Source organism: Osmerus mordax, chromosome 22, assembly GCF_038355195.1.
Source record: "Osmerus mordax isolate fOsmMor3 chromosome 22, fOsmMor3.pri, whole genome shotgun sequence".
NCBI classification, from domain to species: domain Eukaryota; kingdom Metazoa; phylum Chordata; class Actinopteri; order Osmeriformes; family Osmeridae; genus Osmerus; species Osmerus mordax.
The window spans coordinates 5,173,797-5,242,248 of record NC_090071.1 but is presented as its reverse complement, the minus strand read 5'-3'; the positions used below and the strand labels follow the sequence as shown (position 1 = coordinate 5,242,248).

The 68,452-nt window shown below is 43.8% G+C and overlaps 3 protein-coding genes across 5 annotated transcripts; all 3 read left to right on the top strand.

Annotated features, from left to right (window-relative positions):
- Window positions 1–21,028: 21,028 nt before the first annotated feature.
- On the top strand, window positions 21,029–53,923 carry epha6 (eph receptor A6). 2 transcript variants are annotated; one of them, XM_067260768.1, is made up of 19 exons: window positions 21,029–21,107; window positions 25,181–25,245; window positions 29,546–29,674; window positions 29,918–30,067; window positions 30,344–30,734; window positions 40,600–40,755; window positions 41,223–41,555; window positions 45,668–45,792; window positions 46,164–46,326; window positions 46,460–46,568; window positions 47,582–47,652; window positions 48,390–48,515; window positions 49,289–49,474; window positions 50,973–51,034; window positions 51,318–51,527; window positions 51,841–51,990; window positions 52,384–52,577; window positions 53,235–53,384; window positions 53,803–53,923. In XM_067260768.1, exons 1-19 carry the CDS (start codon window positions 21,029–21,031, stop codon window positions 53,915–53,917), a joined length of 2,964 nt encoding a protein of 987 aa, XP_067116869.1. In that variant the 3' UTR covers window positions 53,918–53,923. The 2 variants fall into 2 exon arrangements, with proteins under 2 accessions (XP_067116869.1, XP_067116870.1); XM_067260769.1 differs by having other exon boundaries at window positions 51,318–51,538; window positions 51,837–51,990.
- A 1,669-nt stretch (window positions 53,924–55,592) lies between these two features.
- Window positions 55,593–59,326, top strand: arl6 (ADP-ribosylation factor-like 6). 2 transcript variants are annotated; one of them, XM_067260485.1, is made up of 9 exons: window positions 55,593–55,738; window positions 56,223–56,367; window positions 56,467–56,528; window positions 56,736–56,804; window positions 56,910–57,004; window positions 57,150–57,279; window positions 57,379–57,434; window positions 58,205–58,683; window positions 58,747–59,326. In XM_067260485.1, the coding sequence occupies exons 2-8, from the start codon at window positions 56,245–56,247 to the stop codon at window positions 58,228–58,230; spliced, it is 561 nt and encodes a 186-aa protein (XP_067116586.1). In that variant the 5' UTR covers window positions 55,593–55,738; window positions 56,223–56,244; the 3' UTR covers window positions 58,231–58,683; window positions 58,747–59,326. The 2 variants fall into 2 exon arrangements, with proteins under 2 accessions (XP_067116586.1, XP_067116584.1); XM_067260483.1 differs by lacking the exons at window positions 58,205–58,683; window positions 58,747–59,326 and adding an exon at window positions 57,862–57,955.
- A 2,429-nt stretch (window positions 59,327–61,755) lies between these two features.
- On the top strand, window positions 61,756–65,308 carry LOC136966161 (high-affinity choline transporter 1-like). The gene is made up of 8 exons (XM_067260581.1): window positions 61,756–61,939; window positions 62,196–62,309; window positions 62,396–62,551; window positions 62,758–62,906; window positions 63,173–63,316; window positions 63,634–63,787; window positions 64,306–64,523; window positions 64,640–65,308. Exons 1-8 carry the CDS (start codon window positions 61,756–61,758, stop codon window positions 65,306–65,308), a joined length of 1,788 nt encoding a protein of 595 aa, XP_067116682.1.
- The last annotated feature ends 3,144 nt before the right edge of the window (window positions 65,309–68,452 follow it).

Sequence of the window (68,452 nt, the reverse complement as noted above, 5' to 3'; positions counted from 1 at the left end):
ATATAGAGGAGGAGAAGCAGGGACTTGATTTGAGATTTGGAGAGCATCCATGTCCCACCCACAAACATCAGATTCTTCTGGATGTCACAGAACATCCCTAATGGCCTCATCCGTCAAACAGGCAGGTGAGCAACATTGGCGGAGAAAGGCACTTTGGATAACCCTGATGGCCCATTACAGGGGATGAGGGAGGAGCAGGGGAGAAACGAGAGAAGAGAGGACTGCAGAAAAAAGAGAAAGCAGGAAACAAAGTAGATGAGTGAATAAGGGGAAGGAGTTTGGCTCTGCTTTGCCCTGAGATTACTCTATCCAGCAGACAGTCTGTAGTAAAAATGTTATCTGTGTAAAAGGTATTATGGCTAGCATGACAGTACATTTACCTGTTACACAAGTGAAATTGAAAACATTTGATACCATTTAATTACATAGCAATTCCTATGTACCTGCAATGTCTTTTTCTATAGGCTTGGTATTGCTATGTAGTTACATCATGGTAGCATAATGTAACCTTAATGTAAAGTGTTGCCCCAAATTTGAATAGTCTTGACACCCAGGACTGCTTTGGATAGAAAGTGTCGAGAAAATCCCACTCTCTTCAAATATGTCATATCCACAAGAGCTCTTGTAAGGTTAATGATGTGTGAACATGTGCATTCTATGAGTTAAAGAGGCTGTTGGTTCAGTAGAGAGCCCACGGATATAAATGTAATTTCTGTCTAGAGAATGATGGCTTCAAATGGCCTTGTGCCTGTGTCAAACACCTACACCAGTCAGACACTCGTACTCGCAGATTATTGGCTGTTATTCTGATATTGCTATTTTTATTGGCTGCCCTAGTTTACTTGCAATGCTCCGACTCCCTTCGCAACAAATATGTCAAACGTATCGCCGTGCTCGAACAAACGGACCACCATTTTCGCACAAAGCAACTTTGAGAGGGATGCGAAAGGGGGTTGGAATGGGGGCTATGCTGAGGTCGTCCATGTTGTTGACCCCCGTGTGAACTCTGAGTCTTTCTCATTCCCAGATTACTGAGTGTCCTGGGGGTCTCCCCATCTCTCGCGCTCTGTCACGCAGTAGCCCTCCGCCACTTCAAAGAGGGAGAATGTAGGCCTACTTTGCATAATCAGGTGGAGAACTGCTTTTGCCAGAGAGGCGTGAATTAATTTGCAGCGCCTCCAGATGTAGTCATTAAAACGGCGCTGGCAATGATGCCGGGCATGGAGATGGAGCCAAACAACGAAGACAGTGATTATAGTGCAGAGGGAGAGGAGAGAGGAGGTGAAATAAATATTAGAAGAAGTAAGAAACAGTATTTAAAGGTATTTGAAAATAAGGAGGTGTTATTGATTTTAAAACAACTCTTATTCCTAATCTATTTGACAGCTCCGCTGATACGCTGCCAGGAAAGGTCAAGAGCATCTGTACTTCTATTGTCCTACCACTTAACATGACATGGTGCAATAGGTCTTAGTGCACACTGATTAATGAGTGGTATCCTGACTCGTATCATGGAACAGCTCTCCTGTGAGACTTTACCTGAGTAGTGGAGGTAGAAAATTATTTTCTAAGTGGAAAAGGACAAAGGATACAGTGCAACACTTGGACTGGTGATAATTGGCTGCTGACATTCTTCCAAAGTTGTTGCACTCACAACTCAGACACACTCCATCCATTCAAAGACACCCCCCTTCCCCCCCTCACACTCCTGCGCATAATAGAATTGGGTCGAAATACAGTTTAAAATCATTTTACTGACTGTCTGTCAGGGGTGGTTTGAATTAGGAGCAGTCCATTGATCCCATTGTGCCAGACAAGAACGATCAAGTACATATGAGTAAGATATGATAGATAAATTATTTCAGCTTGTTCTGTATTTCTACCACGATCTGACACACACCAGTAGCGTATCCACGAGGGGCCCCAGGTGGGCTCAGGCCCCCTCATGTCCAGATTTCTGATTGCTTTCAATGACAAGAATTAAGGAATTGTTGGTAAATGTATGTATATTCTTTTTTAGTGGCCCCCTCATTTTAACATGGAACCCCCCCCAAAAAAGAATTCTGGCGTTAACTTTACTTGTACTGAAGTGGCAGCCTAACTAAAACTTTGTAGAACTGTGTTGCTAATACTCTCCGACTATAGAATGACACAAAATCCTGATAAAGAGACAGAGGTTGGTTAGAGGGGGAACATCGATTAGACCTCCTTTCTCTGATCACTGTAAAGGTGACACAGCCCTCAGATTATTTTCTCGGCAGGCTTGCACACCCATCACTGTCAACATGGAGAGAGTGCCCGAGGGAAGGCCAACACTTACACTTTTCCAGTAAAAGGAAAACAGATCTAAAAATCCGACGCCACCAGAAAGGATTAAGAGTGGGGCAAGGAGTGTGTGAGACGGACGTACAAGTGACCTACTGCCAACTTTGCAAGTTTCCATGCCTCTCATACAACATTTCAACTGGAACCTTTATCATTTGTCAGTCTTCTCTCTATGGCATGAAAGTTAATGGATTATCAGACAGACGAGCTGACAGGCAAATGGACAGACGAGTGGACACGTGCCGAACAAGCAAAGACCGCCTCACCCTGCTTTCATAAACACGCCGTCTGCCTGTCTGTCCGTTTGTCTGACAGTGGCAGTAAATATAAGAGTCTGACAGTCAGCGAAATTGACACACCTTCAAAAACCGTTTGCTCAATCGCTCACCAAAGGCGTCAGGGAGACAGAAAATATGATGAGATTCTCTTGCCTCACCTGATAGACTTGAAGGGTTTTTATTGTACCTTTTTCATCAATACCATATGTCTTGTGTAAAAGATATAGTAACATGTTTGAGATAATTTAATGGTATATTACATAACATTTGATTCATTTTACAAATGGAAGATCATACAACAGTGCATATAGGAAGTATAGCACACAATTAAAGATCAAGTACAAAGTTCAAACTGTGTTTTAGAGGTGAGTGAGAGAACAAGACTTTGTCCAGTAGTGAATCCTAGTTATATCTGTGAAATATGGATTGTTCAGTTTTCAATTGTAACAACCAAGACTGGTTTCCTGTGTAGAATTAATTTTACATATTTTTTGGTATTAAACTAGTCTTGAAAGTAGATACATCCCAGTTTGCATTTACATTTAGTCATTTAGCAGACGCTCTTATCCAGAGCGACTTACAGTAAGTACAGGGACATTCCCCCCGAGGCAAGTAGGGTGAAGTGTCTTGCCCAAGGACACAACGTCAGTTGGCATGACCGGGAATCGAACTGGCAACCTTCGGATTACTAGCCCGCTTCCCTCACCGCTCAGCCACCTGACTCCCTGACACCTGACACCTGAGTTTGTTGTCTGTGTAGCTCTGGGTCTGCTGTGGTCAGTGTGTTTCATGTTGCTCAGCCTGTCAGCTGATCCCTCTGTAATGACTCCTGTCTACCCCTTCATCTGACCAGGCCTAGACACTATCAGCTCATTCAGTCATTCAGTGGAAGGGCAGGCAGGTTGTTGTGCTCTATACCACTTTTTAAAACATGGCGTAGTGTCAGACTCTCAGACTTCAAAGCTTGTTAAAAGTGAAAGTGACACATCGAAAGGAGGGATGAGTATAAATATTGAATGATTCGCCTACAGGGAAGAGAGGAAGAAGTAAGGGGAGGGGGGGGGGGAGACAGAGAGACAGACTTCATAGTTACTTTATGTTTTCAAACTTGAGAGGGAAAAAAGTTTGAATTTTTTTCTTCGGAGTCCGTTTCACATCTATATTTCTGTCGTGGGCTTGACGTACTCTATGTTATAAATATCAACTTATGTCATTATACATTTCTATACCTCCATCATTCATCTCACTTATTACCCTTTAATATAAATGGTTGTGGTGAAAATTTCACAGATTAAACCCTTAGTTTTTGAGAACAATTACTGTGTATATTCTGAACAGATGCACTGAACTACAAGATAAGTATCTGTTTAAATACTCATATCATATCTTACTATTATTAAAGACAAGGTTGTATGGTATCAGTTTTAGATCCTTATTGATATTCATACCACTCTCCATACTACTGTGCTGTCCACAATGCTAGCTTAGTGTTCTGGAGTGCTGTTATCTCTATTTTATTGATGCTAATGAGGACAATCTATTAATTAGTGTATTACAAATACTGGGTTGTTGTCAAGTTGCAAGGGTGACACGTGGAAAACAAGAGAGGTCAAACAGAGTTCATTGTCATGGAGGATCAAAGGTTTTGGAGCTCTGAGACAGCATGTAGCCAATGATCTGTCCTCTCTCTCTCTCTCTCTCTCTCTCTCTCTCTCTCTCTCTCTGTCTCTCTCTCTCTCTCTCTCTCTCTCTCCCTCTCTCCGTCTCTCTCTCTCTTTTTCTCTCTCTCCTTTTCTCTCTCTCTTTTTCTCTCTCTCTTTTTCTATCTCTCTCTCATTCTCTCTCTCTCTCTCTCTCTCTCTCTCTCTCTCTCTCTCTCTCTCTCTCTCTCTCTCTCTCTCTCTCTCTCTCTCTCCCTCTCTTCCTCTCCCTCTCCTATTGCTGCATGCCTATGCTCACTTTATCGCTCTCTTCCGCACACTTTCTCTCTCCCCTACGTGACTTTGATCTTGGTCCCAGTGCAGAGGGGAGTGATACAGGCCTCCCGGCTGTTCTCTGTGAGCGTCTCCTCTCCAGCTCCATATCCTGGGCCTAGCGCTGTGTCTGTGTGTCTGCCCACACCTCATATCCTCAAACTGCACCTCTAATGGCATTACTACAGACTAGATTTGTGTTGCAAGCATATGACATACGTGTATGCATGTCAATCTTGTTCCCTGAAAAAGATTTAGGAATGCCTTTTCAATTTTTGGAAACACGTTTTACCGCATTGCTTGCTAAATAACCTCAAAATAAAACTGACATAAAAATGTCAGTTTGATACGGGTATTGGCATCTATGTGAGAGACTGAATAAAGGAAGTAGGGAGACATCTTTGCTGTGTAGGTCTTTAGAGAGTTGATAGTTTGTCTGTAGACCAGGTGAGGTCTAGAATGTTATGTATACAGTATGTAGAACATTTATTCATTTAGCAGACGCTTTTATCCAAAGCAGAAGAAGAGGTTGGTGTGATGAATGTAATATCTAGCTAACCCCTTAATCACAAAGGCAATGTGCAGCAAGCCGCCTTAGATGATCATTAGAAAGTCCTTAGTAATTTGTCATTGTTACCGTAAGACACTATGTAATTTCGGTATAGCGAATTGCACCACACCTGATGTATTTTATTTTGGGGGCTCAAATATCCAGGAATACATGAAATACTTGGTAACACTGAAATATGTGATATATGAGTTGTCTTTGATCTCAGCTTTTGCAGTGTTGAGAATTTAACTGTAAATTTGAAATGAGTGGATGAATTTAAGAATATTTGTGAGATGTATTGAGGTGTATTTGGTTCAAACGTGTGTTACAATATGATTGACAGCAGAAGAATGCAGCCAGCAACGTCATGCAGGTGAAACTTTAAACTCCAGATGAATGACCAAATGGGATATTCAAATATTTCATGCCAAACAAGGGTAACGAAAGAAATGAAAATAAATGAATATCCAGCTCTCCAGGGATCTGGGCTCCTAACCCAGTGTGACACAAACAGTTTGAACATCAAGAGCATTATTCAAATGAAGGCTAGCCTGGAGATGGAGGGAAATCACAATGATAAAAACTGCTGAAGTCGTAAAGAAATACCTTTCTCTCTGTCTCTCTTTCTCTCTCCTTGTCCTCTTTCGCATAGTGTCTTTCTATCACCATCTCTCTTTCTCTCTCCTAATCCCTCCTCTTTACCTGTCTCTGGTTTTTCTCTCCATTTTTCCATCCAGCACACTTCCCTTCCTCTCTCCTCTTTCTCTCCCACATGGCTCAACCCTTAATCCTGAGAGTCAGCCTTGTCAGGTGAGCAAAATGTAACAGAATCTCTTAAACCTCTCTCCCCCCCCCCCCCCCCCCATCTTTCTGTGGCTCCCGGGGAGATCAGTGGAAGCAGTATGAAGCTGGTATTCAGGGTAAATCACGGCGTCAGCATGGCACATGTGATCTGGCCGCTCCGTGGGGAGGCTGTCTGAGCACTGGATCAATACGAGCAGTGACATGCCCCTCCCTCTCTTCTCTCTCTATGTTAAGAGGTGCACCCCACCGCACTGGCAATGCTCCGCTTTAGACTGTCCTGCCTTAAACAGTTTAAAATAGTTTAAATGAATGTTCATTAACAGGCTTCTGCATAACTAGATAACGACCCATTCATTTGAGGTGTGTTGGAGCAGGGAAACATCTAAAACGTGCAGGACAGGGGGTACTTGAGGACCAGGGTTGAGAACCACTGTTCTAAAGCAATGGTACACATGTAAAAATACGATGCAGAGACATAGACGTTGCTGGTTGCAAAGTAATATTAAATATGGGTAACCTTCTTGCTGTGCTCCTTTCTGCACCCCCCCCCCCTACATTCCTCCCCCCTGCTGTCTGTTGCATCACTCAGTTGCCATTTGTTCCAGTTTTGCTCCCTGAGCCTCTGCCACTTGATAGTGTTTTCATGTTCCAGTGAGGCTTACAAGGGCACTTAGCACTCAGTAACCATAACATACACTGGCTAGACTCTTCCCCCTCACCTTCCCGCTCATCTCTCACCATCTATTCCACTACCCTTCTTCTCCTCTCTCCCTCATCGCTCTCTCTTCATTCCCATCTCTTTTTCTCCATTTCTCCCACTGTCTCTCTACTCCTCCTTTTTTATACCTGTTCAATGGTAATATAAATAATGAGGATTTTGCTGAAAATGTTGTACTTATTCAACTTTCTTTACTCCTCTGAGCTCTCTGTGGTGTAGCAAAAGCTTACGGTAACTTTTTAGTTGTGTTCTTAGTTTTAAGTGGAAGCTAGGGGAGGGGTTATGCACATTGAGGGAGACAAAGTTATTCTGTTGTACAGGTGTAATGTTGGTTGTTATTGATGGGGCGCTGCCTGTGATTGTTTGGCTGCCTTATAAAATGTTAATCTTCCTAAATAATGAATGTAAAAAAAAGAGTGTGAGTATTCTCCAGATGGGGACTGTGATTGTGTTGTGGGTGCTGAGGATTATATGCCGGGGTGTTTTTTGGGGAGATTAAGACTTTGTTTCATGCAGTTTGTTGTGTTACTACCGCTTTCAGTGAAAACCACTCATTGTCATGTTTTAGTTTTCAAAAGCATGTTTGACTAGGCCTACATTAGGGGGAAAATGTAGATTCTGGTAAAGTATGATCTATTCTATTATAGCTTAACATTTCATAGGCTATTCTATGCTCACTCTATGCACCACTTAATTCTGTTTTATTGCGCGATCACTTATCATCAATAACTCGAGTCATAAAATACATAATTTGTTCATCTTTCATGCCCGCTTCCCTTGCCAAGCAGCCAGTAGTTTGTAATTGTAAGCGGTTGGCCCACCAATAAGAAACAACCATGCAATGGATTAAGAGTACAGTTGACCACAGACCAAGTAATTAATGATAATCTAATTACAGTGAGTAGGCTAAGTCCCTAATATTATACTCCAAGGCAGTTTTGCGGCACTTACTGTTAACTGTGGATTTAATTTCATGCTACCAACACAGGCCCTGTAAAAGGAACAAGGTTCCTTCATAAGAAAAGTATTTCTTTCAGTTTAGGCGACGACTTTAACATCATGACGTCAAGTGTCTGAAGGACCTAATCAGAGCCACAAAGCGTTGAAGAGAGGCAACCGAAGCACAGAACCGATCTCTAAACAAAAGCTGTTTACAGCTTGTCGTCACATTCATTATGCATTAATTTCGTAGAATGAATAATGCAAAAAACTAACATGTGTACACAAGTCGTTAAATTACGGAGTCAGGTGGCTGAGCGGTGAGGGAATTGGGCTGGTAATCCGAAGGTTGCCAGTTCGATTCCCGGTCATTCCAACTGACGTTGTGTCCTTGGGCAAGGCACTTCACCCTACTTGCCTCGGGGGAATGTCCCTGTACTTACTGTAAGTCGCTCTGGATAAGAGCGTCTGCTAAATGACTAAATGTAAATGTAATGTAAATGTAAATTGTCACATGAATAACTAATTAATGTATAAAAGGTGCTAGGGGATCTAACGTAATGAAACAGCAAACACGCTTCCTCTGACATATCTTGGTATGTCATTTAAACACTGATTGTAAATAAACATAAAATAATAATGATCTATTCATAATCTATTTTAGCCCACTATAGAAAGCGGTTAGTGTTTTATTGACAGTAAATGCTAAACTAATTGGATACAGTTTCACTAATGAAAGGGGTAGCCTTGAATTAAAATATTTTATTGAATTCGTATGTGAACCTGCTGATATCATGACACAACACCCCAGGCTTCTACCATATGGCTAACAAATTATGGACTCACTTTGCTGCAGCAAGCTCAATTTAACACTAACTATCTGAATGAAAAACAAACAGTCCATTCAAAGTGCAATTATGGACAACGTTGGGAAGAGAATGAGAGGCAGGTCAAACAAAAGGAAAAATCCAGCTCATCATTCTAGTTTTGGCGGAATGGAGAGAAAAGGTCATTCGAAATCTCAGAAGTTTCTTTCAATGAGAGACAATATGGATTAAGGTCAGTGAAAGGCTGAAGGCCTTGTGCGACACCTTCAGAGCAGTATTGTGCTTTTCTAGAATACTCTGATAGAATAAGGCCAATCTTCTCTGCCCAATCCTAAATGTGAGATAAACTCATATGGAAAGAGACGTCTGGTAGAAAGGTGAAGCAGAATAGAATGAAGGTGGAATCGTTTTATACCAACCGAAACCAGAGCAAGAATGAGAAACAGAATGAGAGACAGACAGCAAACGAGAGAGAAAGAGGAGAAGAGATTTAAAATTTTCTATTCCACACAAGTCACCTGTACGGGTTTGGAATACTAAATATGCATGGATAGCTGTTGTGGGCCCTACCAAAGGAAAGTGTTTTTTAATGGGAAGGGTCAAAGACAACCACAAAGCATCCAGTACCCAGGGGTACCTGCATTGAAAAGGCACATTTCAACACTGCCACACATCAGCTACTCCCGTTGCCACATTGATCTGTAAACCATCACAGTTTAGGTGAGACAAGGGGAATCTGTATTGATTTTAAGCTTGTACCAAACCTTAAGGGTGCAGATTCATCTCAGTGGGGGCTGTTGAGGAAGGGGTGTGTGTGTGGGGTGGGGGTGGGGGTGCGCGCTCCCCTAGCGCCATGCCTGAACTTTGCTCATAAACACTAGCCCCAATACTTTTCTGAACTTCCATGTTTTTCTCCAGCTCAAGTTTGATTGACAGTGGTTTCACAAAATAAGACAAGGAGGAAGACCCGCCTTGCCAAAGGCGATTGACTGAAACAGGATTTTCTATTGCACCTTTAAGTGACATTTCATGAGACAAAATCTAAATTCAAGCGAAGCTTGTCAATACATCAATACAATACACAATGTTAGATCCACCCACTGTACTCAGATGAGGACTGCTGTTGCCAATGTCATTGTGGGTGTTTCGTGGTATGGTACTGGGGAAAAAAGATACAAGGTGAATGGAAAAGGATGCTAATTATCTTAAATAAAGGTTAATGCGGTGGAAACTACCTTCATGTAACAAATCTCCCCCAAACACCACCACCACCTCTACCTGCCATGGAGTTTTAAAGTGGAAGGGGTTAGTATTGAGGTGGGATGTGTTTTGGGGGTTGAGTGTGGGGACTCAAATAATTTATCCCCCCTCCCACACACACACACTTAGTTTCTTGGTGTGTCTTGGCTGAAAACCGTACCACACTTTTACCTGCCTGACTCTGAATGTGAAATGATAGTCAAGCTGATTTAGGCTCTGCTTAGACTGCCAGATCTCTGTAATGACAGTCTATCCAGAGTGCCTTGGACAGTGCCGAAATGTCTGCCCACTATCCGAGCCCTCTCAGCCTAAATCGCCGATATCTACTCACTGTCTAATGGCATTCTCTGCATGATGTGGAAACTTCTGAGTAACTGATTTACTTTCATAGACAGCGGGCCTAGTCCGGGAAATAAAGGAACATGATATTGTACTATCTGGATCAAAGGGGATTCTTCATTTTTCCATGTGCAGATTGGGCCTCTGCAGTCTTCTTAATGTCTCGCTCTCAACCAGTTTATCTGCCAGTCTTTTTTCCAGTGCGCAGAATGACAAGGCTTTTACTTATCTAATATTTCTGAAGGACGTTAAACCTCAGACCCACTCGACAGACAGCGCTAAAATCCAATACCGAAATCTCAACCTCTCACCCAAACTCTCAAACACTGCTAAAAATCCAATACAGAAATCTCAACATTAGCCCTTCCTCCCCTCTCTCTCCACCACCAACCAGATCGATCGTGTCAACAAGGTGGGGGGTTGCGGTCATACTTTCATCAATGTCCTTTCTCAGCTTAAAGAGCAACAGGAAATCGACTCGGCGGGGAAAGGAAGCAAGGGGTTCCTTCAGGGTCAAAAGGGCATTGGATTTGTCCTTGCCTGTTGGGGTTCTGTGGTTATCTTCCTTCCCGGTTCCTCTCTGCCTCTCTGTGGAGGTCGGTGATTGAATTGTCCCCCAGAACTCCTGGACTCTCGTGTGAAGTTGATTGAACCAATGGGCTTCAAGGTTGCTCCTCTTATCCAGCATGCCTCATCCTCTCAGGCTCTGACAGAGCTACTCTCACACCTCTCACAAGGCAGGAGAGGACAGGCAGAAAATTGGGAATGAAACTCTTCAATATAAATCTGATGCATGAAGTGTTGAAGCCTGTGTGTTTAAAAAAAATTCCTGTCAGCATCAAACCGGTCTGCCTAACAGTAAAAAAAAAAAATCAACCAGTTATTTTATATCGTCTTCGTCTGTCAAATCAAACAACAATTAACATTGTGTAACAATGCATGGCACAAACAAACCTTTTAAACACCTTATGTTTGATATAAACAACTAATTCTTTACTCCGAACTGAAACGGGAAAAAAAGCATTCAGTTTCTCTGCCCCGTCTGCTAGGTATGCCCTTCAATCAGAACTTAAACAAACATTAAGCAAACATTCTTCCTCTGGAAGCATTCCGCTCTATTTTAAAAAAAGACAATGGAAATCTTTTGAACAGTGCCTATGCTCTTAAATTGTTACTGTATCGATAACTTCTGCACTTTATTTTTCTTATTTTTCTCGCTCTTAAGATTGTAAATGTTGTTTTGTTTTTTGTTGTTAGTTTTTTACTGCCTCTGTGTTATTGTTGTTGGTCTGTTTTGACCACTATGACGTGCGCTGCTGCCTTTCTTGGCCAGGTCACCCTTGAGAAAGAGGTCTTGATCTCAATGGGCTTTTTATCTGGTTAAATAAAGGTTATAATAATAAAGGAACGAGTGAGAGAGAGACAGAACAAGAGAAGAATTGTTACATTTCTGGAAAATTCAGTAGGAGGGAAGGTTGGCAGAAGTGAAAAAACAACTCTTTGTCCTGTAGCTTGTCCATTTATGTCCTGTCTTTCCACACACATAGAATCACACCCACTTCATGTTTTATCAAATCTAAGTTGCAAACCATTCTGACACACACCAACACACACGCACAATCAACAGCTGAACTGTGTGGGAGCTACCAACGGCAAGTACTCTGCTTGTTATTCGAATCAAAGTAGAATTCTACTAATGATTATATTCATTTGCAACTGAACTTCAGGTTGCCTTAGAAAAATGTGAAGCAGGTGCCAGATTGTTAAATTGCATATTAAGGTTAGTGGTTTAGGATTGTTTAGCCTAGTGTAAGGGCAAACCTCTAATGATGTAAACATTAACAGAGCAAACAATCTTACAAATGATCATATTGTGCAGTCCTAATCCTTAGAATGATAGTGTTGCAGAGTCCCAATTAGGACGAAGAGATGAAACCCACTTTCCTGCTGCATAAAAGCCTGAAAATGACCCGGCGTAGATAAATGATAAAGTAGTAGAAAAGATAAATAGTTGCTAGTTTACATACCCTAGCAGAAATAAGTTCACCATATGTGTCAGTGTTAGTTAGAAATAATTACCTTAGAGAACAGTTAATATGTTTTATTGATGCAGAATAAGTAAGTGCTTGACTTCCTCGAGCCAAGCATTCAGATTCTATTTCCAGCGAGACTATAAACATTTCACTGTAGCTGGCATTAATGCTGGTGGAGGTGAGGAGTTCTGAGCGCAAAGATTGTGCCTCATTTTCCCCAGATGGGAGCTGTGATGGAGGGGATTTTTTATTGGTCGAGTCCACAGTCCACCCACAAGGTGTTCTCTTCTCACAGACAGAAATAAGCTTTTTGTTGTCCATCAACTCTTACCAAAGTGTGAGGCATTGTTCCTGATTTCTATTTCCCAGACCAAATTACCAACAACAACAGCAAAACTGCTAATGTTCAATCTCTGACCTGGCAACAATTATATCTCTAGAAGCTAGCAATCAGGACTGCAGCACTTAAAATGTGTTGTCTAATATTTTCTATTAACCCCAGAGATTTAAAGTGACTCAGTAATTAGGAGTGAGACCGCTTTAGTTCAATTCTGTTTGTGTCATATGATAGGATAATGTCCAAACGTGTGTGTCTGTGTGAGTCACACTCATCCACCCCTTCATCTCTCACCATATCCCTGAGTCATGTCTGGTTGCTTAGGTAAAAAGTCTCTGTAGTCTTCTACTGGAGGATTTTAGGAATAAATCCACACACTTGAGAGCAGAATCGCCACACATACTCATAAGGGTTTGGATCAAATATCTGACCACTTAGAAGACCCATTGCGATCCCCGGGTTCTCACCAGGCGTGCTGTTCAGTGAAGGCTGACAATGTCTTGAAGACATTTTGTTTGAGTTTGGTCTTCAGAACACCTGTTTTCAGAACACCCTTTTTCTGTCTATCTATAACTCCTCCTTTGCCTGTCCCTGCTCCCCTTTCCTCCGCATCGCCAGTTCAATGTCAGCCCTTAATTGTGTTTTGATGTTCCCCCAGACCTGCTCCATTCTCGCCAGCCCAAACAGAACAGACATTTGTCAGTTCACATGCATCACACGGATCCCCTCTCTCTTTTTATTTTCCCCTCTCCATCTTTCTCGCTCTCTGTCTCTCTCTATCCCTCATCCTCCTCTCCATCTCCTTCCATCCCCTCCACTTTCCCTCCTGTCGTCTTAAGCTTGAGTGGGCGTGTGATGGTGCAGTAACATCAATACAGTATGAGACCAGGGCTCACCTCCCCCCTACTCCCTATCCCAGCCAGGGCCTTCAGAGACAGAGAGGGTGTGTGCCAGTGTGTGTGTGTGTGTGTGTGTGTGTTTATTTGTATGTGTGTAGACTTGTCACATGGAATCACTGTTATTTATAAGATCCACTCGTCCAACGTTCCATCCCCAGACCTGCTCTTCTCCCCTGCCTGCCTTCCACACACTCGACCTGGGGAATAAATATTTGCGTCCAGCAGGCATGTTGCTGAGAGGTTCTCCTCACCTCACCACTGTGTCACCATCCCATAAAATATTCAGAGGGAGGAGAGAGAGGATGGAGGGAGCAGAGAGAGGATAGCGAAGGATAACACAAGGAGGAGATTGAAGGAGGGATGTGGGGACAGAAAGATGGGGTGGGAAAGCGTTATAGGGAAGTAAGGATTATGATAGAAAAAACAGCAGAGGGTGGTATAGAGGAGGAGTCAGAGGGAGGGAGGATAATGGATAATGAAGCAGAGAGGGGGAGAGATGCAGGGAGGAATAGAAGGCAGGAGAGTCAGCGAGGGCAAAACAACACTCACGTTGTTGAGGAGAGAGAGACGGAAGAAGGGAGGTGGGTAAACGAGTGTGAATAGAATAGAGCTGCAACAGAAACAGGTGGATGGACAGACATACATACAAACCGAACAAAAGACAGACCAATAGACAGACCAATAGATTGACAGAAAGATAGACAGATAGACACAGACAGTGATGTAATCATGAAAATAACTACAATAATAGGATGTCCTCGGCTGTCGAGCGGGCAATATTAAACCAATTGGATTACAGACAGTGATTTTCTAAAGCTCTTTACAGTTCCACTCAGTGACAGTTCTCCCAGCCGAATCCACTAAACTCTGCCTAGAACAGGGGATTAGACTATGGAATCAGTGGGTGCCTAGCTGTGCAATGTCTGAGCAGGGCAAAGACAATTTATTAATATGGTTCACATCAAGACTAATACAAATCCAATGAACACTGAGCACACCCTAACCGCTGTCTGACCACAGGAAATTGTTTAGCTTGTGATCATCTCGAATCTGCAATGCCCAAATAAGTCTATGTTCAAACCATCTCTGTAAATTGCATTGAAAGTTTTCTGTTGACCGAAATGAATAATAAGCATCCCCTAACACATTGAGAAGCATAATAAAAGAATACATGGAAAATACAAAAGGAAGTATTGTGAACTGTGATGAAAGGCAGTGTTCCGCAGGCTCTCTCTCTCAATCTCTCTCTACGTATATCTCCCCACCCTCCTTCTCTCAGACGGGTCAAGGGTAGGCTGGCGTGTGGAATATTAACATATTTAGCTACTCTTTTAGAGGCTGTGTCTACTCTAAGAATGGACCCACACACTTACACACTATCTTTTATCAAAACCAAACAGCCAGTTTGCAGTGTTGCATAGTACTAGAAAAATAACAGTGTCCAAACTATGGCCACTATAGGTCTGCAATTGTTTTGGAAATAGCAGTCAGCAGGCTATGTGGTGGCTGTCAACCGCGTGTGTTTCAAATAGTTCCCTTTCTGACATAGCACCCTGTCACACTTTTCATGGAACAAAATAACATATGTCCTCTCCTTACTTTAATTGCATGTCTCTACACGTCCCACCTCCGTCACCACTGCCATGAGGAGGACAGACTGTGAACATTTATAAACTGAAAATATACACAGCCTACTCTTGTATGGCTGATAATGCGCCTTCATAAAGCATTCCTCACTTACACCTGGAGGATTGATCCAAGTGTATATAATCCCAGAATATTTTATTTATCCCCACAATTTGTACATGCACTGTAACTCTTACAGTAGTATTGGTAAGTATACTGTCCTCAAAAACAACATTTGTGTTGGATTTAAAACAAACTCACCTGAGATATCAAATTGCTTCAGCCGAGCCCTGCACACATCCCTACTCAACCCATTTTAATTTTGATATGATAAACATGTTGAAATGGCAGGATATTCCTAACACTGTTCTATCTGAGCTAACCCCCTGCTGTTCTCCAGAGCTCCTGACATGCTTCCTCCCTCAGGTTAGAGCCACTCCCTCAGAGTAAAGAAACTCTTTCCTGTTGAGGGATCTGGAGGCCTGGACTTGGCTGCAAGACACAGTAATGGCCCGGCTCTAAAAAAGATGAATGAGTAACACCAAGTTTGATTTGATTCTAGTTCTGGGTTATTGTCACAAAGTGTGTTTATGTGTGTGTGTGTGCGTGTGTGTGTGTGTGTGTGTGTATTTGAGGAGAAAGGTGTCAAGTGGCTTTAAACAACATGCATCTCTAACAGAAACACTTACCCATTCTGCACTTGCCGGGAATTATATGACATGAATGTTCAATTAGATGGCTGGTTCCTCTCTAGCAACCTCCGCTTTACCCCTCCCATCCACTCAACTGCCCCTCAGCACAAATCAATAGTCATCCCCCCTCTTGATTATACAAAAATCCTCTCCAATCCTCTTTGCAATTCCAATGTTACCGCGCCAACGGGCCACAAAGCAGGGATTTGTCTCTCATCCAGGCCTGCATGACAAGTGATGAATGCTGTAGAAAACAATGGGGGCAATCTTTGCCACTATGGCACTACTAAGTACTGTCCATGCTGGGTAAATTAAATATGTTGGAGGATGCAGATCATTGGTCTGAGAAACAAAAATCCATATTTTACGTATAGCACATATACTATATTTGTACAAATACTGTATATGTATATACAGGAATACAGAGAGATATGTAATATGAATATTAGGGTTAATAATGTTATTTTCTGTCTGCATGAGGTAAATGGTTTTGAATTGATCCTTGTGTGGCTGGATCGATGACTGCACGCCTGGAGTCTCTCAAGCAGCAGGGGAGAGGGGGGGGGAGCAAAGGGGTGAGTGAGGGGAGGGAAACCTGTAGTGAGACAGATAGAGGGAGGCAGAGAGAGAGAGAGATGCAGAGGAAGAGAAGCAGAGAGAGGTAGAGACAGGCGGTGAGCCATGCACTGATAATGTAAGAGAAATGTAGGTTGAGAGAAGAACAGTCAGTGAGACATGCAGAGAACCAGAGCCATATTTAGGGAAAGAGAGACTGGCATAGAGACTGGAAGGGGCAAACAGATGAAGCACAAATATTTTGTGTTTATACTGACTCATCATCAAGTGATTTCACAAATACCCCTTTCTAGATTATATTTACTTGCATTAATACTGCAGGTTCTTCAGGTCTGTCAGTACCCAAACAATATATCTAAAGTAGGTTTGCCTCTGAGACATAAAAAAGAATGTTCCTCAAATTAAACTAAAAACCCGAAAGGACAATGAGCGATTTGTGGATTTCAAAACAATCCAGGTCATGTCAGATCCCTTCCTTGTTATCCACAATCAGACAACTTTTCTGCCATAAACCCTGCATACCTAAAGACTGCTAATCAACATAGGAAATGCACTTTAAAAAGGATTCCTGGCTGCAGTGTTTACCTGCCTAGGAAGCTGTGATGAGTTATTGTTGTGTAATTGCACCATACACCACAGCCTATTATGCAGAATCAGCTTCAGGAAATGGTTGCAGCCATAAAGAATCTTGTCTAGGAAATCATAATTAGGGACCTGAATTGGTCCCATGTGACTAACTGCAGTTTTATTATTAACAACATTAGAATAACTAGGTTGGTTTTCAAGGGAAAAGACTCAAGTTCAAGTTTGGCTTTAAACAACAGCGGTACACAGCTTTGTTGAGTATCTGATGTTAGTCGTCTTTAAAGTTTTTCACTATGTTGTTCTGTTTGCCTTGCTGTTTTGAGCAAATGGTGAGTTGAAATGGTTTGTAATACCGATCGACACAGGCAACTTAGTGTATGTTCAAGGCTGTAAGACAACACTTGAGAAAGTTGAATGAGAGTTACAAGAGAAGGACAGACAGTCCTACAATTGAAGGTTATGCAGGCACAAGAAGAGATATGAAGAGAAGAGAAGAAAGGTATAGTACAAACATGAAAAAAGTTAACAGAACAAAGGAGACTGAAAATGACAAGAGGGTTAAAAAAGATGAACAAGTGAGAGTGAAATGGAAAGTGTGATAAAGTGTGTGTTGTTTCTTGGGTGGGAGGGCCACCTGGATAGTTAGAGCCCCTTTAGAAACCATTTGATCCAGCCTTCTGGCCCCCTGGGTGTGTGTTGCATGGGGGGGGGGGACGGAATGGGGGGGGGTGGATGCGAGGGCAGGATGGGCAAGTTCCAATCTGTCAGGGATCTAAGGCTGCAGATTGGAAGACTAACCCTGGCATAGCTCACTGAGAAACTGAAGGGCTCACAGCATGCCACTGGCACGATGTTTGTTGGCGTTTGGTGGTTGACGGGTGCAGTATCTAGTGATCTCATCTAGTGATGATATTTGTTTAATTTCACCCTTGTGCCACAAAGACCTTTGCTTGATCCTTTGGTTTAATCAACTGTCTGCCTCACAATGTACCAGAAGCAGAATTCCCTGTACAAGGAAGTTTTCAACAAAGATTCCCATGATTATCTTTGCCCTCCATATCCATTCCATCCCATCCCATTCCAAAGACCTACATTTCATCTTGATTGAGCCGGACCGCCTTTCGGATAGGCTGATCCTTAAAAGTAAGCCTGGTTGGTCGATGTCACACATTAAATCAGACCATTGGAAATCACTACTGTTAATTTGCTTAGAGTCTCTGGTGTGGTGCAATCATTACCTACCTTACTCGCCACATGTGTAGACAGGGTCAGGGGGTCAACTAGTTCTCTTTAGATTATCGAATTGGTCATGGCCTCAAAGAGCACAAGCTGCACATCAGAAATAAGTGTTAAAAATGGAAGGCATCGTTCCATATCGTCTATAAGTTACGTCAGGTCTAAAAATATCTAGTATAATGGGCTCCGTACAGCGAAGTGAGTTATAGTGCATTTTACTGCTCATTAGAATTTCAGTCTGACCTGAAACGTCTGTGAAGGGAATTCCCGAGGACTTCCCTGCCCACAAAGAGATCTCTCGATCAATAGGATATCTTTTAAACCTGTGAATGAGCCTTGAGCCAGTACACAGACAGGTCTGTCAGTCTCTCTCTCACTTGCTCAATCTAAATGATGAGCTTAAAACCCAAGTTAGACCTTCGTCAAGCAAGCAGCCTGTTTGTGTTGGGACTATTGAAGGTAGGCTAGCTAGGTTCAGACTTGACCTAGTTTGTATCAAATAATCTAATTGTATCAATAAAAAAATTAAAAGGAACCGGATTAACCACCCTGGGGACAGTGGTAGCCGGCAGGGGGTAATGAAGTCGATTGTGTTCCTGTCGCTGTCCGTGGTGTTGAAAATACGAGTTTGGGCGCTCATGCGTTTAACCACACTTTCATAGACCAAATCAAACTAAGCCTATACCCTACAGACAGCGTGACTTACTGTTATGAGCTCACAATATATCAGAACTACGACTTTTGAATTCGACCAGTTGGCAATATGACCATATTAAAACTTGTAAGCAGTGCCCATCAAGTCTGACAACAACTGATATATTTTCCGATGCCTCGAGCTTCTTGAGGGTCAATTGCCCATCTCGGAACTCCAGCCCAGCTGTGGAACCCTGATATTTGAGCTGGCTCATCCCCGCTATCGCTACGCCGTAGATTAAAGTTCACAGACCATTAGCTATGGCGGGTAGGGGCGCGTGGAACCCTGTTGGGGGGAAAAATTGTCTTTTGTGTCAGGAACGCTTTGTCCCAGTGCGGAAGCTTATCCCTGTGACGAGCGCACAATTACTTTTTAACGATTTCACGCCGGTTCATTACCGGAGCGGGCGCCTGCCGCAGAGACATATAAAAGGTAATCTGACATAATTACACACACGTGCACACTAGCACACACACACAGGCTACACCCTCAACACGTTCGTAGTCATCAAAGTCTCAATTCTCCCTGACTAATGGGTTTGGAAAAGCTTACCTGCATGTAAAAACAATACGTACTGTGTACACTGTGTACCTGGCACCTGTCGTGCTGTCATCAAAACCGAAAATATGTTTAAATTTTCTGACTATTTAGCTCTACTAAGTTTACAAAATGTACAACGGTTTTATTCTTCTGATAAATGTGTATGTTACTTTTCATCATCTATATGAAAGACACAAATCAAAAGCCTACATGGGGGTCTCTACACAAAGGTTAAACCCAACTACTAAAACTTTGCAGTCGCACTGTCTGTGGGCCTAATGGTGTGTCTCATTCTTCAAGGGACATGAAGTTATGTCTCCTCGTTGAATCCTAGGAATGCCACGATTCGTATACGAGCCAATGTAGCGCACAAAACAAGCCTCATTACGGATCCACCGCATCTGTTCTCAGCAAAATACAAAATAAGCACATTTCTAATCATCACACAGACGTTTTGCCATATGTTCTATTTCCACCATTACGCAATCCGCATGCACGGGCACATCAATTTTTGGACAAAACTTGTGGTACAGTATGGACGTAGATTATCATGTAGCCTACTGTAGGCGTCGTAAGTGTATGCAATACCTAGCCCACAATGGCCTAATATATGGAGACTCATCTGCCAAAGTCCAAACATTTTCCTCTATCATTGTACAATTAAAAAATATATAGCATCCATGGGCTATTCTAAATGTAATCCATTCATCCTGCACCTGTATCTGATTACAAGACTTCCCACGTGGTTGTAAAGACTAGGCGCTCTAGACTCATCCCTTTCCGTAGACAGCTTAATCCAATGCATAGAATGAAAGAGACAGCCTACTGTTGTTTTACTTCCCATAGCTGCCCCAACCAATCAATATGGTGCAAACAGCGGATATGGCATGGGTAATGTTAGAAAATGACCTCTGGAGACATCTGTTTTTAAACTACAAGGTCTTTAAATTAATGGATTTCCCGCTGAAGAAGTCCGGGTGATCTATCTAGTAGTAGTACATTACATTTACTTATTGAATGTTTTGTGTTACCTTCAGTTCTGATATGACCTCTTTGATTTAAGATTTAACAGCGTCTTTGAAGAAAAAGATGGCAGTCATGATAAAACATGTGATTAAAGAGAAGAATTGATACATATAGGACGGCCCATCCGTCCTTGGTTATCCTGTCTGCTACTGGTCTACTGTCTAGGTTTCCAGTGGCGCACCGTGCAGTACTAAACAGGATATCCATCTAGCAACGCAAGAGCTTTCACTTGTGCACTGCTCATCCTCGACTCCGCTTACGGCACAATTTCAGCATCGGACCACATGTGTACATTGTGAGATGCGGTCAATCTGTAAATTAGTAACTTTTTTTCGTTATTTCTGAGACAAGTCACTTCAGAAATAACTGTCCATTTCAAAATAAATCTTGAATTCATAAAGGAAACGCTTCGTAGATTGAAAACGGGAATATGCGTCAAGGAGAGCAGTGGGGTATTCTCCAAGATAAATCCCTGTAGGGTCTACGAGCTGTAAAACAGCGTTTGTTGATCAAGTAATGTCAAATCGATGAGTAATACTTTTTACAGTTTGGCTATTGCGTAAAGTCGTAGTTGCGCGCAATGGCTTGGCATCCTCAAAGTCTCTCTTCTTGTGCGCGTGGCGGGAAACAGGGCGGCTGATTGAGCTCGAGCGGTTTGTTTGCGCCTTGGAACTAGGAAAATATTACATCCTTGATCCCGGCGGAATCATTCGGTGGAATTTGATTCACTTGACAGACGATAGTTGTCTGGGTATTTACAGTGATTAAGAGATGTATTCCAGTGGAAAACATTGCCTGTTTTTTCTTTTGCTCAGAAGTATTCTGTCGGACCCCAGTCACACAAACCAGGGTGAGTAATGAAATAACAAAAACAAATAGTTTCCATGTCTTTCTCAGCAAATACAATTACAGTAGCCTATATAGCCAGTGAAGCTTAATGGTAGCCTTTAACATGTTCTCTTGAAGCACAGACAAGTTGAAAAACAAGGCTTTTTGATGCAATTTGCGTTAAAACATGATATTGTCGCGTCCCAAAATACTCGTATTATATAAAGGTTACAATAGTTGAATTGTGAAAGTGACTCATGAAGAGTAGCTCATGGAGGATTACTGTTGTTTTGTCCGATTCAGTAGTATCTATATCTGTTGTATTATTTTATTTTCTTGAACACATTGTGTACCAATGTCCTTTCACATCATGTTCAGTGTTTTAGTTACACAGTGCATCTGGGAGTTTTGTACACGTATTGTGTATTTATAAGTTGTGTGAATATAGTAGCTCAATTTGCCTCTTTACTGAGTCTCTCTCTCTCTCTCTCTCTCTCTCTCTCTCTCTCTCTCTCTCTCTCTCTCTCTCTCTCTCTCTCTCTCTCTCTCTCTCTCTCTCACACACACTCACACACAGACACACACACATTCTTTCACACAACATTATGACTTCCAAGTGTACACTACAGTCTTGTTTTGCCACTATCAGGGACATACTCATGAGCTCTTTTCCCTAGACTTCAGATGAGGTGGCTTCAGATGAAAGTCTTACTCATCTTCTTTGAATTAAAGTGGTGCCAGTAAGCAGTCATGAGCACTGCTGAATGTGACCAGATTGGCTCCTTCACTAAAACTCCCACACTTGCTGGTCTGCCTGAAGATGCCTGGAAGTCTGGGACAGAGCCAGATTCCAACTCTATTAGAGTGTGTCGAACATTTCCATGTACTCTCTCCTTTTTCTTGTCTAGATTGTGCCACATTTGGGCCCCAACCATTACCAAGTAATTTAGCAGAGGATTAAAATCAATTAAGACTTCAAATATTCTCAGGAGACCGGTACCTTGGTGCCGGTTTTACTGCCTCCGATGAGCCCTTCCTCCATAAACTCTCTTATTAACCATCCGGGTCACAGACAAGTTCCTGTGGCCGCTATGGTGGACATTATTTATTTAACACCAACCTGCACTTGAATTCCTTTAATGTCTCTTTGACTCTGTACTTCTTCATTGTGCCCTTGCCCTTCAATACTGTGTGGATATTGTTACGGGACAAATGGCAGAACCCTTGAGTATGAGCAATTAACTGTTGAATCAGCTTTTCTAGTCTGGTCTTGACATTTTTCTCTGGTCCTGTTTTAAGCTGCTCTCATTAAGTCTTGTGTGCATAGCTTCTGTCTCACACCTGAGTCCTCACACAGTCCACTCTGTTCTGAACGCTGCTCTGGAAGCACAAAGTGTATGACTCATTGGACTCATCAGGCATGTGTAGCCTCTGCTCTTTTCTGGGAACCCTTACAGTTTATTCATATTAGTTTAGAAAGAGAGAGAGAAAGAGAGAGATTCTTATTTTTACAAATTCAGACTGTCTTTACAATACAGGATTAAATTATAGTAACCGAAAGATCAGCACCTTATACATTACAGTTATATATATATATACTACTGGTTATTTTCATCTATACACTGTGTCCCCCAGCCAACAGAACAGGTGCTCAAACCCTCTTAGAATCACTGGAAAGGAGCTTCAAACAGAACCTCTGTGATAGGGGAGACGCCAGGGTGGATTTGCAGACATTACAGACAGGCCAGGCATCTGGGAGGCTGTTTCTCTCCTCTATGCCTTCCCAGCCAATCACTTTGGCCTATTTAAGGCAACCGCGCAGAGACTTCACAGGCAGACAGAGACGAGAGCTGCCACCTCTGATGCCTCTGTGCTGATGTCTCTCTTTTCCCACAATCTTATTTGCCTGGTTGGTTTAGAATGTGACGGGCCTTAGGATTTGTCAAGAAACAGTGGCAATGGGGTCTTGGGCTGAAGAAATTCCCCAGTGTTTGTCAGTGATCAACATAATCGATGAGGGCCAGAGCCTCTTTCTCCTACACTTTCTACATACTCATTCAGAGAGGCGTTTGACTCTGTAGCGTACATGTTTTTGCAAGGCAAGGCCTTTTCTTGAAGAATTAACACTCAACGTTCTTTTGACTGTATTTTCTGACACATCGGAATTTCCCTTTCAACATAGGAAAAGTGGCATGGTTAGAAGATAGTCCTCCATTACACACTCCCAGACAAAGTGGGGGTCTAGACAGTGATAATAAGATTTAGCCCATCAAGTGCTTGTCTCCATTTCAGTTTTCTGTCTTGCTCTTTGTGTGTGTGTATTTGCTTGTGTGTGTTTGTGTTTATGTGTGACTGACTGGAAATGTGTGTAAAATGTGTTTATCTGTTACAGTGTGTGGGTTAGGGTAGTCCATTATTTCCTGACTCCCATGGTAGTTGAATTGAATTGTGTCTGGATGAGCACTGAGACCAAGTTATCTACACCCTGTGATTATGTAGCATAGTACTGTTTCTCCTTTACACACATCATGTTCTCTCTCTCTCTCTCTCTCTCTCTCTCTCTCTCTCTCTCTATATATATATATATATATATATATATATATATCTCTCTTTTGCATGCAGTGGAACTCCATTATAATTCCAACCTACATTGCTGGTGAAACTATAGCCAGAGTAAACATTGAAACTGCTCTTCGAGCCTCGGAGAGTATCTTTATACTTGAACCATTAGGCAAGACCGTACAGGCTCACTGGAGCCTATTGTGGTGGAAAGTGGTGTCCTCTGTGAAGTTGCAGGTCTCTCATGTTTTATGTGGACTGCAGGAGAGGGACATGCTTTATTGATAGAGACTGCAATTAACTGGCTCTGTGGAGACAAAGGAAATTGCACATTCATCATACCAAACTGGTTTAGGGGGCTTACCAAGGGTCTGATAATGGTTCTCTTCATGTACAGACTGTGACTGGGGTACAGAGGGCCAGAGCTGGAAAAACATATTTATGCACATGTCCACACACGTTTGCATTGCCATTCTTGTGGGGAGTCACAATTCAATCCCATTCAAAATCTTTTTTACCCTAACCGTAACCCCAAACACTTGATGCATTTTTTACCTTAACACTAATTCCAACCCCTAAACCACCCTGTTTTACTTTACTTGAGGGGACTTCTGTTACACACACACACACACACACACACACACACACACACACACACACACACACACACACACACACTCACACACACACACACTCACACACACACACACACACACACACACACACACACACACACACACACACACACACACACACACAACTTGCAAACGCATGCATCAAATCTACCTTCAAAGGCATAAGCCACTCAGGTGATGGTGGACATTCCCATAAGAATGGTGATACTTTGTAAAAAAGATTAATATTAATAAGAGAGAGACAATTCCAGGAGTACTTTTGTAAAATGTGCATACATCTTAAGTAACATATGAATAATATAGGATTTGTGTTTGGTTGTCTGGTGTTTTAATGTGACATTCCATTCCTGTTAATTACAGTAATATACTTGTCACTCCTGATCAAGGTTTGTTACTGAGATTAAGTCTAGGTCTAGTGCTTGTCTCTCTTTCACGGTTAGATGTTTGGATGTTCTTATAACAGACCTAATTCACTGGTAAATGTACACAAGTGTCCTTGAACTGTCTCGTCTGTGTTGACAAGTTGATAACTATTGTTTGCTGTCTTTCCTTTGCCCTTCTTCTCTCCGTCTGCCTTTCTTAATACCTTACCTTACCTCCCCCTCTCCCTCCCCTTCGCCTCTCTCTTTGGCTCTCGGTTCCCTCCCTCCCACGCTCCCTCCCACGCTCCCCTCCCTCCCTCCCTCCCTCCCTCCCTCCCTCCCTCCCTCCCTCCCTCCCTCCCTCCCTCCCTCCCTCCCTCCCTCCCTCCCTCCCTCCCTCCCTCCCTCCCTCCCTCCCTCCCTCCGTCTCTCTTTCTTTTTCTGCCCTTTGTTCTTTCCCATGTCCTATCTCTTGCCAACCTCTTGCCATACACCCCCTTTCCTTCTATCTATTCATCCCCCCCACTCTCTCTCTGCAGTTGTTCTGTTGGACACCACGGCAGTCCTAGGGGAGCTGGACTGGAGGACCTACCCAGTAAATGGGGTAAGATAAGCCACCAATTTATCGCTGGTTCTCTTCTTGCCTCTAAGAACACACATGGCAAGTCTCTGACATTGTTAAAACCATATTTGAATTAAAACAGTTATTTCAATGATAAATCAGTCTTTAAAACTCCCTCAAAGGTGTGACTTAAAGAGTATTGATAACTTTAATGTCTGATCAACCTTCTTATTAAACATGTTTAAAGAGCAGAGACTGAGAGAATTACATTCGTACACACTGTGGGTCCAGCACACTGGCGATGTATCAGACCTCAGATTGTGCTCTTCCCAGTCTGGGCTGTGTCTAGTCCTGACATCACGAGCAGTCAAATGGCACCACAGCTAGAATGATCAAAGGACATTTCCGTCAAACAAAATTTGGAAGCAACAAGTGTCCTCACGTGTCATAACCAGCTTGGATGTGATTTTATACAAATATCAGGAGTATTTGTTTTTCATCTGGTGCAAAATATCAGAATATACCAAAATTGGGGTTCAATGTGAGTAGTCAGAATGCAAGACTAAGGCCTTGTATTATGTGAATGAAGTTATCACTGTCAGTCAATATGACAAAGATGTGTTGCCAGCCAAAATACCAATATTGAGATACCTGCGTCCGTTCTCTTCTCCTAACCCTAACCCCTGGGGTGGCCTGCGCAGATTGCTGTTAGGAACACTGAACGGCTTTCATTAGCAGAGAAGAAAACATAACGCTACATGCCACCCACCTCCACACCCAATCAATAATTCATTTCAGAACAACGCTTTTTTTTCATGCCTTTGCTCTCTCCCCGTCTTCCTGACAACTCAGTGTCATGTTGATCAGAACCTCCCACCCCAGCTGGCATTTGTGTGTTTGTTTGTTTTTGTGTGAGTTTGGTGTGAATTTGTGCATTTGTGTGTGTGTGTGTAGTACTTACTGAGCCTGCACACAAACCACATGCTGTGTGTGGGGTCCTGCAGATGCTAGTGGACCGCTGACTAGAGTGAAAAAATATAACATTATTATTAGACAAGACAAATTTAAGACATTTTATTAGAGGATCTGTTAGGCCTATATTCAATTTGGGACATGATTAGTATAACAAAGACAGACCAAAAAAACACACATGCTGTTGCCTGCCATTGGACATCAACCAAAAGTAATTCCTCAAATTCAAAACGGGGTCTTCCTCCTTTTCTACACCCCCCACCACCTCCTATCTCTCCTCAGCCTCCTCCTTTCACCCCTCCTCTTCTTCCCCTCTCACTCCTTCTGTTAATATCTCCACTTTAGCCGTCTGTTCCAGTGATGAACATGATGGATGTTCGTGTCTGTGCCTGGATCGATCTTTATGATGTGTTGTATGTGGAGGGAGGGAGTGAATCCATCACTGTGACTGAGAGGGCCTGTTCACAGTCATAATAAGACTCTAATAATACCCTTGAACCTCACTCTGCCATGCTTCTTCGGTTAGCCTGCAGAACTAAAGCCTAGCCCTAGTGTGGAAGAAATTGGGATTTCCTACTTCTTCATCACTAGGCAGAGATTCCCAAATCCTGATGTCCACACAGCTCTCAGACGCCGCTGTCAGCCCCACGTTGAGAAAAACATCATAGTCTTTTAATTCAGCATATCTAAAGAGACAAAAACATGTTACTTCATCAGTGTTTCAATCTTTGGCTTTCATGACAGAAACTGCTGAAAACAACCCTCTCACTAAGAACACTGTCTGTCTCTGATGTGTCTCCTGAAGAAGGACGTTTTACTCAAGTTTGGCCTTGGTAGGCTTTAATCCACCACTTCAATTAGACTGTTTGAGATGCCGTCGTCCTGTATTAAAGCATTCCAATTAGCAACAGGACCAGTATGGCCGTGCATTTCCATTCAGAAAATTTGCTTTTTTGACTTTCTCTAACTTTCTCAAACCCTATACCTAGGGCAAGACTGTCAATTCCTTGGACTAAGTTCTCAATGTGTCATTTCAGTAGACTCTCGATGTTATCTTTTATCCTGAGATGTAAAAACTAAGGGATGATGAAAAGGTAATATAGGACTAAAAGAGGATATGTGACGAAGATGACCTGAGGGCAGAGAGATAGCGCCAGGAAACATTGACCACGCTCAATGAGATCTGCCTGTTGTAATTGGAATTTTGTGATTAAAATTGTTATTCAAACACCTGGAGAAATGTTGGGAGGGACTGGGATCAGATAAGACATGTGGAATGAGAATCGTGAGGCGGGTTTGTTTTCTAAGAGGCGAGATGCAGGAGATTATGCTGTGTTACCGGAGGATCCATCTTGCTGATGCAGATCTAGAATGACTAGTAAACTCTTGATTTGGCTGTCAATCGAACGCCAAACTCAGTGGTTGTGCCCTTAAGCAAATTACTTAAAGCTGGACTGTTACCATTGTGTGTGAGTGAAAATTATTTATTTATATTTTTTGCACGATGGACCAATAAAGTCTTGTTAGTCTGTTACCTTGTATATCTATTACCTTATAAAACTATTTAACACAATAGTCTGCGGTGGACATGACTGCTAATCTATCTGAGCTCTACTTTGATACCCTCTCAAAATGACACAGCACTGGAAGAACCAACAATGTATATTAAATGAGACATTAAATAACAATGATTGATTAATAATTTCACCCCTCTTGTCTCACCCCTCAGGTCTCATGAAGCTAATTTAGATTGCTTAATTAATATTACCGTAACACTATTGGCTTACTCAAGGTTAATGTGTATTTAATTATTTATATATAAAACACTCAACCTTAACGGTGTTTTAATTTCCTTGAAGCTAACTTAGCCTTTCTTCCCAGCAAGTAAGAAGGTCAACATTTTTTTACTCTGGGATCATTACAGGTTGGACAGTTAGCACTGTGTGTGTGTGTCTCTGTCTATCTGTGTGTGTCTGTCTGACTGTCTGTAAGAAGTGTTGAGGCCAGAGGGCTCTTACTCTGGCAGCATTAAACAGACAAGGGGCTGCCTGCCTGCCTGGTTGACAGTAACAGACGGAAGACAAGACGTGTCAGACATTGGGGCATAGTGAGAAGACACACTTGGCTACACACACACGCACACACACACACACACACACACACACACACACACACACACACACACACACACACACACACACACACACACACACACACACACACACACACACATACACACACACACTTGCATGCATAGACTGCTCCCAAATGGCCCAGACCTCTTATCTATTGAGTGACAATGAAATTTATCAAGAACAAGACGTGGCCTGCTGGCGGAGCAGACAGAGAGGCAGTGCTTCCAGGAGATTGATCCCCCCCGTTGTCTCCCTCTCATGCTCCTCTTCCTGTGGGCTCCGCTCCCACGTCTGAGGCCCGTCGCCAGCTCAATACCATGTGTGATGCTATTCGCACTCACTGATTTGGGAGTCATCCATCACCCGTTTTTATCAGGCGCTTTTCTCAGTTGCGCCATCTTATCCCTGGCAGTTCCTCAGCAGGTATATGATACCTTTGTTTCCTCTGAGGTAGGATCTCATAGAAGGCTCCCTATAACCCTTCATTTGCTCTTCTCCCACTCAGTTTTGTGCGGGATGACATGTTGCCTCACCTGCCCCTGTCAGTTTATCCAAACCACTAGAAACACTAATAACAACCTCGTCCAACGTCTCCCTGACGGATATCTGAACATTTCAACATGACCGATTCACCCACCTTACTTCCATTCAGACAGTTACAGTATTTGAAGAGTTTGAACAGGTTGTCAAAGCCAAGGCAAGGAATCCAGGAAACCCCTATATTTGTATTTTTGTCGAATGAGGGGTTGATTATTCAACTCTAAAATTGACCTGGACTCACACTACAAGTCCCGATTGAACTCCACACGTAGAGAGGCTCTGTCAATATGTGTCATGGTCTTTTGAACAGTGGTAACTCCTCTGTTCAGCTCACCTTCAGAGCTGAACAGACAGTCCTGGCTGATGTAAGAGTTGTGTAAACGACAGTAAGAGAAACTCTGCCTATCTCAGGTCTGCCTGGCTAGAGACAGGGTGTGTATATGTGTGAGACGTCACACTCTCAAGCTGTGTGAGGGATCCATTGCAGACATTCTGCTTGACAACACCCACTGATACCTCCCCTCTTACGGTTTATGCAGTGTTGATTAATATTCAATATTTAATCAATATTGTAAAACAGTAAATTACTTTGGTCTGTAAATTGTTTTAAGTTTTTCCGGCCTCTCCTCACACAAACTCATTCTCAATTCTCCTTCTTCCCTCTGTCTGTGGTTCCTACCTTCCTGCATCTGTAGTGGGATGCCATCACAGAGATGGATGAGCAGAACCGCCCCATCCATACCTTCCAAGTTTGTCATGTGATGGAGCCCAACCAGAACAATTGGCTCCGGTCAGGCTGGATCCAGCGCCAAGCAGCCCAGAAGGTGTGTGCCCTCCCTTGTCCAAACACATCCATATTCCTGCCTTTAATTTTCCCTTTTTAATGCATACAGCTAGCTTGTTCGGGGGCACAGCTGTGACATAGCAAGCACCATGCGAGCCACATAGGATGTCTGTTATTATCTATTTGATCACATACACTGACAGCATCCTTGAGCGTTTTTGAAACATACACTTTGCTTTTCACTATCTTTGAGGTGTGCGTGATTGGTTCTGGTTCTGTGCAGGTGTACGTGGAGATGCGCTTCACGCTGCGAGACTGTAACTCCATCCCCTGGGTGCCTGGGACCTGCAAGGAGACTTTTAACCTCTTCTACCTGCAGACCGACGAACCGCACGCCTCTGGAACTCGCTTCCGTCCAGTTGAATACGCCAAGGTTTGTTTGGTTGATGTGCTCTATAGATTATGTTTCATTGATTAATTGATCTCTGCTAGAGCCAGATCTCAGAGAGTGAAAAAAGACAAACATGATTCTTGTCCTAGGGGTTTTCAATGAGGCAGGGTTTTTAGCAGAAAGTCTGCTTAAAATGAAGTGATTAAGCCCACTAATAATGTAATCATCATGTCTTCAAATAATGTAATTACAGCATAATGACTGGTTCTGATTGACACAGAATGAAAACAGTATTGTTGATGCGGTTTCTCATCAAAGGTGGACACCATAGCAGCGGATGAGAGTTTCACACAGACGGACCTGGGAGACCGGGTGCTGCGCCTCAACACTGAGGTCCGCGAGGTCGGCCCCGTGACCCGGAAGGGCTTCTACCTGGCCTTCCAAGATGTGGGCGCCTGCATCGCCCTGGTGTCCGTCCGAGTCTTCTACAAGCGTTGCCCTTCCACGCTACGCAACCTGGCCGCGTTCCCTGACACCGTGCCCCAGCTGGACTCCTCCTCGCTGGTGGAGGTCCGCGGGGCGTGCGTGGAAAATGCAGAGGAGCGAGACACGCCTAAGCTGTACTGCGGCGCCGACGGTGATTGGCTGGTGCCCCTCGGGAGGTGTGTCTGCAGCATAGGGCACGAGGAGATGGATGGATACTGTAAAGGTGAGGAGAGGTGAATGTGGTCGATTGTGGTGACTGTATGTAGCCTGTGTATGTTAGATGAATGGATGAATGGATGTTGTGTTCAGTTGTGGTATGTTTTGGTCTTGTTTACCGACTGGTTTTTCTGTTCACTGTCGCCAGGTCTGGCCTCCTTTGCTTGCCTTGCGCCAGCCGGTTCTTCATTTCTGAGTTTCAAATATGTTGTGAAGCCTTAAATGTAAGGATTCTAAGCATTACATAACGTTTTGGCATGTTTTTACTTCGGAGATGCAGTGTTTCTCGTAAAGAAATACATTTTGTTAGTCACAGAACACATAATTGGAATTCCTAAACTACGGTACTGTAATCATAGATGTTGAATAGTTAACCTTAACATTCATCCAAATGCCCATATTGGGATTTTTCTGATAACTCCTAATGTACCACAAAGTGTATACTGTACTACCATGTGCCTATCAATAACCAACCATACTTCTTTATATAACCTTTGTATAAACAAAGGAAACAGCCTTCAAAAATGGCAAATCTCAAAGTCCTAACACTTGGCACTGGTTCTATACAGTGTTGCTTACACAGCAACTGCGGGCATCTCAGCCTGTTCTACAGTAACTACGCTGTTAGTGTAGGAGAAGGTGTTCTCTCAGCAGGAGCCTCTGCTCTGCTGCAGCCATAGTGAATCTGTAAGTAGCTGCTAGAGCATTCTGACTGAGGGAGGGAGCAGAGGAGGAGGCATTGCATCAGATACTGTAGACAGACAGGTCTCAAGGGCCCCGCCGTCAACTGCAGAGTTTGAGATCTCAATCCCCATCCTCTTTCTTTCTCTCTACTCCTCCCTGCCTCTCTCCCTTCCTCAATATCAACTCCCTGCCTCTCTCCCTTCCTCAATATCAACTCCCTGCCTCTCTCCCTTCCTCAATATCCGTTCCCTGCCTCCTGTCTCCTCGGTCATTCAGCTCAACCTCTCTCCCTCTCCTCCTTCTTCCTTCCATCATTTCTCCCTTTCTCCTCACCCTTGCCTTTTCCACGGGCTCTTTGGTTGCCCCGTCCTCCTCCTTTCTCTCCTCTCTCCTTCCTCCCCCTCCTCCATACCCCTCTATTCAGATATCTTGGACTTCAGTGCACTTAAAAGATGCAGTGTCCTTTGACTGGTGACTCATGTTGACTTGGTGAATTGGTGACTCATAACTTCTACTATACGTTGAGAGCGCCTGGAACATCCTCTCAGGGGTCCTTGTCACAAATTTGAAGAAAAGAAATGTCGACCTAAAGACATTTTAAACACCTCTTCAGTAACACAACATTGTAATTTCAGGAATCCTGGCCTTTCTATGTGTTTCTGTGTATCCTTTCTGTGGGCTATATTTTTCTTTTCATTTCTGTAGTACAAATACAATCTCAGTGGTGTCCCCAGCTGTAGGCCCAACCGTAGCTTTCAGAATACATGAACAGGTAGTCACTGGAGTGCATTGCTGAATTCTTCTGGGGGGGATCAATCTTCCTTCACTTGAATCCTTTTCGTTTGATTATATGCACAACTGGTGCTTCCTCTGGGGTATTTGTATGTTTGGTCTGAGCTTTTAAACCAGAGCTCTTTAAGCGACAGTTCTATAGCTCTTAAAGTCTCACAAACATCCTCAGGCAAAACGCACACCCATAATACAATTTGTAAAGAAACTTTGCTTGGCCAATCAGCCAAACTGCTTTCAAACACGAAGCGTAAACCGTGGAGGAGAAAAGTTTTATTGGCGACTTCTTCTTTGTTCTAGATTGTATTTGGCCTAATTTTCTCCATTGCGCCGTACAGAGGCTAGCCGGCTAATTGCCTCCATTTGTTAGCTTCACAGCTAATTTAGCAGGCTGTGTCTCTTCCCTAAACCTTCTAACCTCCACTCTCATCCTCACTGCTGAGCAGGTCCTCAGTAATTAAGGCAGGTGCTAAATTGAGCCGCTCTGCATGTTAACAAGCAAAGTTTACCGCTGCGATACTTTGTTTACTGTCAGCTAAATATCTTTACAAATGTCTCTGCCGGTCCATTTTGTTGCCTGGATCCCACCAATGGTCGGTAGGAGAGCAGATTTTTTGGGCCATCATGAAAGTAAGATTCATCTTTCACTTGCACATCACGTCTCCCCCCTCCGCCACCCCCCCCCCCCCCACACCCTTCCGCCCCACAAACCCAACTCTCTTTTCCTCACTCTGTCACATAGCCTCTCTCTCTACTCTGCCATTTTCATCCTAGTCCCACAGTGTGCCCAATGTTGCTGTCTTTTATCTAACAGTTCAAATGGTGTATTGCTTTAAACAGCAGCCTGAAATGACTTAATACACTTCCTCCTCCAAGTCATGTCCCAATTGGGATAGATGATCGTCATCACCTTTGGTATTGGTAAGCCGAGCAGTTTAAGCCCTGTAACAGATTTGTCTCTCCAAGGTGTTGTAGCTCGAGTAAGGCTGTTATTTTAGTTACAATTCAATCAGACTCAGCAGGTGATTCAAAGTCACTTTTCTGCAGAGTCATAAGTAGTGTAAGCTGTGATAGCTGTTCTCCAGGGCTAGGCAAAGGATGTCCCCATGGCTGTGTTGAGGTTTTTGTGTGTGTGTGTGTGTGTGTGCGGGCGTGTAGGTGTGTGTGTGCGCGTGTGTGTGTCTGTATTTTGCTTGAAAAGTTGATGTCTAAATTTAAACTCAGTGTTGCCGCAGTAACTCCAGTTTGTTGCAGAGTGCGACACATCTATCCTCTGTCTGAGGAGCGTACACTAGTCTGCTGAACATCGTCTACCAAAACTCAGCTTCAAGTGCATCTTGTGAATATTCATATATGATGATATGATTACAAGTCTCCAAGCTGCAGCTCTTCTTGCTTGTTTGAAATGAGATAGAAACAAGCAAGGCTCCCTGTAGGGCGGTGTAGGTGGGGGGAGAACACAATTACCATCTACTGATGTGTGAACAGTCACTGGTGAACACAAATTCTCCAGTGTGGATGTGAAACCCTGCAAATCAAGGAAGGGATGAACTTTCAATATTGTGTGTGGATATTGGTTTACTTTACCCACTAGGATTGAGCAAGAGCATCTGTGAAATTGCACAAGCAGCCATTGTCTGTTTATCTACTCTTAACATCATCTATAGCCACCACATCTTCCCCCTGGAACAAGGGAGCTTCCCGCCTGGAACTCCACCACAAGGATAAGGATCTAATTTGAGTTCCGGAGAGCAACAAGCAGGATTTAAAGAGGAGCTTGCTCCTCAAAAATAAAGAGGATCTTGCTCTTGTTTATAATGCAGCAGCCCTGAGATGGGCGTTAAGAGACAGGATGCTCTTTACGCCCAAGGAGGAGTTTACGTCCAAGTCTCCGTGGAAAAGGTGAAGGCCATTTTGCTGTTGAGATGTACAGTACAGTTTGCAAGTGGTTGCAGCAAGTTTGCCCCGTGAACTTGCGATGACTTCTGCTTTCTCCTCGTTTTCATTTTCGAGAGCGGCTTCAAAGGCTACCATGATCAAAGCTGTCTGAGGCAGCAGGGAGAGGGGGTGAAAAAAGAAGAAGCGAGCTCCCAAACGTACGCGCAGCGCGCTGCAAACACGTCCAACTCCACCATCCCCCAAACAAAGGAAACATCTTCTCTTATCTAATCCAGTTTTTTTCTCACCACCAATAACATTCCGCCACACTATTTTGACATCTCAATCCACATCCTTCTTTCTTTTTTTTCCTACAAATCTCTTGGCATCAGCCGTGAAGATATAATAGACTGGTTATATCATGACCTAGATAAAGTATCACAAGCGTAACTCAATTTGTTTCATGGCTTTTTGTCATGGTGCTTCTTCAGACAGGGGGAGAGGGGTTGTGGAGGAGGGCTAAGAGAATCACTTTTTTGTATCTCATCTTGTGTGCCTGTTATTCGATGAAGGGATGTCTCAATCAAAGTAGGCAGATGAAAGCGGTGCCAGGATACCACGAACCGTGAACAATGTGCTTGTTTTCAATTACACCAAAGCTTTGATACTCTATTTACACAGTTTTTTCTTGTCAAAATATCCTTAGTTACTAAAAGGATATGTTACAGAGAAAATACCTTGATGTCAGTATTACAGGGTGGATGTTTTGTTGGACATGAACCTCTTAACCTGTGGTAACCTGTGGCAACCAGGTCTGTCTGACCCAATGCAATTGAGATGTTTTACTGTGAAAACTGTAGGTTGGATATAATTAAACAGGTCTGGCCTTCATTTTATTTTGTGTTCATTTTTTATGGGACGGCTTTCATGAGACAGGCTTCTTTGTAATGTTAGACATGAAAGACACTGTCGAATTTAATTGACTCCTAAGGGCCTCACATTTGCCATGTATGATTTAGTTTGCTTCCTTTTGTTATGCTCTTTAACTCCAATCACATTGTTTGTGCAGATTAACTTGCGTTATTAAAACATGTGGGATGATAAAAAGAAAAATGATGAGAGGAGAAGGATGTTGATAGAAGTGTCACAAGTTTAGACAGGCTGAAAACATGACCAAAATGTGAGATGCTGTCACATACTGCCCGCATCGGGAAATATACTAATTCTGCCCTCATTATAATCACACATCACACAATAATTACCAGGCTCTTAACTCACCATTGTACTGTATGACTGTTTGCTTTCGGCCAAAAGAGAATCAATTATGTGTTGTTATCTTGTTTGAAAGAACCCTAACCTGTACGTAAGCAGGCAGACAGGATTGAGCCTCTGTTCTCGTAGATGCCAGCCTGTATCTGACGCTTGGCCGGAGAATCGCTTATTCTCTCTGAACCGACCATCTGCATATCAAAGCAAGGAGACCAGGGTAAACATCATATCTGCGCTTCCATCTGCTCCTGCCTACAGTCTACAGCTAAGCCCTGGTGAACCTGCTTTTCTCAGCTCTGTTTACGAATGATTGGTTGTTTATCAACCTGGCAGCACGTCTTTCTGTCATGTCTTGGTTAAGGAGGGGATGGAGAGTGCAGCACCAGGGCTACGTGTCTAGTTGTGGTGGGAAGTTTAAAGGTTTAAGTAAGGGAAAGACCAACTGTTCGTTGTAAGCTAATTTGATATAGGGTCTATCATAGACTCTCTACAAAGAAGACTTCTGTTGGCTCTATCAGTCAGGTTAGAGGCTGGAAAGAAGAAAGGGTAGCATCTGTTGGGCTTACTAGGCTATTTGTTAAGTCCAGAGAGAGGGATACAAAGAAGGTTTGTAATAAAAATGCTTATCATCTTCAAAGGAGACACAAGGCTTTCGCACTCTGCCAGGAGCACCACGCAGTTGAATTGAGAGATGCTATCAGATGGTTTTGTATGGAGGCCATGAACCAAATGGAAAGGCAGTCACAATTCAGTCTCTTACACTCTTATCTCTCTCTCTCTCTCTCTTTCTCTCTCTCTTTCTCTCTCTCCCTCTCTCTCTCTCTCTCTCTCTCTCTCTCTATCTATCTCTATCTGTCTCTGTCTCTCTGTCTCTCTCTCTCCTTCTTTCTCTATCTCCTTCTGTCTCTCTCTCTCTCCGTATCTCTCTTTTACTCTTGCTCCGTCTCTATTTTATTATTTATTTATTTGACTTCTGTCGGTCTCACATACTGTTACGCATCCTTGGTGGTAGGTGGCTCTCACCTATACATCTGTTTCCTGGATGTGAACCGTAGCAACAATAATACTGAATTGAAACACTGTGTCAAAGTGTCAACTTGCGACCACTGTGGTTCTCCCTGAGTCTACAAAATTCAGTGCTCACCAAACCACCCAATCACTTTCCCCTATGGAGTCTTTTGGTAGTTTTGTCTCTAAGTCTGTTTTCAATGTCTTGCTGCAAAACAATTTTCCTCTGGGGACAAATAAAGTTGACTTTGAAATAAAGTTGACAGACAGCATCATACTGTAGTAGGCCACTTAAATGTACTGTCTCTTGTCCTTCTATCTTACATTTTAAAATGAGACTTGGATCTTTGTGTCGATATAGTCTGCTGGTAGCTATGTAATCACATTTCTATCCCATCCATCCATCACCCATTCCCCATCCCCTTACTGCCTAAAGGGAGACCACACCTGATAAATCTGGAGGATTATGACGCTGTGCAGGAGGAAAGGGCTCTTTTACAGAAACATTCATTTCTCTCTTACATCCGTAAACTAATTAATAGCAGAATATATCCAGTTTTTTTTAGGGAAAGGTTTTTGCTCAAGAGCCTGTAGCTGGTAGAAACAGCTGAGTTCAGAGAAAAGTTAAATGACTTGTGAACTCTTGCATGGCAACAGAGGATTAAGCTACTATGGAAGATCAATTTCAAAGCAGAGCAGGGGGAAATGTTACTGAATGTACAGTATATGAATGTGAGTGTTATGTCATCTTGGTAACCTCCAGATTATCTTGGGCCCATTGAAGGCCATTCGATGTAGAAAGTCTTCCCTGTTCACTGGACAGAGGATGCAAACGGCTAGAAGACTCCTGGAAAGGTTCCGTGAATTTTCCATGGGGTTTTAAAAGTGTCATTTTTTTGGCATGCACTGCATGCACTGTACACACTTCTATCACATAAGCTGTTATTTCCTACACTCATATACAGACGATTTTTTGAATCTTAGCATCTTTATTTGACTCATGATATCCTGTCTTTGTGCTATACCCACTTCTTTTGAAACAAGCATTGAAATACTTGATTTGGGCCATTTGTTTTAATACAAATAAAATACTTATACTTAAAAATAAGCTTTCAACATTTGCCTTCAGACATTCAAAGTGTCTCTCTGGAAATTATTATTACGTAAATACACATACTATACTGCACAATACAGTCTGACCCCTAGGAATGGTAGTTATCTGACTTTTTCGAGTCACTTCTCAGGAGCTTCCTGACAGATTAAGATGTTGTGACCCTGGCCAGTCTGCCAAGTCCCTCACCTGTTTGGATACCTGGGAACTCATTAGTAATAACCCTCACCTCTGTCTTTCAATATCTTTTAGCTCTCTTTCCCCCTCACTCTCTCTTTCTCTCTCTGTTTGCTTGCTGTCCTTCAATCCCTCTCTTCCTCTTTTTTTGTGAGTCAACTGTTCTTGGCTGTGAACTGAGTACTAATTATTCACTGTTTAACCCCAAACACCTGGTCTCTCTAGTGAGTAATTATCGCCAAACTCAGAGCCATAAACTCACCACGATATGTTTACTACTGATGGAAAAGCTGTGTTTGAAACGGTTTATCGGTTTGTTTGAAGTGTGTATGCTTGCATGTAGATGGGCTACCACCCCTGTGCTTGTGGATGCATTTACATTTACATTTTAGTCATTTAGCAGACGCTCTTATCCAGAGCGACTTACAGTAAGTACAGGGACATTCCCCCGAGGCAAGTAGGGTGAAGTGCCTTGCCTAAGGACACAATGTCATTTGGTTTGCATAGCCGGGAATCGAACTGGAAACCTTCTGATTACTAGCCCGATTCCCTCACCACTCAGCCACCTGACTCCCTACATGCGTGTGCGTGCGTGTCTTTACCACATGACTTATACGGGAAAGTTGTTAATGGGAAAAAGAAACCTGGTCCCTAATTGCTTTCTGGCGGCAACCTGTACTGGCCTGGGTGTGCATAAAAGGCAGATGGGAATCCTAATGAGTCCGTGTGACCCTACAGTGGGAGGTGGATGCTGGGATTAAGGAAATACACCTGCAGCCTAAGGAATGTGCGGGGCGGGTGGGGGTTATAATATAACTGCGTTTCTTTCTCATTATCCGATTATTGCTTTTCTACTCTTTCTTTTCCAAATTTAAATTGGAAGTTCTTTTTGGTTTCTTTTCTTTTTACCTTCACCCACAGTTCTGAGTTACTCCTTTCCCACACCCTGTGGAGGCTTCACATTCACCCAGATTGAGGCTATTCACAATCACAGAGAACTCCTGTTGAAAATGGCTAGCTAACAAGACAATCTCTCAGACACACTTACATAGATGTGCTCTCAGTAGGATGATTTTAGGATGAGGTGGGGACATGGGGGAAAGGAGGAGGTGGGCTTGTTCTTGTCCTCTTGTCACCAGGGCACAGATTATAACTTCAATATTTCATAAAAATTAAAAAAATCATTGTGTGGTAGGTGTTCATTTATCAACCATGATTCCCCAATGGTGTGACTTATTGAGTCGTGTAGTAGTGCTAAAGATGAGGAAGAGTATGGTGATGAGGTGGAGATGGAGGGGAAGACTGCTTAGGTCTTCTGATGAACCAGATCTTCCAATTTAGAGGACTTGATAAGATATGTTGAATTTCCATGTACAAAGTGAATTCCAACTTGGAAATTTGAAAAAGTGAACACCCCTCTTACTGCACATACTGTACAGATGGAGGAGAATGGGTTCCTCATCCTTCGTCTTGATCCTAATTCTCTCTCTCTCCCTCTCTCTCCCTCTCTCACTCTTCCTCTCTCTGCTTGACAAGACCTGCCAGTGGATTCCCAATTAGCATTCCGTAGCGGTCTCTGTAGGATTTGCATATCCAAATGCCCTGGGAATGAGAAAATACTGGAATTAGTGGAATCAGTAGGACCCCCAGAGCTGCCCGATATGAACCCTGATTGAATTTCCCTCTGTGTGTCATTTTCTTCTGTCAATGCAATTCCTTGTTTGAGTTTATTTAATTATTTAGTTGCAATTTCCCTTCTCCCTCCACCCATTGCGGTAAAGCTATTATTTCCAGCTTCTTAGAGTATTAAGTAAATTGTGCTATCATCTTTCTATTTCCCTGCTGGGACGTTGGGGAGGCAATCTGCAATGGTTATTACCATCTTCTGGTAAAGCTTCGGGGAGGGGAAAAAGGTGGAGCGAGGGGTTGCAGAGAGAGAAATAGGGAGAGAGGATAAACGGAGGGAGTGAAGGGAGATGGAGAGAAGAGTGAGGAAAATAAAGGGAGACGGAGAGGGAAGGAGGAGGAAATTAGCGAGAGGAGGGAGAAGGGTGAGGAAAATGAGGACAGGGGAGAGTGGGAGTTTGGTAGGGTCAGTAATGCTGACTTTGCACATTATGAGTGAATGGAAATTTCAAACTGCATGCATGCAGAGCTGTAATTGCATTTCATACAGCACTATCTCTATGTTAATGATAAAATTGTTTACTTGCGAAAGAAGAGAGTATGAATTCATTTTCCGGCACACTGGCTCTTTCTTTTGCTCGTTCATGGAGGCACACACACTCCCACAATTGCATGATAAACACACATACAAAATCTGAAACCATATTTAGGCCATGGGGGTAACCTTGCCTGGTATTTGTCCCATTTAATCTGTCCATACACAGTAGTGGCTAATTACCCTCCATCATATCAGTGATCACATAATGGATGCTCCGGTGAGGAAAATAATGTGTGATTTGTGGCTTTGTTGACTCTCTGTCTCTGTCTCTCTCTCTCTCTCTCTCTCTCTCTCTCTCTCTCTCTCTCTCTCTCTCTCTCTCTCTCTCTTTCTCTGTCTTACTCTCTTTCTTACCCTCACATAATTACATTTCCTAATGTGGATGCAGAGAGCTCTATCAGCCTGACAAGATTGCATCTAATGTTGGTGTTCCTAACATTTTTGTTTCAATGTTTTGTTTTCACTGTGGTTCTCTAATTCCTGGATAATGCACCAGACACACTTTTTCCCACTGCAGTGTGGAGACACTGCAGCTGTTATCTCACATTCTTAATGTGTTTGTCTCTACAGCTCCCTGTCAGACATCAATCTTGCTATTGATCAGTTATCTGCTCGGTTGATGCGCGCGATATGATATTGTACATTGAACTCGATAAGACATTCAGCACCAGTTCTCTTTCCTCCAATAACTCTCTCTCTCTCTTTCTCTTCTCGCTTTTTCTGTTTGTCCAGCATGTAAACCAGGCTTCTACAAGGCCTATGCTGGTAACATCAAGTGTTCCAAGTGTCCTCCTCACAGCTCCAGCCACGACCAGGCTGCCACCGTCTGCCATTGTGAAAAAGGCTTCTACCGGGCTGCCAAAGACCCCTCTACAATGGCCTGCACTAGTCAGTTCACCTTCAAATTACACTGTGTTTCTTCTTCTTCTCTGACTCTTTACGTCTCTTGTTACCAAAGTTAGGCAACACAGAGGCCACCACGAACACTAAAAGCTATAGAGATAAAAAGCTGAAAATATAGTGGTTGAACAGGGAAAGCCCCTTGTCCTCCTCATGTTGTAGAATAGAAGGGGTATTTGTTATGTTGTTGTCACATTGAGTTGTTACAGAAGTGGATGTGCTCTCTGGTTATATGTCCTGTTTTCTATTTGAACCAATCAGGATATTTCATACAAACTCAAGTCTGAAGGAAAATAAATTACTCAGTGGAGTGTCATGACTTTTTCACTTGCATGTTAGTGATCAAGATGCCAACAATATTTCTGGGAAAATATAACATTTTACAGTCATCTTTCCAGACAAGTGATTAAAAAGAGTTCTCTGAACGATGACATCACTTCCTTGCCTCCCTCCAGGGTCCCCCTCAGCCCCCAGGCACCTGGTGTCCCTCATCAACGAGACCGCCCTCTTCTTGCAGTGGGCCCCGCCCAGCGACATGGGTGGCAGGAAGGACCTGACGTACAACGTCCTGTGTCAGCGCTGCCCAGGTAGCGGGGTCTGCGAGCCCTGCGAGGTGGACCTGCGCTTCTTGCCACGACCGCTGGGCCTGACAGGAACATCCGTGGTGGTGCTGGACTTTGCTGTTCACGCCAACTACACCTTCCACGTGGAGGCGATCAACGGTGTGTCGATGCTGGGCCAGACGGAACGCTCGCTGGCCAACATCACCGTCACCACTGACCAGACTGGTGAGTACGCCGGCGCCTTGTGTGGATGACTCATCTTCTTGTTCACCTGCTTAGCACGAGCATCGTTTTTTTTACAAAGCGAGCAGTGATTTAGAGTTCCATAGCAACCTCATTGAGTGGTTTTAGTTGTTCCTTCGCAATGTGGATGGAGGGTCTCAAATTTACTTTCCAATGTTATTTTTCCTGAACTGTATTCTGTTCTTTTTTTATCAACTGACACAGTTGCTTGTCTTCTCTATAAATTGTGGCACAGCATCTATTGCTGCAGTGCAGCAGCCTGCTCCTCTCCTGTGGCTGTTTAGTTGTGGATGATGATGTCGTTAGGGATGTAATTGGTAGGGATTTACCCCGGGGCTGTATGGGCCTCACTCACACCCACAGGGCTCTGCTCTCTCTCACTGTCCTTCTATGTCTCTCATTCTCTCTCGCCCTCCCTCTCTTTCTATATTTTTGCCCACTCTCTCCTTTTCTCTGCTAATGAGACGGACATGTGGACTGACCCTGTGTCTAATGTAGGGCCTGACTGTCTGAAGGGTCTGTCAGTCTGTAAGGCTGGAGGAAATAAACTATTATAACATCCTTAGTATACAAAGAAACTTGAGGAGTTGAACCATTTCACATACAGGGAGGGGAATTCTTTTGAGATAGTTTTCTGTCCCTTTCTGTATGTGCTGGACGAACTGGGTTTTTGATATTCAGATGTAGACACTCCGGCCTTGTTTGGTATGCAGGATGAATGCTACCCTTTATACAATTTCAAGGTTTAGCTATGAGTGCAGTTCACAAAGGCTGGCAAAAGGTGTGTTCAAATCACAGCCACTTTTCAATTGATGCTGTTTGGTGGACTCTCGGCAGTAGCTAGTGAGCGTTGGAGCTGACATTAATGTGGGTTAGAACACCCAGAGCACCCTGTGAGAGCCAAGAAAGATGATGGGATTTTGTATTTTTTTCCAAATGTAAATATTCTCTCCGGAGGCTGAGAAACAGCTTGCCTTTTCCATCGGGGTGTGTGTCTTTTTTGTGGGGGAGGGGTGGAATTGACTCGTCAAAATGGGGCTGTCAGCTTGCCCTAGTCTGCAGCTGCAACAGGAACATCTGAAAACTCTCATTACCAAACAGACTGGCAGGCTGCTCAGCTTGGGGAGTCACACACCACACACACACCACACACACACACACACACCACACACACACACACACACCACACACACCACACACACACCACACACACACACACACACACACCACACACACACCACACACAGACAGGAATGCTGGCAGACACACACAAACAAATAGTGCTTCTGATCGTATGTTTACCACCTAGCTGTATGCTGCGTCAGTTGGAAAGTTTTGCTTTAAGAACTATTCCAGAAGTTAGTTAGTTAGTCGAATATGAGACAGACTTGTTGCATCATAGTCGTAAAAGTTGTTTTGTTTCTATGATGGATCGGTCATTGATTAATAAATTATTGATCACAGAGAAACAAACAAATTACATTTGACTGGGGTTTCATCCAGAACACATTAAACTAGGGTTTGTTTTAGTCTCAGGCACTTATCATATGCAAATTGAATATTAATGGCTCATTATGCTTTTAATTATGCAAAGTTTATTCAAACAATACTCCTAATGAATTCTCCTTCGCTGTTGCATGTGGTCTGTGTACACTCGATAAGTTGTTTTTTAAGACCATGCCATCAATTATGTCCCAAAATATATTCAGTGTGTACATTAGGATTACATGATAATTTAAGGATAGTCCATCAATATATGATTGAAATAATACATATAATAATGTTCAGGATTACTATGGGGATTAGTATTTAAAAATATAAATGTATTTTAGTGTTGCATGTTAGTAATTAGCACTACTGAATTTGAATCAAGTTAAGATTGCATTGAGTCAGTTGAAGTAAATCGATCCTTTGTGCTTAAACCTCTGCATTCTGCATTAGAGAGCAGTAGTACAGTCCTAATGAATGTATACATCTTAAAGATACTCTACAATACATTGTGCTACCTTTTCCTTCAGCTCTGTTATTGTGGTGCTTTCTGGGACTGGATCTTTCCACTGTTCTCTCCTCCTGTGCTGGGAATAAGGCCACCTTCTATTTTTATGATCAGCTACTGGGGGAGATATGCTCTCGGGGGACATCTTTTCTCTACCTCTCCCTCCTGTGCTTTTGCCCTAGGTGGACACGTGTGTGATACACTCACAAGCATGCGAGCACATGCACACGCATGCATGCACACATACCCCCGCGCACGCACACAAGCAGGCATGTGCACACACACACATACATAACTGCACATACTCACACAGTGTGTGTACAGCAGACAGTGTATGTATGCTCTCTTTCTAGTCTCTGCTCTACTGTCGGCACACAAGTAAAATCATCCAACCAATCAGGAGGGAGCATGTGCATTGGAGAGATCCATCCAACCTATCAGGAGGGAGCATGTGCATTGGAGATGTACATCCAACCTATGAGGAGGGAGCATGTGCATTGGAGAGATCCATCCAACCTATGAGTAGGGAGCATGTGCATTGGAGAGATCCATCCAACCTATGAGGAGGGAGCATGTGCATTGGAGAGATCCATCCAACCTATGAGGAGGGAGCATGTGCATTGGAGAGATCCATCCACCATGTGTTACTTTTCAACCCTTAAAAATAAATGGATCAATGGATTTGGTTTAGTCTCTTTCAGCTTTGGTGATCCACTATACTTGGATGGCTCCGGACTGATCATTATTTCTTTATCGTTCAGCCGTGTCTTGGGATCCATACAATCCAGATTGATTAATCCCCCTCAGAGTCCATGGAAAGGCCTTTAAGCTGAGGGGAGAGCTAATTAGAATTCAGATGAAGGTCGAGGCCTCAGTAATGAGTTTCCATTAGCTCGTCTTTAGGTTTAAACAGATTCATCGAACCATTCAACCATACTACTGCTGACTGAGGAGGAGCTGCGAAATATCAAAGTTAAAGACACATTGGAATGTCTTGAATAGTTTAGCATTATATTGCAATGCATTGTATTACATTGCAATGTATTGTACTTTGTTGTAGTGTATTGTACTTTGTTGTTAGGAGCCCAGCCTAACCATGTTGCGTTTAGAGAAAACTTTGTTGCCTTCTCAATGTCTGAATGTTATTTGAATCACATTAGGCCTACATCTTAATGGTTTGACCAAGGCCTTGTTTGCATTTCAGGCATTAGAGTCCAGACAGGATGGAATTATCGAGGAAAGTACAACAGCTAGCGAGAGCCTGATTAGTCCTGATCCCTGCAGACCGCAATCATTTTTCATTTTCTCTTTCTTCTCCTCTGCCCCTCTATCACTTTCTCAAATCCCTCCTTCTTCTGTACATGTCTGCTTGCTTCCCCTCTCACCGCCTCCCTATGTCCTTCCTCCATCTCTCATCATTCTAACTCCTTCCTTTACCCTCTTTCTTTCGTCTTTGAACTCACTCAGTCTCTCCCTACCTCCATTACTCACTATCTCTTTCCCGGCCCCTCCCTCCCTCCCTCTCCCTCCCCACGTCTCCTCCACCTCTTACAAGCCCTAGATTTGCATAGCAGTATTAACAGTTAGAGTCATTACTCTAACACATGCTGTTATTACCCAGGTGGCAGCTCAGCTATGCCCTGAGTGAATATTTACCTGGGAGAAATTCAATCAAGTCTGCTACGTCTAGGCGCACACACACACACGCACACAACCCCCCCACACAGAAATACACACACTTACACAAAAGCAAGCACACAAACACATGTTTTGCCTGTCTTACACACACACACACACACACATTTAGACCTGCACACACACCCACATGCAATCAGCTGCAGAAATATAATTTTCACAAACACAATAAAATGTCATCACCTTTCTGTCTCCGAGTAAATGTCTGTTTCTGTTTTCTAATAAATGTTTAAGCGCTATTCCCAAATATCTATATAGGTGTATAAGTGTGTACTGTCCTACTATATTACATACTATGTCTGATATATGATTGTCCTGCACCACACTTAACAGACAGAAAATCATCCACAGATTTTAAGGGTTGGCTATGCTGAATATTGTCAAAACGTGTCCCGGTGTTCAGGTCCCTCTCTGGTGGGTGTGGTACGTATGGACTGGTCCTCCCAAAATAGTATCGCCCTCTCCTGGACAGAGGTGGAGCAGCTCGCACTGGTGATTCTGGACTATGAGATCAAATACTATGAGAAGGTATGTGCTGTGTACCATGTTTATCTTCTAAGTCTACTGTCAACAGACCAAAGTCTACTAAATCTACTAAATCTACTAGTCTACTGAGTCCAGTAAATAAACACTACTACCACAGATCACAACCATACACTCTAAGCACTTCAAATAGGTTTATGTTAAATGCAGAGGTCTGTACCAAGACTGTCTATGATCAGAGATAAAAGTACAGATATCCAGAGAAAATAATTAGAATTCACTTTACATTATTGCTTTAGAAAAGGGCTCTGAGCTGCAAGCACGACTGGCCTAACCTGTTTAGTTGTGTGTACTTGCGTGTTATTACCATAGTATTATATATGTTATGTGTTGTATTGTGGCGTGTCTCCCACCAGGAGCAGGAACAGCTGAGCTACTCGTCGACGCGCACCAAGACCCCCAGCGTGGTGGTAACAGGCCTCCATCCCTCCACCCTCTACGTGTTCCACGTGCGCGCTCGCACCACCACTGGCTTCACCGCCTACAGCCCCAAGTTTGAGTTTTCTACCGCAGCAGAGAGTAAGCCCAGAGGCAATGTGTGTGTGTGTGTGTGTGAGAGAGTGATTAAGTGTTTGTTTGGCTGTGCTTTGGAAAAAAGGGGATTTGTGTGTGTGTGTGTGTTTTACATAGTGTGGCTCTGCTCTCTCCCCAGGCTCGGAAATGGTGGCTGATCAGGGTCAGGTGCTGGTGGTTGTCACGGCAGCAGTGGGCGGCTTTTCTTTATTGGTCATCCTGACTCTTTTCCTTCTCATCACTGGACGGTATGAGATACTGCAACTAAACTGTCTTTCTCTCTCTCTCACTCACTCTTTCTGTCCCAGTCTTTCAGTATGTCTCTCGTTCTGTCTATATTTCTCTTGTTCTGTCTTTATTTCTCTCTCAGTCTATTTCTCTTTTACCCAATAGTTTTTCCTCTCTCCCAATATCATACTCTCTCTCTCTCTCTCTCTCTCTCTGTGTGTCTCCCTCTTTAACCATCTCTTATTATCTCGAAGTGTGATCCAATTCAATCGAGCGTCTCTTAATGGACACCGTGGCCACCAAGCAGTCGTTCTCATTTTCCGATTGGCTGAGCCTCTTTTCCACCTAATTACCCTGCATGCAGTGCTTCTGCCGGCTGTCTCCTCCCATTGGCTCTCTGTAAATAGAGGGGACACAGACTGTCAGGCTACTGTCAGACCCAGGGCACAGAAACACACATCACCTCTCCCTGGGATGTAAACAGACACATGGTAGCCCACAACTGTAACTAAACAGACACATGGTAGCCCACAACTGTAACTAAACAGACACACAGTAGCCTACGACTGGCATTAAATGTACATGTGAACTGCGGCTAAAAAGGATTAAGTGTTTGAGTGTTCGAGACATACTATGGCAGGCAGTGCCTCTACATAAATAATTGCACAATCACTCTTCCATTCTGTTTCCTAAAGTGGGAGATATGAGTGCTATTGGTGCAGAGTGGGATGCTAATGTGAGAACCCCATGCCCCTCCCCCTCACTCCGTCTTTCACTATGTTGAACTACCAATTGCATGAAAGTTACTTCCCTCCCAACTTCCCTCACCAGGGAGTAAGCGGCATAAAAGCTACCAAACTGAAGACGTGGGGAAAATAGAATCAAAGTAAAAAAAAATATATATATATAATAAAAATACAACAAAATAAAAGCAAGCCATGAAAGCATTGGCTTGTGTCTGGAGAGAGGGGGGTGTCCTGCGGGGCAGTCTCTGACCTGTCTCTGACCCCCAATTTCTTGTTTCCTGTGTAAGGTGCCAGTGGTACATCAAGTCTAAGATGAGGTCTGCGGACAAGAGGAGGACGCATTATCACAGTGGACATGGTGAAACATAGTTCTGCATGTGGATATTTAATTTACATTGCAGTTTGTTCCATCTAAACAGCACAGTTCATACACTGCGCACACAGATGAACTCTGACTCACATACACACACAAACACACACACACACAAACATACATGTTTATCAAACCATCTGGTTAACACGAGGATAGATGAGCAGTGCAGAGAGTGTGTGTTTGTGTGTGTAAAATGATCCTGTTCTGCCTGCTGTCCCTGGCACACTGCATACTGAACATCATTCCCACTTTTAGAATACTGGAGCAGAATTAACATTCCCTTATACACCCAATTAGACTTTTAAATTATCCATGTGAATTGATTGTGGGTTTTAAGTGCTCTATAATAAAGCTTGCTGATTTGCTGCTTTTGAGGTGAACTCAGTTTCCATCTTGCTCACAGCTTACCATGATACTATTCCACTGCTTGGGCTTTATCTCAGAAGACTACAGGTGTCAGAGATTTATTTACAGTTATTAACCAGATAAGCTGCCACACTACAGTCCCTCAGCATGTCACAACACATTCTGAGACAAATCCAAAAAGATGAAAATAGGTTAATCTGTAGATCAGTTTTAGCCATTTAAACCGGATCAATCCAGACCTTCCTGAGTCCCAAGATGCCCTTAACAACTGTTACACAGACAACTTCTATAATTGTCCTCACTAGATGAGGTATTTACCTCCATATGCTCATTGTTTTCTGTCCTCTCCTGTCCAGTTCCCTTTCCTGGCATAAAGACATATGTGGATCCAGACACTTACGAAGACCCAACCCAGGCTGTCCACGAGTTTGCCAAGGAGATCGACCCCTCCCGCATACGCATAGAGAGAGTGATTGGAGCAGGTGAGGTCGAGAGTCACACGCCGGCATGAACTTGCACGCACGCATGGAAACGCACGTAAAACACACACCTGCCTCTTCCTTCACTACTGAGGTAGAGGAGCTTCACCCGGAGCTGCTGCCGCCGTGTCGAACATACTCCGAATCGAAAGTGAGAAGAGACCAGATTAAAACCTATCCGCGCACAGCATCCTCCTCGCTGTGAGGGAAAGCCTCTGTGATGTTAAACAATCCCTTTTAATTTCACAGATCCCACAATAACCCCTCAGTCAGTCAGCCACCAGCCCCTTCAGTCAGCTCCGTTCCAAAGTCATTTATTTCAGCTTAGAGAAGCAAAAGGGAAGACATTAAACCGTTCCACTTCTGGAACAGAGAAGAAGTCGGTTGCCGTGGCGAGAGAAGCTGGTGATCCATAAAATAGAGCAGATTGTCTTTCTCTTTTCCAGGAGAGGATTTCTGAGGCAGGCCTCTGACTGTGGGCGCTCATGTTAAGTGACTGCCACCTGGTGGAGGCGTTATGCTACTGCACTGTACTGTATACCTAGGGGAATGACAGGAGCTTCTTTTGAATGTCAAAGGAATAATGCCTGCTCAATATAGATCTTCCTTCAATAGGAAAACCCTGTAACTTGTGTGAAGATGACTTAATGTTTGATATGTGCCTACGTGTGTGTGTGTGTGTGTGTGTGTGTGTGTGTGTGTGTGTGTGTGTGTGTGTGTGTGTGTGTGTGTGTGTGTGTGTGTGTGTGTGTGTGTGTGTGTGTGTGTGTGTGTAGGGGAGTTTGGGGAGGTGTGTAGCGGGCGCTTGCGTACCCCAGGGAAAAAGGAGATCTCCGTTGCCATCAAGACACTGAAGGGAGGATATGTGGAGCGGCAAAGATGGGACTTCCTGCGAGAGGCCAGCATTATGGGACAGTTTGACAACCCCAACATCATTAGGCTGGATGGAGTAGTCACCAAAAGTAAGTAGAAAATACTAACAAAATCCCTGAAAAATGTGATTGTTGGATCAGTCAGTGTGTGGGTGTAGTACATCTGAGACTCAGTGTCTCACTTCACAGCATCTGATACGAGACCTGCATAATACTACTGATTCATACTACATCTGCTGGGTTGGCGTGCGTGGATGTGTGTGTGTGTCTGTGTGTATGGATGCTAGTCTGATTGTTAATTTCTGATTGTTGTTTTCACTCCGTAGCTAATGCCCATGTCTGTGTAAATAGGCTTTATGCAGGCCAAAGGAAGACATCTCTCCTAATTACCAACACAAGAGCCCCCTCTGTCTCCTCCTCCTCTCTCTCTCCTCCTCCTCCTCCTCTCTCTCCTCCTCCTCTCTCTCCTCCTCCTCTCTCTCCTCCTCCTCCTCCTCTCTCTCCTCCTCTCTCTCCTCCTCCTCCTCTCTCTCCTCCTCCTCCTCTGTCTCCACCTCTCTCTCCTCCTCCTCCTCTGTCTCCTCCTCTCTCTCCTCCTCCTCTCTCTCCTGCTATTCCTCTCTCTCCTCCTCTCTCTCCTCCTCCTCCTCTCTCTCCTCCTCTCTCTCCACCTCTCTCTCCTCCTCCTCCTCTGTCTCCTCCTCTCTCTCATCCTCCTCTCTCTCCTCCTCCTCCTCCTCCTCTCTCTCTCTCTCTCTCTCTCTCTCTCTCTCTCTCCTCCTCCTCCTCCTCCTCCTCCTCCTCCTCCTCCTCCTCCTCCTCTCTCTCCTCCTCCATCTTCCTCCTCCTCCTCCCTCTTTCTCCTGCCTCCTCCTCCCTCCTCCCTCTCCTCCTCCTCCTCTCTCTCCTCCTCCTTTCTCTCCTCCTCCTCTCTCTCCTCCTCATCTCTCCTCCTCCTCTCTCTCCTCCTCCTCCTATCTCTCTTCCTCCTCCCTCTCCTCCTCCTCCTCCTCCCTCGTCCTCCTTCCCCTCAGCTTTATTCTCTCCGGCTCTCCACTTTTGTTCTCCCCACGGTTCCCGTTCAGCGTTCAGCTCACTTTCCTCCCAGCTGGAGGACTGTGATGATGGAAGTCCTGAGCTAACTAAGCCTGAGGCGGCATCCTCCCGCTGCAGGTCACTGTGGCCCCGCTGCTCCCATTAGGGAAGCCAGAAGCTTCAGTAGTCGCTGCTTCAGCAGGAGGTGTGAGGGTCGGTCACTGCTCATTCACCTTCGCCCACTCAACGTCATGACCACACAGTAGACAATTTCTTTTATCGAGTGCAGAAACACACACAGCAGAGCAAGGCGGCTGGGGGGAGGGGAGTCAGATGGCTGAGCGGTTAGGGAATCGGGCTCGTAATCTGAAGGTTGCCAGTTCGATTCCCGGCCGTGCAAAATGACGGCACTTCACCCTACTTGCCTCGGGGGAATGTCCCTGTACTTACTGTAAGTCGCTCTGGATAAGAGTGTCTGCTAAATGACTAAATGTAAATGCAAGGAGCTCACACACATTCCTCCTCACTGAAGCGTCGTTGTCCTGTCTCCCAGGCAGGCCAGTGATGATCGTGGTGGAGTTCATGGAGAACGGAGCTTTGGACTCCTTCCTGAGGGTAAGCAACACACACCACTATGGTACACCATATCACTGGTGTTGCTGCTCACGTTGTGTCACAGAAATGGTACGTCACGTTATAATCGCTCATTGTTTCTTTCCTAACACATGCAATGTCTCTATGTCGTGTTCAGCGTCAAGGCGTGAGGATGTCGGCTTTCATTTCAGGGCCGCGTCCTTAAACGATGTTCTCTTGTGTCCCTCTGTGTGTGCGTGATGTTGTCTCTGTCCATATCTGTGTGACACCTTGCCTTACCCCCCCCCCTGCCCCCCCCTAACAGAAACACGACGGCCACTTCACTGTGATCCAGCTGGTGGGCATGCTCCGTGGCATCGCCTCGGGCATGACCTACCTGTCAGACATGGGCTATGTGCACCGCGACCTGGCCGCGCGCAACATCCTGGTGGACGAGGCCCTGGTGTGCAAGGTGTCCGACTTCGGCCTGTCCAGGATCCTGGAGGATGACCCTGAGGCTGCCTACACCACCACGGTGACTAGATGGAGCCTGCACCACTACAGTAGAAACAGCGGCACCCAACCTCCTTCATTCGGATAAGAGACTCACCCTCGTGTTAGACTGCAGCTGTATTTCAATGAGGGTTGAACCAGGTTTCACCGACATCCTTGGTTGATTAGGCCAACCTTTTTACACAGGAACTACGGGGGCAGGACATCAGGAATGAATCAGCATAGGTGCACTAGGTTGTATTTAGTTGTGGGCTTCATCAGAGGAAATGGAAATATTAGAAAGAGAAGGAATTAGGTTTATTCTTTTAATCTAGTTGGATTTCTTTTCCTTCCAGGGGGGTAAGATCCCTATCCGCTGGACCGCCCCCGAGGCCATCGCCTACAGGAAGTTCTCGTCCGCCAGTGACGCCTGGAGCTATGGAATTGTCATGTGGGAGGTGATGTCATACGGGGAGAGGCCCTACTGGGAGATGTCCAATCAGGATGTGAGTCAAGAGTTTATGATCTATTACTGTTTATGGTTGTTGTTTATTGTCATTGGTTATCGCATGCTGAAATAGTGGTACTGAATCCAACCGGCAGCTCAGATATGAAACGTTATTTAATAGTCAAATGTGCAGCATTGTTCCACAAATGGAGCAATTTGATGTTTTTATCAGTGTGAAGCCAGTTTCATCCCATAAAGAGAAGCTGTCAGTGCTGGGGAGATATACTGTGCATACCCCCCCCCCCCCTGCATACAATACACAGCACTTAAACGTGAAGCATCAACACAAAGCCCTCAATGTATCTGGGGACGGCTTCAGGATGTATTGGTCACATCGGGGGAATTGCAGAGACGGTCACATGTTCCTCAGCCCTGCCCTCCCTGACCACAGGTGATCCTCTCTATTGAGGAGGGCTACCGTCTGCCCGCGCCCATGGGCTGCCCTGTGGCCCTGCACCAGCTGATGCTGCACTGCTGGCAGAAGGAGCGAGGCCAGAGGCCACACTTCACAGATGTGGTGTCCTTCCTGGACAAGCTGATACGTAACCCCAGCAGCCTGCTGCCTCTGGTGGAGAATGTCCGAAGGTACCAGCACTCACTCTTACATGCTCTAGAGCATTGGTTCCCAAACTGGGACCCCAGGGGTACGCAAAGTGGTTCAGGGGGTACGCGGGGAGAACATTTGATTTGCGTTTTCAAAGTCAAAAAAATAAATAAAAAACATGAATATAGACATGAATAGACATGAAATCTTAAATAGTCTGAATAGCCAAGTCGCATTGCCAAAAATACTCATGTATACCCATATTCAGCAAAATAATTACATTGCGAAAAATAGCTACAGGTAGTCACGTATAGTCAAAACAGGCACAACGGTTAGCTCCCTCGTCAGAATTTCACTTGCTGATAACCTGTGTAGGGAAGCGGGAGCTCGTTCCCGCTTCCCTCAATTGAAGTACAAATGTACTTCTGCTTGCACCCTGATCCAAGAACTCGTAAGAGCAACCTGGGTTGCTGTCACCGGCGGGTTAATCCTCGATTGTAAGGCCTACTGGTAGGCCTTACAATCGTGCTGCACGAACATGGACAAGTGTTTGAAAAGAGTTAATCCCCCGTCCAGAGAGACACCATCGGCTTCTACCAGTAGGAGCATACATACACACACACACAGACAGACAAACAGACAAAGTGCTCAACTATTTTTGTGTTGATGCCTGTATGTTTTTGCATTTATCGATTTAGTTTCCCAGAATCCCCAGAGGACATGCCTGACTACCCACTGTTCATCTCCATTGGTGATTGGCTGGACTCCATAAAGATGAGCCAATACAAGAACAGCTTCCTGGCAGCAGGGTACACGACCCTGGACTCTGTCTCTACCATGAGTATAGAGTGAGTGTGTTTGGGAGATTCCCAAACGTATGCTTGAAAAGTTCAGATTTTGAAACTCTGTAAATAGTACTGTATTTTTACACTGTATAGTGAAATACTTATTCATTAATTCTGTGACAAGAGTCAAATGTTTTATATAGATTGTTGAAGTGCAGGTACTGTGTCGACTTACTGTAAAAATGTATCTCCTTCCTCCTCCCTCCTCTTCCTCCCTCCTCCTCCTCCTCCCCCCTCCTCCTCCTCTTCCTCCTCTTCCTTCTCCCCCCTCCTCCTCCTCCTCCCACTTCCTCCTCCTCCTCCTCCTCCTCCCTCTTCCTCCTCCTTCCTTCCTCCTCCTCCTCCCTCTTCCTCCTTCTCCTCCTCCTCCCTCTTCCTCCTTCTCCTCCTCCTCCTCCTCCTCCCTCCTCCTCTGTCTCAGTGACGTTCGGCGTATCGGCGTGTCTCTCATCGGCCACCAGAGGAGGATAGTGAGCAGCATCCAGACCCTGCGACTGCAGTTCCTCCACGTCCAGCAGAGTGGCTTCCATGTCTGAGCCCCCCACACCAACAGGCTAAGGCCACAACACACACCATCAGAGCCCAACCGTGCTCTTACTCTCTCTGCCCATTCAAGCACACCTCACCCTCCTCATGGTTTGCAGCTGCAATATGATCCCCCCCCCCCCCCCCGCCCCCTCTGTGTGTTCAATTTCAACTTGCTGCCTAACTGACTCAAGACCTTTTAAAACCTGGCCCCATAGACTTTTGTGGGAACGGATTTGTTAGTTTTGGTCTTGGAGGGATTGGGATTCTTTTAGGGAAATTACACCAATTACTGTCTGGAACGATAGTTTAAATGTATACTGTCTGTGGTGTGTTGAACAGGAACCATACTGTGCAATGAACCCTGACACACTGGCTGGTGTCATTCGTTATATTCAAGTCAATTGAGATAACATGGACTCCAGACTGCAACCGTGGATTTATGGGATTATACTTTAGATTTAAAGACGTTCTTGTTCATTTCAAGTTGTTAACTGGAAATGCGGTTCAATTGTAAAATAAGAGATGTTCTGAATTGAAGACAACTGAATGTCATCCGATTTTTTGAATTGTAGGCTATATGTAACCCATCAAACTTGATAATATGCAGTATTTGTGTGACGGTCATGTTTTTTGCCGAGTTTTATTAACATGTCCTCAGTTACAAATGTCAGTCAACAACCTAATTTCTCCTCAGTATGCAGATCTCTCCCCGGGACTAAGAGTGATCAGCTAGTCAACTCAAAACCACCTCAGGCACACTGTATATAAACAAGACATCTGAACTACCTATTTTGTTCCAGTACAACCACTTGCTTTTAGATAGGTGCATATTGTACTGTTGGGTTTGATAGTGGACCGTGTCTAGCTAGGGTAGAGGAAGTGGTCAGTTTGTGTTATTGGAGAACAAAGCAATCATCACCAAGCTGTGCTCAATGTCTGAGAAAAAGGGACAATAAAACTATTTCTTAATTTGTTTCAGCTTTCAACGGTTTTCGCTATGAGAACATTGTCTCAAACCCATGTTTGCATTGCAGTGCACTGAGCTTCAAGTTGTCAAGCGTGGTGTAGAAGGGATGTAAGTGGATGGCAGCCAATACTACAAATACTTCATTGATCATGGGTTAAGACACCGGGTAAGGATGGGTCTCTGGAAAGCAGACATGCCAGAGTTGCAAGGCACACACACAGACACACACACACACACACACACACAATCCCTCTCACAAATAAACAGCCTCATTCATTCCTCTCACTTGAACAATGATGAACATATTTTTTGGACATAGAGGACTCTCAACAGGTGGATCTGTACAACAGATGCTCAGGGCAAAGTGGGGCACAGCCCCTTCCAGACACTGAGCACTATGAGAAATAGAGTAGCACACTGAATGAATTATCTTTAATTTTTTGATGTTGTAGTTTATTTTTGTATAATTTATTAGGACTATGATCTGGATTGCAACATAGGCTGAATGTTTATTTATTAAAGAAACTGCCAATTGAAATGTGTCTTGATTTATTTATTTTCTTTGAAATGCATCTTGATTGTCTTGATCAAAGTAATGTTTATTTTTGTTAGTAGAAACCGTGATTTAGTCCACTAGGTGGTGTCCTTGAGCTAAAAGTCGTCGTCGTCGTCGTCTCCTGGCAACTCGGTGTAAATAGTCCTCTATGTTTGGCTTTACAACTCACAGTCAGACTGACAAAATGAATAAAAACTTGTCGTCGGGCTGACACATTTCGATATCGTGCTCTTTCATTTTGTCGAAGCAGCATTTTGGAACGCGACTTTGGCCATTATTTTCGGGTACAAGGATTTTAAACAAGGGGTAGATCCTGCTTAATTGCCAACCTTTGCTAATACAAGCTAGTGCTCGCTAAAGTACTGTACCTAACTTAGCCTCTGTACTGTAGCTACTAGCGGCTAACCAGCACAGGTAGTTTAGCTGCTGTATCTGCTAGCTAGTCTAGCTATGTTCTGAATGTATGTACGTCGTTTGAGGGACGTTGTATGGCTAGCTACTAGTAGTAAAGGGCTTAGTTGGAAATGTACACAATAATTTGTAAAGTCAGTCGATTTGTTTATTTAGTGTGATTACATTGCTGGTTGATACTGTAGCTCGTTAGCTACAATTTGCAAGCCAATATAGCTGTAGCATAAACTAGAAGCGGATTATCGTTCCCCTGCACGTTAGCCTCAAGCTACGTTTGCAGAGCAGTCATCTGCAGGGCTTTCAAGTATAGAACACCACTTTAGCTAGATATTTACCATTCGCTCGTTATATTTTGAGGTCTGTTTTCTGCTGTCACCAGTTGATCTGGAATAAACCTGCCAATGGGACTGTTTGACAAACTAGCGGGATGGCTCGGTTTAAAGAAGAAGGAGGTGAACGTGTTGTGTCTGGGACTGGACAACAGTGGGAAAACAACCATCATCAATCAACTCAAACCATCCAATGTAAGTCCTCCATACTCAGCTTTGCAAACTTATATAAACTACCTAGCTGTGCCGTTGTGACAAGTCGATTTATGACTACTCGCTGGTTTTGTCATGCAGGCCCAGGCACAAGACATTGTCCCAACCATTGGCTTCAGTATAGAGAAGTTCAAGACTTCAAGGTAATTTCTGAGACATTTTAGTGTTAGTTTGATATTGTGGTTGAGCATTGCAGCAGCAAAGTTTTTATTCCCAGTGGTCTAATACCCAATGATAAAATGCATGCCCTGGCTGTCTGTATTGTTAGTCTCATTTGAAATGTCATTAATTGAAGATGTAGGCCTACAACTGTCCGTTAAATAGCAGACACATTGCTTTCTTCTCTCCAGTCTCTCCTTCACAGTGTTTGACATGTCAGGCCAAGGCAGATACAGGAACCTGTGGGAGCACTACTACAAGTGAGTAGTTCTCCACTCGGAATTTGAATGAATCCCATGACCGTTCTCCAGGGAATCCTTCTGACTTGTCTTGTTGTCCCGTCCCCCCCCCCCCCCCCCCCCAAGGGAGGGTCAAGCCATCATATTTGTCATCGACAGCAGTGACAAGTTGAGAATGGTGGTGGCCAAAGAAGAGTTGGATACACTCTTTAACCATGCAGGTTTGTTGTTGTCCAACCATTGATTTTTGAACCATTGAAGAAGGAGTCAGATGTCTGAGCGGTTGGGGACTTAGGCTATTAATCAGAAGGTTGCCTGTTCAATTCCTGGCCGTGCATTGCATTAACTCTGTTCGATTGCATGCAGACATAAAGCACAGACGGATACCCATCCTGTTCTTTGCCAACAAGATGGATGTTCGAGATGCCCTGTCTTCAGTCAAAGTCTCCCAGCTACTGTGTCTGGAAAACATCAAAGACAAACCCTGGCACATCTGGTAGGGACACACACACACACAGTATAGTTCACCCAACAGAACAGGATTTCCTGTCATTGAGGAATCACTGATATGACCTTTGCTTTGTGTCTGTTTCAGCGCCAGCGATGCTGTCAAAGGAGAGGGTTTACAAGAAGGAGTGGACTGGCTACAAGGTACCATTTGGTACCCTTCTCACTTACATTCACATTTATCTTATTGAAGACACTCACTCAATCCTGGGATATATTGAAATACTGATTCACTGTAGAAATACACTTTCTCTATCATTTCCCATCACAATTCTTTTCCTTTCCTGCTTTTATTTTCTGGTTTGACTTCATCTTTAGAGCAAATTTCACTGTGAGTATTTTTTGTAAGATCTTCCAGTTGTGTTCTGTGGTAATTGAACCCTTTAATGAGTTTGTAGCAGTGGAATATGGTAGAAGGTCCCTTCTCCTTTTAGTGTTTTGGGTTTACGACTGCTCCTTTTAAGTTTCATTGTTGTTGTACCTAAAACATTATACAATATTTGCAGTTAATGTATTACCTTTTCCTGCACCTTAAATGTGTCCCTAAATCACTTTTACTTATCATCCTTAGGCATCTTTGACGTTTATCCTCCAGAGCTAACGAACTAAAACCCTCCTAGAAAGGTGCCATGTTAGTGCCAGTCAACAGTGCTGATGTGACATTAAATCAGGAATTGTTACTTGTTGCTCTTGTGCATTTTTTATGTATTCAGTTAATTTCAGAACTAGACAAGTACATTCAGCATTTTGGTTCTACATACAGCAACGTTTCCCCTGTCATCGGTCGAACAAATTAAAATGAGTCCATATTCAAAGTGCCGCTGACTACACATCGTCCTGAACCCTAAACTATCCTGCTCAGTTAGATTTCTTATTGTTGTTGTTGTTGTTGTTGTTATTATTGTTGTTTCCAGATCAGATCAGAACGATGAGAACATGAGGGCATAGAGGACCTCCTGGGGGAAACACCAGCGCCCTAGACACGGTAACCACCACAACGGCGAAGTCCCACCACAGCGGAAACCCTCACCCCACTTCCCATACACACACGCTTGCCATCTCTCTCTTCAAACCCACACGTTGAAGCCAGACAGACACTTCCCCATTTTCCATCAGCAGTGTTTGTGAAGCTGGCCTTAGAAGCAGCTGTTAGGAACACCTCGTTAGGTGAGCAGATGTAGAAGGAGGTGCTAGGGTGTGACTTCTGCAGCTACAGAAGATATTCTGTCTTAATACTTGGCAGTTTGTTTTTTGGAGGGGAAAAAGTTTACCTCCAAAAATGACAGAACATTCAATATGAATGATATGCTTTCAGTTGATCTTTTCGCAATAACTACTAAATAATTGTATAATAAAGTGTCTGGTGAGATGTATATAGAGGTATCAGATATAGGTATATATATATATAAACAGGTTCATGTTAGTTCTCATGTTAGTCCTGAAAACTAACTGATAGATATGATGCCTTATCTATTACCAATCAGGTGAGACAAATATGCTGGTTTTCATTTCAAATCATTATATTGCTAATGGAAGGCCATACATGCCTCCCTGTAGTTCACATGTGAAGTAACATTATGTTTAGGACTTTTCATTAATACAGTTGGACCAAGCAATGCTAGTATGTCATCTCCAGTGTCATCCCAAATGTACCAGTCTGATTGTAACCTGCATTTATGATATGATGCTTGATTTTTACAATAGCAGGTATTTTCTTGTGGGTTAAAGAAGGTTTTTGTATTAAAATTCATCCATTCTGTTTTATGATTGTATAATTGAATATAAAACTGTTCTCTTCAAGGCACAGTATATTCTGGTGCTCAGGTGATATCAAGTTTTGATGGAAAGTCTCAGTACTTTCCAATTCTTCATTGTAAAGTAAAGGTGATAAGGAAGTGTCTGGATTGTTTGTAGTATTCAAAGCATCCACAGTTATTGTATAGTGTGTACTATTAAGGCTACATATGCTGTAGAGAATTTGTATTCAAATGTTGTTGATAATGTACACATTGCAACGTATACGTGCTTGGGCAAAATAAATGAGTATGATTAATTAATATGGTCATCATTTGAAGTCACAACTGCTTTTCCCATATCCACCCCGTACTCTGCTCAGCAGGCTGTTTACTGTGCCATGGACAGCTGCTCCTTAACGGCGACACCGGTTTCGTTCACATGATTTCATTAACAGTTTTTGGGTGTTTGTGATTGCGACCACTAGCAGGCACTTCGTTGTGGTTCAGCTTCGTGGGCAGCTTGGAGGGCGTGCGAGCCATCTGCCGGTGACTTAATTAGAACTCAACCAGCAGCCCCACCGTAGTTCCACATTTTAACTCTAGGAGGCGTTAGCATACAGTATCTGTCTCCGTTATGGCGTTCGTGGTCGCTGTCCTTGGTGCTGAACTAACTGAACGGCCACTTGATCACTGTCAGGTTTCTGGTTGAAGTTTTAATGATAACCCATAACAGGATCATAAACCTACAAATCATTACAAGTAAATATGATTATGTTTTTCAGAGGCTTCCTTTAAATTAGACCTACCTTGAAACATTGCATTCTGTTTGGCAGCAAGTCTCTCCACTTCGTCCTGGTGAGCTGTTGCAAGTCGTCATACTTACCTCTATTTTCATGGGTTGCGCTGTCAGTTTGACGCCCAGAAAGACGGGACAAGCAAGCAGAGAAGTTCCTTGAGCCACACCCCTTACAGCTGTCAGTCTTCGAGACTATCCTAGCAGCAAACCCTCTGCCTGGCCTGTCACGCAATTACATCGCCACAGTATTAGAGCGGGTCGTTTTTATCGCGATGATGTGGTCGACTTTCTAAGACTATTGAATCTTTGGTTGGCATGTTTGTGCTAGACTGTATAGGAGACTAATCAGGGCAACGTTTTAAAAGAGCAAGCCGGTCTTCCTGCTCCTGATCGTCTGTTGATAATCGTAAGTCCTCCTTAATGTTGGAATTCATTGAAAAGGACTTAGAAGCCAATGTCACTGAGGTTCTGAATGAAATGGGTCGGGCCAGCTTCGTCTATAGGGGAGCGTAATTTAGAATACAGCTCGCTGCAGTTTTGGGCCTAACTTAATTGGAGATGGTAAAGCTGCTGCCTGTCAGACATGTCAAAGCTAATTAGGCGACTCCACCACATCCAACCTGTATCTTCTCGGAATATAGTGGTCCATTAAATAGACACACAGCGCGCAACTCTCCAACTAGAGTTGAAAGCGTACGCTTGAAACTTTCTTAAAAGTTTGATAGGTCTCTGGAGATTACTTATATCTTATATTTTTATCTGAAAGACGGACAGTCTTTTTATGACCTGAACAGGACTGATTTAAAGGCAGTAATTTGATTGGCGCGTCGTGAAAAAGGTCCTGGAAATCCACTTAGTTTAAATGTACACACATCTGAAGAATAGCCTTTCTTGATGACCCTTTATGAGAAGTGTGAGATCAGAACAGTGGACAGCGACTGAATTTGTCCTCTGGAGAAATACTTCTATAGTATGGAGACTGAATATGCACCCTGTCCCCCGTGCGCATTCTCACAAACACACTCAAAGACCAGCGTATTCTCCCATGATGCTTCTTTATTCAAAACCATATCGAATACTCATGAATAGGACGTTCAGATTTTCTCTGACGTGCGCGCACATAGGACGTCTGACGACAACTCCAATCTCCTTTATAAGTCACGGGGGGAAACCATGCACAGTTTAAGCTCTGGTTGATGACTGCTTTGCCCCAAAGGAGGATAGCGCGCGCGTTCTTCTCTGTTGGAGACCAGTACCACATTGTAAAGGAACTACCGCCTCAAGTGCCCAGTACATGAGTCTAATAAGCCAAGTAAGTCGTTTTATGAATATATGGAGTTTGTTTCACCATTAACTGCTGGTAAAAATATTATTTGTCTAGAAAAATAATTAATTAAAATAGTTTTACTAGATGAAATAGTAAATATAGCCAGTTAATGTTAAAGATACATTACCAGTTTCTGAGAAGGTCATTTTTATCTTTATGAGCGCAATTTGTTATTTGCAATACAGCCCATTTTGTTTTTATAATATTCATAACTTATCCATGAGTAAATAAGTAAAGAATGTGTAAACAACTATTTTAAACTCAGTTATACAGATGCGCGTAAATTCCCTTTTACGCACATCCAATAATGTAAGAAAACAAACCGTAAAACATTTGTATGGCGTATAACTGCAGGAAAAAATGAGTGGTAGGATATTTGCTAGGAGAACCATTGACAATTATGTCAGATATCTTGTCAGGAAGCATTTTCTTTGTCTGTTTATCTGGGTAGACGTTCTGAAAGCAAAACAGGGCCAAACTAATAAAATACTTAAACTATTATAAGTAATACGTTTGATCATTTTCTAATGCCACTTTTCAATGTGCCCAACAGGTCTCAATGCCATCTCGTTCCTAACGAAGACCACAGGCTCAGTTGGAGCGACAATGACCATCCATGTTGAGGGACTGGTAGCCATCGCTATCTTTTATCTACTTATTCTCGTTGTGGGAATCTGGGCGGCATGGAAGAACAAACACTCAGGGGAGGCGGAGGGGACTGACCGGAGTGAAACTATCATGGTTGGCGGCCGGGACATCGGATTGTTTGTTGGCGGATTTACCATGACTGGTGAGTGTGGTTTTGAGTCAGTTACTTTGACATTTAAATATTTAAAACGAGTTATTTTGTCGTTATTATTGTGGACCTAGTCTATATGAAGTGTCCTGTACATTTCCTCGTTAATCAAATTATGAGGAACATTTTCTCCCACTGTCACGACACTGTTTAAAGTAAAACATATTTTTATAGTGTTTATTTATATTCTTAATCTTTTTTTGGATGCTCTTCCGTCGACCATTGTGTGACTTGTTCTGTGTCTTTTTAGCGACCTGGGTAGGAGGGGGTTACATCAATGGCACCGCTGAATACGTATATCTGCCAGGTTATGGCTTGGCATGGGCACAAGCCCCTTTTGGATACGCCCTGAGTCTAGTCGTAGGTATGGGATATTTCGAATTATGTACACCCTATAACATTCCAATTCAACTTCTAATGCCCGACTAAAACAGGCTTTGTTGTGCACAGGTGGCCTGTTTTTCGCCAAGCCCATGCGTTCCAGAGGATATGTCACCATGCTTGACCCCTTTCAGCAGATTTATGGAAAGAGAATGGGGGGGCTGCTTTTCATACCGGCACTGATGGGAGAGATATTCTGGTCGGCAGCCATCCTGTCCGCTCTGGGTAAGTTAAAGATGGTGACATTGAACTGGATTTCATTAGTTGTGAACTAATTAGAGGGCAGGATCACAAATATTAATATTGTTCCAAAATTAGCAAAGGCTGTAGCCAAACCAAATACTCTACCTCTGTATTTCTCACTCTCTCTTTCTCTCTCATTCTCTCTTGCTCCCCCCCTCTTTCTCTCCGTCGTCACATTCGACCTTCAGGAGCCACCTTGAGCGTCATCGTCGACATCAACATTAAGATGTCAGTGGTGATCTCCGCCCTCATCGCCATCTTCTACACCCTGGTGGGGGGGCTGTACTCGGTGGCCTACACTGACGTGGTGCAGCTCTTCTGTATCTTCCTGGGTCTGGTGAGTCACCAGGACAAGAGGCCAAACACCCATCATTCAAGCTGCCGCCTCTTCCCCCTGTTCACTGTCATGACAGTGGTAACAGCAATGAGAATCTAAGATATAGACAGTTTTCACGTGTTTCTAAAATATATTATGATTTTATAGGTTTTCCCATAGATATTTTTATCATACATTACTAGCTGAATGCTAGGTACCTTTGTTTTTTGGACTTTGTGTCCTGTGCTACACCTCCCTAAGTGCCTCTGTCTGTCTCTTCGATCCAGTGGATTAGTGTTCCGTTCGCCCTGACCAATCCTGCGGTGTCCGACATTGGCATCACTGCGGTGACACAGATCTACCAAGCACCATGGAGAGGCAGTGTGGCTAAAGAGGACACCTGGGTCTGGGTGGACAACTTCTGCCTGCTGGTGAATACACACACAAACACAAATGCTCACACTACTAGCATCTGGTCTAGCGTCTTACGTGTCCATCTTACGTAATGTATTTCCCTATCTGTAACAATCCTTGTCTTTAATGACAAGCATATGAGATAAACAATGTCAGCTAGTTTCCTCTTCCATGCTTTGTGGTGCTGTGCCTATGTTAGCATACGTTCTTACTTGTTGCCAAAACGAATATTTTGACGCCAAGCAGATGTTATATAGTTTGATGTGTGTGCTTTTGCTGCTCAGTGTGTGTGTATGCGTGGTGTCTGTATTTATATGGCCGTTTCTGTTCCTAGATGTTAGGGGGGATTCCCTGGCAGGTGTATTTTCAACGGGTTCTTTCTGCCTCTTCAGCTACCTACGCCCAGGTGCTCTCCTTCCTGGCCGCCTTCGGCTGCCTCGTAATGGCCGTCCCCTCCGTTCTCATAGGGGCTATAGGGGCCTCCACAGGTGAGAGCACACGTATGTGAGCACTCAGTCACACACGCACAGTAGTGAGTCAGGGTTGTCCAGGAGGGGGGGGGGGCACCCCAGGGTGCAGAGTGTTTCCCCTCAGATCTCTGGCAGAACTGTCAATAAGAGCAGCTGGTCCCCTTCATCCATTATGGAAGAGGGCTCCGTTTAACGACGAGTCCTCTGTAAATATTACATCTGAGGGAAGCAGGGGACCAAATTAGGACTCCTCTCCAGGTTTCCAAGCATCAAAGTAGCTGCGAATAATCTGCTGAACACAAGTTTACTCACAGAAGAAAAGACGAGAGAGAATCAGCCTGTTTCAGCCGGTCGTGATGGATAATAAAGATAATCATTCATATTCTGAAATTGTGTTTACACGTTAGGATGTGGGAAAGGTCATGGAAATGCTGACTGTGGTTTAAAACACGTGTAGAAAATCTTTTCACACTAATACAGCTACAACAATGGATGTGTTTCATAACTTTGGGACCCTTCGACTTCTCATTCTTTAGACTGGAACCAAACATCCTACGGCCCTGTGTCTCCCAAAGAGAAAGACGAGGCTGACATGATACTACCCATAGTGCTTCAGCACCTCTGCCCACCATTTGTGTCCTTCTTTGGTCTGGGGGCAGTGTCGGCTGCCGTGATGTCATCAGCCGACTCCTCCATTTTATCAGCTAGCTCCATGTTCGCCCGGAACATTTACCAGATGGCTTTCCGTCAATCGGTAAGGGGTAACTTTGTAACCCAACTGAATGTGTTTTCTTCTTTGTTTCTCTGTGTGTTTAGGCTTTTTGTGCTCTGTACGTAGTTAACATGCCTTCAATGTTGTGTTTTCTCCAGGCCTCAGACACCGAGATTGTGTGGGTCATGAGGATCACCATCTTCGTGTTTGGCGGGCTGGCCACCGTCATGGCGCTGCTGACGGGGACAGTGTACGGCCTGTGGTACCTGAGCTCCGACCTGGTCTACGTCATCATCTTCCCCCAGCTGCTCAGCGTGCTCTTTGTCAAGGGCACCAACACCTACGGCTCGGTGGCGGCCTACTTGTTCGGCATGGTGCTGCGTATCGGTGGGGGCGAGCCCTACCTCCGGCTTCCCCCCTTCATCTACTACCCAGGCTGGGTCGTCGAGGAACGCGTGCACCACTTGACCGGGCTGGTGGAGAAAGTGGTGGTCCAGAAGTTTCCGTACAAGACGGTATCCATGGTGGCCTCGTTTCTTGGCAACGTGGCGTTCTCCCACCTGGCCAAGTACCTCTTCGAGAGCGGCAAGCTGTCGCACAAGTACGACTTCCTGGACGCGGTGGTGTCCAAGGACAGCGGGGAGATCATGGACAAGACCACGCTGGTCACCCGCTCCAACAACATCGTGCTGTCAGAGCTGGCGTCCGTCAAGCCCCGCCTCAGCGTCACGCTGGCCTCCACGTTCACCCGGAGGGACACGCTCCCGACCGCCATAGAGGACGAGGAGGACTCCAGCCCCGACTCCCCCGACCACCAACTCGACTAACGGCACCTAGTGAGAACCGCAAACAACCTCCTGTCCAACCCTCAAGCACTGATGATACAAGGATAATAAGTCCATCTTCCCGCACCAAAAGTAAGACATACCAGAAGACATACGTGTAGAGATTTCTTTGTTTGAACTCTGTCTTAGATTTTTACTCTCCCTAGTTCACGGCAAAGGGATTATTTACTTAAGATCTGGAAAGTAATGGGATCGAGGGATGGGGAGGTGGAACAGAAGCGCTGCAGTGCAATGGACAAAAGAAAAGAGTCCTACTGAAGTCACAACAGCAGAGAGAGAGAGAGAGAGGGGATTTGAGAACATGAGACAGAGAGAAGATTTGCTCATTGGTATGTATGACCTGAGTGTTTTTCTCTTATTGGCCTGATTGGTCAAGATACAACAGTTAAAACAAAAGCAATAACAAAAGTTTCCCAGAGTAGGTGTTGTGACTTTATAGTAATGGTTTGAGACAGAAAATGGGATAAAAACAACAAGCTGAAGGATTCAGAACGGCAACATGGAACGAGTAACAAGTGTTAAGCTAAATGTGAAAAGACCCTACATTCTGATGATCTGGTGTCATGTTATGTGCTGTATGTAACAGTTAGGTGTAGTTTAATTCTCCACACATCTACAAATTACTTGATAAGATTTTGTTTTTTGTTCTTTGAATTACAAGTGAATATAAATAGAGCTACCGGTATTGTAAAAGAGGAAAAAAAAGTGCTAATAAGATCAGGTGGAACATTGATTGATAATCTTGTTCTTAGGGATGAGATGAATGACGTGGCACTTTCTTGTGTTTGATCCATACGTCTGTTACTGATTCTGGATGTTGAACACACTCCTCTCAATGTAAACATGTATATTATCTATTAGGCTAACTAAAAGATGAAATGCGTCACAACAAAATCTTTCCCCAAAACAGTCCTCCATATACTGTTCCATAATGAGTAGAGCTTATACAATTAGTAACACTAGTCGACTTAAAGCCCTGTGAAGCACTGTACTTGCTGATTGAAAATTATCTTGTGTCAGGTACATTATAGCTACCACTTTCTTTTTCATAGTCAATATAAATCAAATCAAGCAGCAGGCAAAATGTTAAAAGATGAATCTAGGTATCGCCTTAATGAAGCTGGCAGGGTGTGGTTTTTGTCGACAGTGTCCACTGTGCAGTTGCTACTGTGGTGAAGGTCTTTCCAAGGCCAGACAGAGATGAACCTTGAATATGAATGTAAAATCTCCACTGATGATTCTACGAATCCTTCACCCAGATGTAGTTGACGTGTACATATGTGTGTTTTATTTGTAATTTGCAAAATTGAACAGTAAGTGTTGCAGCAAAATAGTAGGGCAGGTTTCAATTTAGAATATCTAATATATATTTGTTGTCAACAGCAATGTACAGTTTTTTTGTGTGTGACAATGTGTATATTTATAAACATATGGACAAATACAATTTATTCAAATAAAGGTGGTACGGTGAAGATCATTCACATTAGACAGGTGGGAGATTACAAAATCTTTATTTATTTTTTGATGTCATGAAAGAAAAGAAAAGCATTTAATAAATAATATTATTTAACAATGTAATGTTTGTTATTTATCTGTTTAAGATTTTGGGCTAAAGACACAGATTGAATACCAAGGCATTAGACTAAAACTTGATAATATTCCTTCCAATTATCTAAAAAGACGTGGCTCCATGTGAGAAGAAGAGAGAAGAAGAGGGCGAATGACTCATAGGCAGCGGCGAGCTGGTGCAAGCTAGTTCTGGCGACATTCCGGGCCCGTGCGAGCCTTTGGACAGAGGGGGAGGGAGCGAGCGAGAAAGAGGACATGGCCGAAAACGTGACTGAAATTCTGAACGCTCCGTTTGTGTCTTTGTCCCCCCGTCATGGCCATAGTGAAAAGATACAGTCTTAAAATAGCCTTCTCGTTATTTGCATTACCTTAAGTGCTGTACTCTCGTCTGCGACTGGGGGAGGGTAGTTGTGAGGTGGGGGCTTGTTCTGTGCGGAGGGGGCTAATGCAGCCTGTTAGAGCCTTAGCCCCCAAGGGAGTGACGCAAATGCTCCACCCCACCCTCCACCCACCTCTCTTCCTATCCTCAACCCAACCCAATCTTCCAGCCCACACCCGCCCGCCCATCCCTCCATCTCAGCACCCCTCCCATCCCCACACCCCTGTCCCATCCAGCTCGTCCCCTGTCATGTCCTTGGGGCTCTGGGACCCAATCCTACAAAGAGGCAGGAGCGAGCCGATTCTCCAGGAGACGTGGCCAGCCCTTCATTCATACACACAACGGCATTGGCGCGGAGCACTCATGATAATTAACAATTATGACGGAAAACTCACCCTCAGCCAAAAGTCAATCCATTTACTTTTGTGGGGAGGCGGGGTTGGTTGAATGGAAATGATGGGTGGGTGGAGCAAAAGAGAAGATGCTAGTGCACGGAGCTCAAGGACCCGTTGACGCAGGAGTAGTATTTGGAAGCTGCCCAATGATCATCCATTCTTATATATTATATTACATGTACCTATACTTTCAAGGTCCTTAAGATGTGTCATTGATAGTGGCATCTAGTTCTGGTTTTTAATAAAGGGTCCATTGCTGCCTGTTAAAGGGTCGGTTGCTGCTGGTTTGGACTCAGAGCCCAGGATCAATAGATTATTTTTGGTTTAGAGAATCTCCCCAAAATCTATAGAACTCCTGGCACCTTGATAAAATATACAATACTGATGTACCGTCTGGAATTCTATTCTTTGTCCTCATCTCCCCTGCTCTCACACCATAAAACCTCCTCGAATCACCACCTGTATCAACCTTGCATTTTACAAAGCCATGTCCAAAATGTAGTAGAAGTGACAAGGGTATGATAAATGTATCACACTGGCATGAATGTATGCCGACACAGGTCACTTCCTGGATCGATCACTCAGCCCAAACTAGTCCTAATTTCCCCTCATCCCCCCAGTGACCTGAGCTCACCCCGAGACCCTGTCAGCAGCACACAGGAGATCCCATATATTCAAAAAGACAGAGGTCAAATGCTGGATGTCGTAAAAGTAAATCAAATATAATTAATTAAAAATGAATGAAGGAGGGAAGGAAGGAATGTATCCTATCTTGCATTTTCC

Excerpts from the sequence above, each read along its gene's own strand:
- epha6 (XM_067260769.1), top strand. The coding sequence starts at position 21,029 with ATGTATTCCAGTGGAAAACATTGCCTGTTTTTTCTTTTGCTCAGAAGT. Across the intron at positions 21,108-25,180 it reads CCCCAGTCACACAAACCAGG|TTGTTCTGTTGGACACCACG; the intron begins GTGAGTAATGAA and ends CTCTCTCTGCAG. Across the intron at positions 45,793-46,163 it reads AGATCAAATACTATGAGAAG|GAGCAGGAACAGCTGAGCTA; the intron begins GTATGTGCTGTG and ends GTCTCCCACCAG.
- arl6 (XM_067260483.1), top strand. The coding sequence starts at position 56,245 with ATGGGACTGTTTGACAAACTAGCGGGATGGCTCGGTTTAAAGAAGAAG. Across the intron at positions 56,368-56,466 it reads ATCAACTCAAACCATCCAAT|GCCCAGGCACAAGACATTGT; the intron begins GTAAGTCCTCCA and ends TTTGTCATGCAG. Across the intron at positions 57,435-57,861 it reads AGGAGTGGACTGGCTACAAG|GCATCTTTGACGTTTATCCT; the intron begins GTACCATTTGGT and ends TATCATCCTTAG.
- LOC136966161 (XM_067260581.1), top strand. The coding sequence starts at position 61,756 with ATGACCATCCATGTTGAGGGACTGGTAGCCATCGCTATCTTTTATCTA. Across the intron at positions 61,940-62,195 it reads TGGCGGATTTACCATGACTG|CGACCTGGGTAGGAGGGGGT; the intron begins GTGAGTGTGGTT and ends GTGTCTTTTTAG. Across the intron at positions 62,907-63,172 it reads TCTGTATCTTCCTGGGTCTG|TGGATTAGTGTTCCGTTCGC; the intron begins GTGAGTCACCAG and ends TCTTCGATCCAG.